This window comes from Xyrauchen texanus, chromosome 37, assembly GCF_025860055.1.
Source record: "Xyrauchen texanus isolate HMW12.3.18 chromosome 37, RBS_HiC_50CHRs, whole genome shotgun sequence".
NCBI lineage: Eukaryota > Metazoa > Chordata > Actinopteri > Cypriniformes > Catostomidae > Xyrauchen > Xyrauchen texanus.
The window spans coordinates 33297522-33369610 of NC_068312.1; the positions used below are offsets into that span (position 1 = coordinate 33297522).

Here is a 72089-nt window from a genome sequence, read left to right on the forward strand (position 1 = left end):
AACTTGCGACTCTAGGTGTGGTTGTCAGCGTCTGTACTTGCTGAGCTACCCAGGCCCCCTTTTGATAGTAATCTTGACCAACCATTTTTGAAATTTCGGTCTTTCTCCATTCAAGTAGTTAGCAGCTGCACTGGCATGACTCGAAATAGCATCTCGAGAGCGTTCCAAAGATGGTACATAGCGGACTGACTTGCTTGATTACACGCCATCTTTACAAAACCACGCCCTCCAAAAGCATGTCAGCCAATCCGAATGCAAAAAAGATTGACGGATAGAGAGCTAGTTTTTTTGATTGGCTAAAAAAAAGTGTGGGGCACCGCTGTCTGAGGCAGGTGGACGTGGTATTACAAAAATTGCTTACAGTTAGGGGTGTTCGAGTTTTTTTGAGTCGACTCTGAGTCCCGACTCAAGCCGTTGGTGTCGATAGAATCGACTCTTTGACTTTATTTTCAATCAGGATAGTTTCATAATTCAGGGCTGTCACCACGGATGGCCAATAGTGTGCAGTGCCTTCCCAAGTTACATTTTTCACTCCTAAACAGACATCGCATAATTTTACTTCAAAATGACTGGTAACAATGGCTTTCCCAAGTTGCTGCTCATATCCAATTTTAAGATGTCAAATAACAAGAAACAGGCACGTCGTAAAGAAACCAGACACATTGGTTGAATCCACTTCTCCAGCCACTGTCCCTTGCATTGATGTAATGCTACACAAACTTCTGAGAGTTGTGAAGTCTATCACACCTTTTCACGCTTGCACGTGATAAATTAATGTGTGTCCCTCCCACGAACCAACAGGTGTTTGTAGGGGATGTGATTGGCTCAAAATAATAAATTTGGCGTTCATAAGAACCAATCACAATGCCCTGTTCATAAAGTTACGGAGTCGAACAAAAGAATCGATTCCTGTATAAGAGTCGACTCCAATTCCAGGACGACTCAGAGTCGAGGAATCGTCTCTTTTGGAGTCTCCCGTTATGCTAAACAAAATGTGTTTAAATTCTAACATTCAGAAGAACTATTCAAAGTTTTACTAAAGCAATCTTGGATACTAGGGATACAGAGATAAAAAAAATAACGTTCTTAAAAATCATGTTTAATAAAAATGCAAACACCAATAATCATAGTATAGTTTTGATAGAACATTTATTTCCCCCACTTGAGAAAATACTGTTTGAGACTGGTTACTTGGAGGGTCGGTAAAATCTGCAGTTTGTACAAGCTTACAATTTCTGAGAGGTTCCATCTTACAAACAGTCAATAAAAGCTCCACAACTTTCTACAATAAATACAAGGTTTTGTGCTTAATGGCAATTAGGGATTTGTACTGTCTAATAGCAAGTGTACAATATATCATCATCCCTCCAGTATTTCACCTTGAAAAGAACTAAAGCAGAATCAGAACACACGTGATGTTAGATCTTAAAAGCTAATTCAATAGTTTATCTTAAATAAGGGAATTGATTTCCATCTTCAACCAATATAATTTAATTCCTTTATCTCAACGGTCCATAAATAAATTAAATTTTTTGTATCAAAAATGAGAATATATATTTAACCACAGACAGCTGTGAGCTGGTACATATGCACGTACATAAAATGTACGCCAATTATGTACATATATATGGTCATCCTCACACTATCTGATTTCAAAGACAAGCAGGATACACTTTGTAGGAAGTCAATTAATCTGAAAACCTTTTTACACACATGTACACAACCTTCTTAATTTCAACATTCCTCCAGGCAATTTATTTCACAATAAACAAGAGAAAAAATTAAATTAGATACTATATGATAAAAAAAAAAAAAAACAGAATTATATACATGAGTGTCTATACAGTATACAAGAAATGGTTTGTAAAACTTTTAAAAGTAAAAAGCTATCTTAAGAAATGGCAGTGATTCATTCAAACGTTTATATTATTTAAGGTCATTTATTCGATCACTTAAAATGCTTAATTTTCAAAAATGAATTGCTCTGAATGTACCCAAAAGCTAAAACTCTTAGTCTGGGTGGTTTAGACTCATCACCATAAAGTGACACCAGTTAAAAAAAAAAAAATCACTGATATAAACTGTCGCCCTTTAGTGAACCCATCCTAAAAAAACAACCTAAACCTCTGAAACAAATAAAAATGGGACTGAATCTCAAATGACTCCATTTCCAAATCATTGAAGAGGGTTGTTGAGTCCTGAACATATTGACAAACTAAACTAAAGTGAATGCAAATGCTCAGAAAACCCGCACCTAGACCATTACCCAAATGCTTCTCAGCCTGACTGATGTAATGGTGATCTAATATAGCCATTTGAGATCAAGCCCATGTGAGACGTACACAAGGTCAGATGTGGTTAGTGGCTCTGTTCTACAGGTAGTTGGAGCCGACAAAACCATTTTCCCCCCGAACCCGGCTCAGGTGGATCATAGCTCGGTCGTAGGCCACTTGGACAGACTTCCGTATGCTGGTGTTCTTGCCCTCCATCATACGCAGTTTATCTGCGGTATCGTCAACACCGAGAGGGGTAACCTTATCTTGTGGCAGCCACTGCCTGCAAAGATAGACAAGATATGAGAGAAACGTCCAACAGAGCCACCGACAGTGTTTTCTGGAATCCTCCTGGAAAATAAATCTCCAATGCTGTACTTACCAGGTGCGTTTGTTGTCGAAGAAGAGAACAAGGAAGAGTTTCTCGCCAGCCTCTTCCTGTCTCTGTTCCCCCAGGTGCAATACATCAAGAGGGGGAACAGGGATGGGCACTCCGTTATGCAGCAAACCCTCCTGAGGCATTTCTGGATCTATAATCTACAAAACAGGAGCCATTTAAACCATTACATTTACATTAGTTATATTAGTATAACTAAATATATTATAATAGTTATACTATTATAGTATATTAGTTAGTATGTTTTGATCCTAGATTAAGCCAATATTCCAGATTCTAGAAATTTGAATTAGGTGGCTTGCAAATGCATGCATTAATCAGAAGTTTGGGTCACGTGAGCACCTTTTCAGAATATCTAAACATTCCTTTATATCTTGTTCAAACTAAAGTGAATCTGGTTGATTTTAGAAGAGGCAGTTCTAAAAAGTCCAACTGTTGAAGACTTTTGGTCCCATTATTATGAACAGACTAGTCAAATTCAGTTTTTTTTCCTTCCTCAGACTGGAAAGTATTCATGACTCCTAAGGATGTATCAGAGTGTTATATGTAATGTGAGTGTGGAGTGCCCTCTCTCACCAGAGCAGGGTAGGATGGATATCCTCTGCATTTGGCCCACACCAAGTCCAGAGGTTCAGGTGTGTCCCCATTTGACAGCACATCTACATACCACAATAATTACTGTATCACCTTGTGTACTCCAAAAACAAGTATATTTTTGTTAAAGGGTCATTATTTTTGTTTAACTTTTCATTAGGATTAATTTCTTACCAGTCCCAGTGTAGTCTGAGTCTCCGTAAACAGTCTCTAAGAATGGCACTTTGGACAACGCAGGTTTCCCCTGGCTTTTTTTAGGTGGCGAGGCACTGAAACCGACAGAGATAATATGAGTTTACTGTAGATGCGACCTGTATCCGGCTGAAAGGTTTTAGTCATTAATGTTGTTTTCTCTTACAGTTCTTTGAAGGTTGGAGATGAGCTGCATTCTGAGTCGGAGACAGCATCTTTGTGCTTTCTGAAGCCATTTGTGAGAGCTAAAACAAATAGGCAAGTTAAATTAATAACTGTCAACATAAACATTGTCAAAGGCACAAATCAAGGAAAATAGGCTTTTCCTTGCTCTTCTGAAATTAAATAGCCTATCTTGATCTACTATGTTGATATGTTCTAACTTTTTCAATGCAAACCTCCTTCCCCAGTCCACTCTGATCATTTACTGAAATTAACCTGCAAAAAATGTGTCACTTCAGAAATTGTCAAGATTATGATGTCACAACCAAGAGCACATTAACATATGGCCACCCATATTTAGATAACTATTCAGTATTTGACAAATTTACATATACACATACTGTATTATCAACAGGGACTAAAAATTTATTGTTTTTTTATTTTCAGTTCGTTCTGAGCAGAAACTGTATTTTTTTTGTTCCGGTACCAGCGTTGCCCAGCATTCTTTCCAAATGGTAACCGGCTAGAATTAAATAAAAGAGCAGATAATAACATTCTTTTTGAAATGACAGTACTCTGTGCTAAGGGTGGGTTAGTTGGTTACATAGTTAATGAGTGATTTACATTTACATTTATTCATTTGGCAGATGCTTTTATCCAAAGCGACTTACAAAAGAGGAAAAACATCAGCGAATCATCTGAGGGAGACAGTGGTACAAAAAGTGCCATATTAAAAAGTTTCACTATCATCAGAATAGTATACAAAACAGATTTAAGTGCAACAAGAAATGTAAATAATTTTTTTTTTTTAGTGACCGGTTAACGCCATGCCAGCTTCCATGGCTCTTTTCATGGTGAAAAACAAGTAAAAATATGTTAAAAGGTAGAGTCTAAAACCGACTCAGTGTTGACTTCGTTAAAAATATATAAACAAAATATAAATATACAAATAAATAAATAAAAAACTGGATTAAAAAAGAATTCTCAAAATAAATAAAACCGGCACAATCCAATAAAATATGCTGCAAAGATAGTGGATTCTGACATGTATTGCATAATGGTGGATCTTTATCTGATATTAAAAGGTTATATGTGAGTTTGGAATGTCCAATTCGGCAACAGGTGTAAATTATCTGATCCCAGCAATTACTGAAATTAAAGGTACAAATTTTGCCCACTACAGGGTTGATTTCATGCAATTTCTTTGTAATGCATTGATCCCATTCTGTTTGCCATTTGTTGATGATGTAAGATATTATGGTAGGTTTCAGATCTGAGGGTGGTATGGAGCATTAGTTAAGATCTGTAGAAAGTCCTTCTTTAGCAGCAGAGTCTGCTTGTTCATTTCCAAGGATTCCACAATGGCCAGGTACCCAGCAAAAGTAAACATTAAAATTCTGTGCCACCAGAGCTGACAATTTGGTTAGAACCTTTTGAACCTTTAAAATATCCATTGCTTTAAAACATTTATCTTTTAAAATCTTAATGTGAATGATAAAAGACAATTAATTAAGTTTATTCCAAGGAATTTGGTCTCCTTGACAACTTTGATAGGAATCAAATGACAGGAATTTGATCGGCATCCATAAATAGCTATGGATTTTCCATTCAATACTTTTCATGAATATGCCTCTGTAGAAAATACAAATGTGGTCTACACAAATGCTGCAATGAATGTTTGATCCGATGACTTTTGCAATGCTGTTTATTTTGATACTAAAGAGGGTCACTGATAAGATACTTCCTTGATGTACGCCTAACTCCTGTCTCTGTGGGTCTGACAGGGTAGTACCTACCTTGACTTTAAAATGTCTATTGATAAAAAGTTGGCAATTAAAATGGGTAGATGTCCTCTAAAACCAAGCTGATGTAAATCCTTTAAAATACCATACTTCCAAGGTGTGTCGTAAGCTTTCTCCAAGTCAAAGAAGACAGCAATAGCATGTTCTTTTCTGATAAAAGCATCATGTACATAACTTTCAAAGTTGATGAGTGCTTCTTCCTTTTATAAATCCATCTTAAGCATTACTTATAAGATGTTGAGAATCCAGCATCCATGAATCGTTCATTAACCATTCTTTCCATGGTTTTACATAAACAACTCGTCAGGGCTATAGGTCGGTAGCTGGAAAGTTCGTTATGATCCTTTCTTGCCTTTGGAATAGGAATAATTTCTGCTTCTTTCCAAGAATATGGCACATCCCCTGACATCCAAATGGAGTTAAATATGAAAGGATGGTTGTAAGTTTCCATGTTATTGGATGAAAAGTTAACATCCAACAAAAGTTGCTATCTCTGTACACTTGGTATTACTCCTCTTCTTTTGAAGGTCAGAGAGAAGCGAGGTGAGGGGGTCTGACATAAGTGAGTTGTGTGAGTTAAAGCAGTGTTTCTCAACTGCAGGGTCACGACCCAAAAGTTGGTCGTGGACAGCAGGGAAAGAACAATGCCATGGTTCTCCCATTGAAGATATTTTGGTGGCCGCCCAAGTGATAGCCTATTTAGGCAGATTTAATGATAATCTCGCAATCAGCTAAAGGCTTTTCATCTGCAGTTTTGCACGAGTGTAACGGAACCAGCTCACAATCATGATCTACTCTTCTCTCTGACGTGCGTGTGCAACAACCGGGATTCCCTCGATATTGTGGAGCGCAGACCTCAAAACTGGTGTGACCAATTTCAATTCTAGTGAGACTTTTCTAGTTTAAAGCATTACGGAGAAAGTCAAGTCGAACCTCTCAAACAGTAGGCAGCCCTGACATGCCAAACAGCACTGAGGAGGAAAAGGGCAATACTGTGTTATGTGCTAATATTTGTTTTTCATTATACATCACCTTTACAAAATTTTTCACGATTTTGCATGAGTAATAGTAACTGTTATATTTTGACAAAATGTTATAGTTTCATATGAAATAATATAAAGGTAGAGTCTATTAGAGCTAATTTTATATCAACAGTGGCAGTTGTAGTTTAAGTTTCAAGATGTGTTTCAGCTAGTATTACTTTTTATAAATACTATAAACTATTATTATTATTATGATTATTTAAGACTAGCTACACTGACCTAACCATGGTAATGAGGAGCATTTCCTCCTGTGTAATATGTATGTTCTGTTTGAAATTAGGAAACAAACAGGATAATAATGGGCTCATATAAGTAAATATGCTCTTCAATTTTTAAAAGGGGGGAGAGAAAACGTCCTGTCGCATTAAATACAGGTTACATTTTTACTATGGTGGGTCGCCACTTTCCAATGTAAAATCTGGGTCCTGAAGCAAAACCAGTTGAGAACCACTGAGTTAAAGGTAAAGACAGGAGCATTCTGTTAATTGTTAATAATCATAGGACATTAATTTAAAGCCCACACATCTGATGCTATTTTTCATTTAGTAGTTAATATAATATGCTATGCTAACATGTAAACTAACATACTTTATTTATATAACATGTTATAGTTAAATGCTATTTTTTAATCATGTTTAGAATTAGATTTATTATTAGAATTCTGTTAGCTTTATTTTATTATTTATTCTTATTATTTAGAGACACTTTTTTTTTTTTACACATACTTCAATATATATATAAAAAAAACCTTCTGTTTTCACAAAAGTATTTAAAATTGTAAAGTTTTTAAAAGAAAGGATAGTATCGGGAGACAACTGCATCTCCTGTAGACAAAAGGCAAGTGGATTTATAATTGCAGCTAATCATTGCAATTCTGCAAATTTAGCTTTGAGCCCACGGCAGTTGTATTGGATTATACTGTCATTTAAATTGGGAGAATAGGGATATTACCCCTAGTTTTGCCTATTGGTGAGCAGCTCCTACTCTGATGGGCACTCTCTTTCATTTCAACATCTTTGATTGCTTTCATCTTTGTATTCTCACCTTGTGATACTTTTGATTTTGAACATCCTGCTTTTTTAAAATTCTTGTTAATTATTTGGTTTTCTGTTTGTAAATTCTGGTTGGTTTGGCTATGAGTTGTAGTTTCATTCTGATTTCCTGCACTCTTTGATCTAAGAGGAGATATGCCTTTACTGACAGTTTGTGGTTTATCATTTTGCAGCCAGGCCAAATCTGTCTGGCAATCCACTGAACTAATTTTGTTTGACTACAGAGCTGAACATTTTATTTACAATGAAAGTGGGTGCCACAGAGACCAATTTGCGTGCTTCATTATATCTGGATTTCTTTCCCTTTAATCTACATCAAGCATTCTTTTGATGTAGCCATATGTTCTCCACAAAATTGCAGGATTCTTTGTCATGATCCTGCTCTCCACAATTGCAGCAGACACGCTTATTCTTATAGCTGTTTGATCCATGTCCATACTTTTGACAGTTAAAGCATCTCAGTGGATTTGTTATAAATAACTCCACTATAACACTCATATACCCGAGTGTGATTCTTTCTGGAGGATGAGATTTATTGAAGGTAATAATGTAAGTGCCAGTTTTGATAATTCAATCTTCTTTTTTGCTTGTTATTCCTTTCACATACATCACTCCTTGAGATCTAAGTTCAGAAGTTATTTATTCTTCACTGTCCAACTCTCTGGTATGTATCACTCCTTTGCTGTAGTTGAGTGTTGGATGTGGAGAAGTCTTTTTATCAAGTCCAGCCAGCAAATTGGCACAAAGAAATTTCTCTGAATTAGACTTCTTACAACATTCCACCAGAATCTGGGCAGATTGCAGTTTCTTCACCTCCTTAACAGTATCAGCTATTCCTGTAATGCCCTTGTGAATGGCAAAGGAGATAGCTTTGTGACTGGTATATCTGATGATGCAGAATCAATAATTATAAATTTTGGCCAATCTTCATTGTTAGATGTAGAAGCACATTGATTCTCAAATGTGCAGTCCATGTCCAGGTCTAAAAGTCATTTTTTGGATGTGTGTTTGGTAGCCATGTTTAGCATATTTTGCTTCACCATCTCTACTCCCCACTCACCTTGGAGTCCAACAAAGGGATGCACAGAGCCACATAAATCCTGCAGATTATGCACCAGGGATATAGGGATGGTATACTCGAGCACAAAGAATGAGATATGTTCCATCTACTCGAATAGCCAACGCCTTCTGGGGATACTGAAAAGATAGCTGATGTTAATTTATCACTTAATATTACCAGGGCATGTCTTGACCAGACAAATGATTGGACCAGGTCTTTCCAATCTCCCGCCTAGATGAAGTAGGAGCCAAAGCACTGTGTTGAAATAATGGAAGCCACAGCAAACCACATTTCTCAGGAGCCAGGATCTCTTCCTCCACCAACACGTGCCGCAACTCATGGCAAACAAGTAACACTCTTTTGTCGTATTTTAAGAGTAGAAGGGGGATGCTAGGAATTTAACTACTCAGGGTCCTTACAGAGAGGTAGACAGTGATGGGAAAAGAAGATGGGAAAATTCAAGTACAGTAGAGAGAAAAAACTAAATAAAAAATAAAAGTATATAAACAACTGTGACCGTAGTATGGGAGGCTCAAGAGTTATTCACTCTTGCCCAAGGTGTAGACCCAAACACTATGGAGGGAAGAGCGTGCCACTGTTCATTTCATGAGCTACCACCATAATGGTGGATCCGTGCCATACCCGGGCTAAGGGTGGCTGATAAACTAGTTGCAATGTTTCCAGATCTCACAAGAGAAACAACTCAAAATAATGGATTTGCTTCACCCATTATAAGCAAAAATAAGCCAAATAATAGTATAGATTAGCCAATATAAAGTAATGTCTCTTCAATAAATCTATTCTTTCTTAATATTAATTTCCCCCAAAATATTTAAAATATTCATTTGGCACACTGTGTGTGCGTGTTTAGACTAAACATCACCTTTTGCAGGTTGAATGATTTAATTTTTTTTATCTTTGTTTTTTAAACTGGAGGTGTCCTTCAGAATCAAAGTTCATGCTAATGTTACACTAACAAGAGTGGTCTAATGTTTTTGGGCAACAGGAAGTGGTGTAATTCCAAACATTTACTGTGGTAACCCCTTTGGTATTTGGTTTCACTTACATGAGATGAGGACTTTGTTAAATTCTACATGGGGAAGGGGAACCCTAATGGGATCTGCCAATTTAGTCTCACATGACCAGTTGAATAATACTCACTTAATCTCAGTAATCGTATTGTTATTGGACACTTTTACTCTTGGATTAAATTAATCATTGCTGATTGTGAATAGTGTATCTCTACAATGGCAACTGTAACTGAAAACTATTGATTTTGAATGATGCTACATCCACACCACTAGGTGTCACTGTAAGTCCAAGATGACGCAAACAAAAAGTTACTGAGTGCAGCTTTAAAAATAATGTTTTCACTCAAAATTTTATGGGATTTTCGGTTACATTTTTAAAAAAAAAATATTATTGTTAGTTTTCATATTTTAGTCCCTGAAATATAAGTGTTGTCAATTTAACACTTTAAATCAGTGCAATTAATTATAAAACATTAATATGTTTAATTATTAACACAATTAATCATGCCCTTGGACCATAATAAGGAATTGTCCTACCATCGGAGTAATTCAAGCTTGAAGTACCACCTTCATGTTTTTACGAGTCAGTCAGCAGGGGGCAGTAAGCTCAACTCCAGCTGTACAGGCAGCACCAACCTGCACCTCAGAATATCATTCAGACATGTTATTCTTCTCACCAAAATTTTACAAAGCGGTTATCCGAGTTACCGTAGACTTTGTCAGTTCGAACCAGTCTGGCCATTCTCCGTTGAACTCTCTCATCAACAAGGCGTTTCTATTTGCAGAACTGCTGCTCACTGGATGTTATTTGTTTCCGGATAAATTCTAGAGGCTGTTGTGCATGAAAACCCCAGGAGATCAGCTGTTACAGAAATACTCGAAGCTCCTGACCCATACCTGCATGATTTTATGCACTGCATTGCTGCCACACGATTGGCTGATTAGATAATCACATGGATAATAGTTGATGCCAAACGGGCTGGTATGAGTATTTCTGTAACTGCTGATCTCCTGGGATTTAACAAACAACAGTCTCCAGAATTTACTCAGAATGGTGCCAAAAACAAAAACATCCAGTTAGCGGCAGTTCTGTGGACGGAAATGCCTTATTGATGAGAGAGGTCAACAGAGAATGGCCAGACTGGTTCGAACTGACAAAGTCTACGGTATCTCAGATAACTGCTCTGTACAATTGTGGTGAGAAGAACATCATATCAGAATGCTATTCTGAGATGTGGGTTCGTGCTGTTTTGGTGGCACAAGGGGGACCTCCACAATATTAGGCAGGTGGTTTTAATGTTGTGGCTGCTCTCTGTGAACTGTAGGCCAAATATAGGCTTATGTTCAATTATATGGAAATTAACAATGATTTGCCATCTAAAGCTTTTTGTATCGTCTAATTAATGCTTTACATAATAATGTTATGTATTTTAATTATCAGAATTATATATTTATAATTATTTAAATATAATGATTTATTTTGTATTATTTTTGTTTGGGTACCTTGCTGATTTCTGCACAAAACAAAATATATATATTATGCTGTAAAATATGATTTGAACATTTCTTGACAGTTTTCATGAGATTTACCCACTTAAGTTAACACATTAATGTAAGACCAGTCCAAATGCTGCATGTAAAAGAGTTGTTTTCTTTACCAGGCTCTAAAGTGAGCTGAGGGGGTGCTCTCTCATGCTCACGCTCTGGGCTACAGCTGCAGCTTCTTGCTCTCTGCTTGGCTGGGGTTGATATGGGTGGAGGAGTTGGAGATTTTGGCTGGGCTAAAGTTTCATTCTTCATGGTGGGGGTGCAGCTGAGGGTGCGTGCAGGGTCAACGCTGACTGCCTCCTCCTTGTTTCCATTCTGCATTTGACTGTCTCTCTCACGCTGGAGCTTTGCCCCATTTTTTGCTTTCTTGAAGAGGACGGATGTTCGCCGTCCCACCCCTCCTGTTGCGGGTTGGGTTGGTGACTCATTGGAGGAGAGGCCGTTGGTCAGTTTGTTCTCACTAGGCAAAGGTGTTCGATCTTCAGTTTTGGTGAAGCTCTTCATAGGGGCAGAGTCGGAATCAGTCTCTTGGCTCTCGCTGTTGAGTTTGAGGCGCTTGGGTGGACATGGAGGGGTCCTGGGGTCTGATGTCATGGGTCGGAGGGTAGGTGGTTCCTGGGGGGTGTCTCCTGATGGAGGGGACAAGGCGAGACCTGTGGGTTCCAGTGTGGGTGGAGGGGTTGATTTACAGTCATCTAGATGAAAAGATGAACAACCACACGTTAAAGAAATCTGGAATTACAGAGGCATCAAGAGTGTATCTGATAACAGTAAAAGACGTGGTTATTACAATCTAACATTTCACTTCAATCATAAGGAACTGAACGATTCTAGTTATGATTCCTTTACAATTCTGTTAACGACATCCCTCACCCCGAAATAATGGTTCCCAACAATAAACAAAAAAAAAGAACTAAACAAAAACCCTATAATAATTTTTAATTTTAATGTTTTCTTTTTATAATTATAATTATTATTAAAGTCTTCAAGCCTTCAAAGTTGTCTGTTCTTTTCGAAATGCCAATGACAAATTTGATTTAATCAGTTCAGATGAAGTCTGACTGATTCAGTGAGTAAGCAAGACAATAAGCATGTGATTCAATCTGAAACCTCAAGAGTCTGTTCATCGCAATAAATACATTTGTTACAGACATTACAGTATGCTTTTCTGTAAAGCTGCTTTGAAATGACGTGCATTAAGAAAAGCACTATACAAATCAAAATTGCTTGACTTATCTATAGATTGTCTTGGTATTACTCCGCGGCACCCAGTCTCTTTCATGACATTATATTTAAATGGCAAGCTCACAATTTAACTGAAACAATAAATTTTGTTTTTGACATTGTAGATTCAAAAGTTGTGCAACCAAATATCAATGCATTTTAAACAACAAATATTTTAAAACGATGTTCTGCAGACATTCAAGATCCATTAACAGAATCAAACATCTTGAAAATAGTTTCGTTTCACTCAAATAAGAAATGTAATTTAACAGGTTAATATGAAATAACCTGTTTTAATTTCCAAACACTAGTCAAGTCTTACCTTTGTCCAATGATGATGATGACAGATTATGTTCTCCATCTATCTCTTTGTCTTCATCCTCCTCCTCATCTTCCTCTTTGAGGTCTCCATTCATCATGTGCGAGTTCCGTGTGTGTTGCCTATAGCGAACATAGTTGATTTCTCTGCGCAGCAGGCGGAGGCGTCTTGTGCGTGCTCCACTCGAGCGCATTGATGTCACCACGTCTAATTTATCTAGCAGCTCCCTCAACTGGTCTTCTGTTGTCATGTGCAATCGATTATCAGGGTCTAGCATTGTGTCAACTACACACACACACAATGAAACCATCAGTACAGAGAACAAAATGTAATCTGCATACTAACTGCCATCTGGAAAAATATCTGTTCCACAGATGAAGGGTGAGTAAATAATGACAGAATATTCAATTTTGGTTGACCAACCCCTTTAAGTATGTCCTTTACCATTGCCAGTGCAGTATTTACTTTTTCATATTTTGCAGAAATATGCAAACTAGGATTCAGCCCTAAGAGTCCTTGTACTCACCATCTTCAAAAGTGCAGCGGTAGTAGTCGTTTTTGTGTGGCGATTCTGGCAGATGCATGCCTGTGTCCAGGTCAAAGCCTGTGTTCTGGGCTTGTCTCTGCACGTGTCTCAGGACAGCGCCTCCTAGGTCTCGCAGACGTATTGCAGCTTGGTGAAACATAGTGTCTTTAGAATTGTAAAGCAGACAGTTGGAGATCATGAGGTTGAAATCAACCTCCAGGTCAGTCACTGAGCGATATTTTTGAGCCTCCATTTTGGATTTCATGGTGGAAAAGTCCATGGGGTGCGAGATAAACTCCAGGTAATCTGGGACCTGAGAAGCCAAAAGCACTGTTGATTTTTAAATCTTGCAGCTTTCATCACCATACTATAATGCTATTATAACACTCCTAAAGCATATATAATATCTAACTCTATGTTAAGGCCTTAAATATTGCTATAAAACAAACTGCTGAAAAACATAAACAGAAATGCATACTGCACTTACATACAATATACAAAGAAATTCAAACACTCTCAACTCAATATACATATAGACAGACCTCTTTCAAGTTGACCGGGTGTGCAAATATTTTTGCGGTATCTTTCTCTTGAAGTTGCTCTAGAGTGGAACGCAGTAGAACCAAAACCGGAATTAACTGGTGCTCTGTCGCGGCCTGGTGAATCTTGACCTACCGAAGCAATGCAAAGTTCCATTCAGACATCTGGCAAAAACTCTCTGATCAAGGTGACACACAGACCCCATTTTCACCTTGCATTAACATCCGGATAGTATCTGGATATTCTTAAGCAGGATTGCACTTATACCTTTCAGTCAATTGCGGCTCCATGGTGATTGAATAGAGATCTGTGATAACAGTTCACCACGCAAAATGGAAAATGCTACTTAACATATACCATAAGAGGCTGTGGTAACTGAAAATTCTCCATCTTTTAGCAAACTTTAAAAACATTGATATATAATTTAAATACTTTTCTTCACTCGGACAGTCTCCCTTCATTGAACACTTTTTACTGGCCGCCAAAGCAAAATTTTGAGTAGCAGAAGCAAATTTAATGATATTCCTCTCGCGTTCTGTGCTTTCGAAGTGCTATGCTTCTCATCTGAAATGCACGAGTAGGGAAGTGTATTCCAATGCAATAATTAATGGGATATTGTTCGTTGTTCTGGTAACAAGATTGCAAGACTGCAGTTTCTGTTGTGTTCTTCACATTCGCACTTCAAAAACGGATGACTGTGGTGTAACCTCATCATATAAATAAATAGCCTTCTTGTGTAGTTATAACCGGATAACAATAACGCTTTTGAATTGACATCCACTTTGAATGTGGTCTGAATAAGTCCCTGACCACCTCCGAAAGTGGTTTCAGTGATCCGAAGACGATCCGATTACAAAGTGTCTTGGGTGCTTTTACAAATGTCGTTTCATGTGGTCAAAAACTGTCCTGTCTCCAAAAATGCATGTTTATTCAAGGTGTAAATGAGGCCATAGATGTGCACAGATCACACAAAGGTTTGTTAAACCAGATTCTTGTATTGTAAAATGATAATCGAGCCTCAAATCTAAAGTCACAAGTTTTAAGTAACAGTCATTGGATTACTTTTATGAGCCAGTTCTTTAACTACATCAGTTAAAAAGACTCTCATTGAATTATTGGTTTCAATCAATCTAACAAATTACTTGCTAAATTTGGGTATAGTTCACCCAAACATTTCTCTCATCATTTACTCTCATGCCATCCCAGATATGTGTGACTTTATTTCTTCAGCAAAACACAAAGATTTTTAGAAAAATATTTCATCTCTGTAGGCCCATACAATGCAAGTGAATAGTGATCAGACATTTGTAGCACCAAAAATCACATAAAGGAAACATAAAAGTAATCCATAAAACTCCAGTGGTTTAATCCATATCTTCAGAAGTGATATAATAGGTGTGGGTGAGAAACAGATCAAAACTGAAAACCTTTTTTACTCAATCTCCACTTTCACTTTTTACATCTGAAAGCCACATGTGGTGCCCGTTTAGTTTCACGTTCACATCTGAACACATCTGGGATTGTATGAGAGTGAGTAAATGATGAGAGAATTTTCATTTTTGGGTGAACTATCCCTTTAAATGATACGTAGTAACAGATACACATTGACAAAGCCATTTTGTTTTAATAAATACTATTTTAATAGAAACAATGGTACAAAAATAATGTTGTTTTATTTAGTATGCAGTTATGGGGGTGGGGTAATTCCCCTGCTGCAAAAACAGAATTCTAGAAGAAATATTCTATTTTAAGTCCATTTTAAATCATCAGCATTTGCAATAAAAACAGTTAAGCTTTTTAGCATTCTAATATTTCAAGTCAAGTTATAGGACATGAATGGAAGTCAATGGAGTCCTTCTTCCCTGCATCATTATAGGTTTGGGTAATATGGCAAAATCTCAATAAAATCTAAATTTATTTCAAATTTCAGGGCGATTAAATGTTTGCCACTAAAAAGTAACGCCAACATGATTCATAATAACATGTTATATATTAGAATGCAAGGCAATCTGGTTATAGAAATCTCTAACTGGTCCTAATACTCTAGTTCTTTTCATTATAAGAAACAAAGGTGTGAAAGAAAAATGCACAAAGAAACTGCACCACACAGGATGTGGTCAACATAGTGTAAAATAAATGAAATACAATAAACCGAGATGTTCATAAATAATAGTATAAAATAAGACGATGGCAAAATACTTAACCAATGTAGGTATTAATTGTCATATCATTTTCATCTAAACCAAGTCTTTTTAGAACATTATCTAGAAATCAATATATAGAAATTATCAAGTTTATCTAGAAAGTACTCACTGTACATCAAAACATTTGTTTGTATAATCGTAAACCCCTGCAGATAGAAACCAGTTCTGAACACGGCACGCTATCATTCTGGAAATATTACAGGTGTCTTTTATATCAGTGTCAGAGAGCAAGACAAAGAGACCCAAGAGCAGAGGAACAGTTCAAAGGATTTATTAAAAATAAATATGAATTTCCACTGTGCTGGCAAAGACTGAGGATCCCGGCACCGGGTACAGTTGCGGGGAGGAGTTTGAAGATGCATGCACGCTGTGGCCACGCAATGAGCAAATCCTTGAATAGTGGGTTTGTAGGCAAGTGTGTGCATTGTGGAAGTCAGGAGCATATTCATTGGAATACTCAATTGAAGTGTAGTGAGGTGCATAGAACAACGGCCAGCAGACTGGAAGGCAATCACTCTCCCGACACGCGGGCAGAGACGAGGAGTCCTCCGTTGAAGACTCGTGAGCACAGAGAACAAGCATACAGCAAACTGGAAGGCAACCACACTCCTGACACGCAGGCAGAGACAGGCAACCAAACAGATACACGAGACAGCACCAACTAGGCAGAGAGAGTGAGGTTCGTTACTTCACATCAAACAACAATCTAGCAAAGATACTGAGAAAATGAAGGGCTTAAGTAGGGAATGAATCAGTGGAGAACCAGGTGCTGCTAGCATGCTAATTAGTGGCACGATCAGCGTTCCCCTGGGAACTATCAATGTTCCCATGGAAACACTGATCATGCATGCTGGCAACATCTGTGAGACATTAGGAAGAGAAAACAACAAAACACACACACAGAACAATCCGATAAACTCCCCAGTACCGTGACAGACAAATCGCAGTGAGTACTCCAAGCAAGACCAGTGTTGGTTGACCAGTCTATGTGTGGGTTGTGCGTTACCAAACAAGGATGCCCCAAAACTACCGGTGTCGCTGGAGACTGGATCAGATAAAAGGACAACTGCTCCATGTGATTTCTAGAGAAGGTCCCCACTGAGGGTGTGGGCGGTGATAGATTGATTCAACTGGACCATAGGAAGCCGCCATTTGGAAGCCAGGACGATGTCCATAAAGTTGACGAACTTGGGTTTTGCCAAAGGTGTTGCACTCGTCACTAACACCCTTCCAACAGACGAGCGGTGTCTTTTACTGGACTGCAAGCAGAGAAATTACCAGACAGTGCACAACGAAAGCATAGTCCATTAAAGAGGTGTCGCTGCTTCTCCTTGTGTGAAATTGGAGTTCTCCCGACTTGCATGGGCTCTGGGCCGGGCTGTGATTCTGGTGACCTAGCCGAAGTAGCAGACTGGGTAGGATGGCCAGCCTCCCGAAAGGTGGGGAACAGTATCGACTGCAGCGTAGAGTCAGACGTTGATCGAATCAGATCCACCAAATCGTTGAAGCGTGGAGGCAGATACAAAGGACAGATTTTGTCCTGGATGTGGTCAGAAAGCCTATGTCCCACATAGCGTGGTCGTTCCACTTGTCAGAAGCAGCCATGGTGTGAAACTCGATAGCATAATCTGAGTCTCGTTGATCTCCTTGAGACAGTCCAGATAAGACCCTCGCTGCCTCCCGACCTTGAGTCGAGCGAATAAAAACTCGGCGGAGCTCTATGGAGAACGTATGAAACGAAGCGCAACAGGAAAGTCTGTTGTCCCACATGGTGGTCTCCCATTCACCAGCCCTTCCGGTGAGGACACAAGCCACCTTCATAGACTCCAACAGGAAAGCAGAGGGCTGTAATGTGAAGAACAGGGAACATTGTGAAAGGAATGTACGACAAGATACCGTCTCACCTGAAAAGTGTTGGAAGAGGGATCCGAGCCTCTGAGCACCCAGAAATGCAGGGAACCGCTGGAGCGGGTGAGGATGCTTCCTGAGTGGAACAGAATCGGGAGGTAGGCGGAGTTGTTACACGACAGAGGGGAGCTCAGCGAGCTGCGACGCCATCATCTCCAGAGCCCGGATACATGTGGAGATTTCATCCTGCTGATGTCCCAGTAAAGCTCCCTGCTGAGAGAGGGCGGAGCAAAGAGTAGATTCCTCCTCTGGGTCCATCGTAGCTAGATTGTTTGGTCAGAGAGCGAAAGTGAGATAAAGAGACCCAAGAGCAGAGGAAAAGTTAAAAGGATTTATTAACAATAAATATCAACTTCCACTGTGCTGATGAAGACTGAGGATCCCAGCAACAGCTGCAGTTGTGGGGAATTTGAGGATGCGTGCATGCCATAGCCACGCAATGGGCAAATCCGTGAAGATAAAGCATAGTGAGGTGCAGAGAACAACGCCCAGCAGACTGGAAGGCAATCACTCTCCCGACATGCGGGCAGAGACAAGGAGTCCTCCACTGAAGACTCATGAGCACAGAGAAAAAGCATACAGCAAATTGGAAGGCAACCACACTCCCAAAACGCAGGCAGAGTCGGGCAACCAAACAGATACACGAGACAGGACCAACTAGGCAGAGAGAGTGAGGTAAGTTACTTCACATCAAACAACAATCTAGCAAAGATACTGAAAACACGATGGGCTTAACTAGGGAGTGAATCAGTGGAGAACCAGGTGCTGCTAGCATACTAATTAGTGGCATGATCAGCATTCTTCTGGGAACAATCAATGTTCCCATGGAAACATTGATCATGCATGCTGGCAGTGCCTGCGAGACATGAGGGAGAGAATAGAACAAAACACGCAGAACAAACCGACAAACTCACCGGAGAAGTGACAATCAGTCTTCATGTTGTTAACCTGATTTGTTAATTTGAAGCGCACACATGTGCAACTGATCAGATTGGGAGTGGCATCCTTTTTTGGATTGACAAAGAATCTAACTATAACGCTAGCTAATGTTTTTTTCGCCAAAAATTACATTTGAATTAATCAGGGGGACAAAAAAGAAATTATTATAAAAAATAAAATTAAAATAAATAAATAAATCGCCCAGCCCTACATCATTATTTATTAAAGCAAACCATGGGAATAGACAATTGTGGTACAAAAAATACAGTATATTTAGAAGTCATATGTTACCTGCTCTCTCTTCAGTTTCTCTCTCTTACGGATGAGCTCTATCAGCAGTCGAGCTCTCTCCAAATCATGACGAAGCTTCTGCCAGTATTTCAGCTCTTCTCTCACAGCACTGAACTTCTCATCTGGCTCTGCCTACATGGATATTCACAGTTAGTAACAGCCAGAGACTTGCAAACAGACTCATTAAGGGGTGTATCTTTTGCCTACAAAATCTCATTATTCATAAAGGATGACCTGTTCTGCACTCCTCTGGCCCTGTAGATGTGAGTGTAAACGGCGAATGAGAGGCACTCCGTTGCGTGACTGCCGTTTGAGTAACCAGTAGTTGTGCAGCCTCTGCATAAACTGATTCTTTCTCTGTATGACAACATCTTTAGAAATTTTGTTCAACCTGTAAATAACACAGACAAAATAATCAAACAATAAGCTTTGCTAAAGAATTTCCAAAAATGTCATAAATAGTTTACCCAAAAATTTGAATCTGTCATTATTTACTCACACACAGGTCATTCCAAACCAGTATATAAAAGTGGTTTAATTCTGCATGGAGAGGGTCCCCTCATGGGGGCTGCCATGTTAGAATCACATGACCAGTCAATACTACTCGCTTGATCTTATTAACTGCTTTGTTATTAGACACTTTCACTATTGGATTAAATAATCATAGCTCACTATGAATAGGTATCATTGTAAGTCCAAGATGACAATCAATGGGCAATGTTTTCTCTCGCTCTCTCTCTCCCTCCCTCATCTGAATCTTGACAGATGTGGTAATTACTGTTGATATATGGAGAGAGCAGTGAAAAAAAAATCTTAAAAAATATGAGCTTTTAGGTTTGGAGTAAATGCTGACAATATAAATTGAGTGAACCATTTCTTTTTTCACCCAAAAATGTAAATTCTCTCATAATTTACTCACCCTTATGCTATCCCAGATGTGTCTGACTTTCTCTCTTCTGCAGAACAAAAATGAAGAATATCTCAGCTTTGTTGGTCCATTCAATGCAAGTGAATGCTTACCAGAACTTTGAAGCACCAAAAAGCACATAAAGGCTGTATAGTAAACCTACATGTTCAAGTTTTATGATAGGTGTAGGAGAGAAACATCAATTTGTAAATCATTCTTACTATAAATGTCCACTTTTTCCAGCCCTCCTAAGTGCTATCTTCTCTCCAATGAGTTCTTTTGTTTTTGGCGATTTGCATTCTTTCTGCATATCGCCACATACTGGGCAGGGAGGAGAATTTATAATAAAGACTTAAATATTGATTCTCACTCACAGATAACGTACGTATTCTGAAGACATGGATTTAACCACTGGAGTCGTATGGATTACATTTATGCAGTCTTTGTGTGCTTTTTGGAGCTTCAAAATTATGGCAACCATTCACTTGCACTATATGGACCAACAGAGCTGAGATATTCTTCTATTAATCTTCAAAGAAAATAAGTCATCATTCACATCTGGGATGGCGTAATGGTGAGTATATGATGAGAGAATTTTCCTTTTTAGGTGAACTAATTATTTTACAGCAATGTATTTGACACTCTCCTTCCCGTTAAATCTACGCTCATGAAAGTAGTGCATTTAAAGCGAAACTAGTACCTGTGAGTAGGTATTTCTGGGACCGTCACCAATGGTGTTGCAACTTTTTTGGATGCCTCTTCTTGCTTTCCTTTCTTTTGCTGATGTTTGGAATCCAGTTTATTGCTTCGCCGTTGGGTCTTTAGCTCTGGCGTCTGAATATAGGCACTGCGACCCCTGTTAGCTCTACACCCCAAAACCCTCCCCCCAGTTTCATCATCATCCGAGCCCTCCTTCACAGGCGGCGAGTGTGCCTCGCAAAACGCCGTCTTTTTAACCGAAAACGTAGTCCCATTCACCGTAGTCTCTCGGACCGGTTCAATTTTCATAAAGAGTCCCGCTCTCTGTGCACAAGTCACGTGGAACGCAGTGTAGCAGTTGGCCTTGTGGCACTGGATGGATGCCCCACAACCTTTCTGCTTGCACAGGTAGCACATAAGCTTCCACCTAGCTGGTGGGACATTGTCAACGCCCTCAACGGGCTCAAGGAAGACTGTGTTTGCAAAACATACCTCTGGGATCCAAATTGCACAGACAACATGCGCCCATCGGCCATCACTGGTCTGTTTGAATGCTCCGCCCCGGTTAGGGCACAGCATGCAGTCCACGGGGTGAGAGGGCGACTGCAGGCAACAACGGCAGAGCCACTGGCCTTCAGGGATGTAAGGAACTCCGTAACACTCCTGGTGCACAGCCAGATTACAGATGTCACAGAAGAGGATGACGTTACTGTTGAGACATTCATCGTCGAGACAGACGCAGCAGAAGGCATCCTCGTCGATGACAGTTTGCGAAGGCGCTTGGCTTCGTGACTCCAAGAAGGACTCCTTTTCTAGGCGGTCCATTAGGAGCTCGAATGTATCAGGTGGCACTTGCGGCTGGCCTTCAGACTCTCGCTTGTCATTGACCAGCTCCAACCAGGCCATGTCCTCCTCATCCATATCATACTCTGCATCTGTTTCCAGTTCTTCACCAGACTTTTCAATGTAGCGGTAGTATGAAGTAGGGCGTGAGGGAACCTCGACTGGTTCATAAGACTCAAGCAATCTAAAGGTGGGGTTGGGAAGGGCGTCATGGTGGCTGTGCAGATTTGACTGTGTCTGAGAGTGTCCGTGAGAGTTGGAGCAGTGGTTATGCGGTGAAGGGGACAATGACAAATTCTTTGTATCTTTCTTCTTGGCTCTGTGGGTGATCGATCTGCGTGGCGAGCTCACGGTGGTAGTCACTGATGGCTGCTCACTGTTCTCTTTGTTGCTGTTGCACTCCGTAATGTCCTGAGCTGTCAATTCGTCCTCAGTGATGACCGGCAAGTTGTCAAAGATGCTGATCCGATGCAACCTTCCTTCGAGGTCCACTTCTACGATCTTCTGAGCCTGGGAGTATGTAAGGGTTTCTCTGGTGGGTGAAACTTTCACCCGGTAGGGAGAGGGTGACCGTGGCTGTGATGCCCCCCTACCTGCTGCAGCTGTGCTAGCAGCATCGCTTCTTTGGCTTACTAAGGCCCCGGGCAGGCCTCCCCTCCGTCGTGGTTTTCTCATGGGCACTTACACCATGCAGCCCCTTGTACCTTGGACTGTATAAATAAAATATAATACATTTTAAGAAAAAACAATAAAGCAATGAATTCGATTTCTCAGCAGTTTTGCCTATAACATTTTGAAAATTAAATATTGCAACAGCCTCAAAATGATTATGGTTTCATCCATCAACAATAAGCAATGTCAACGATGAGAAGTTTTGGTCGATTGAGTCATGTGGCTTTAAATACTGTGTGTGTGCTCTTGTTTCACGGAAGTGGTCACAACCAGCATCATGCTCCGTATTCAAGTCTTTCACACATTATGGTTTCGGTTATTTAAAATATTTATATATGCGGTCCATTTTACAATCAGCGTTTTATGAGCGTTCAATATGACAACAAATGTACTACTAGGTTTATTTGCCTACTTTTGTGGAATAAACAATCCTACATAAAAACTAAACTAAACAATTAATTTGGCCAACTGTTGACCAGAGCAAATAAATAAAATCCTTAAAAGCACAGATGTCATCATTGCTTTAAAAAAACGATTACTTCCCAAGTTCAGTTAACTGGGTTATACCTAGTATTCGGTGCCTTTTGTGTCCCTAGAAAAGATCATGATCTTCTTGCCTTAAAATGTTGAACAATATAAAATTGAAAGCGTCTTTGACAAAAATAACACCATTTAAACTTTAAGCATATAAATGTTTATTTTAAAATTGTATTTGAATCATTTTAAACCACCAAATATCACCATTATTTTATACTTATTTTATCCTTCCAATCTGATGTGGTCAACCTTAATATACTCGCTTTTTTTAATGGTGATATGAAAAAAGTTAGTAGTAGTTCATATTATTAAAATTAACATTTTAAAATTCCTTCAATTGTTTTATTTGATAAACCTTCTATGTTTGCCTCTTTATGCTCAGACATTGTGCAATGGCTGACTTTGTGTCAGAATTTCCACTCTGTTAGTGTCCACCCTGAGAAGACCTAACAGAGTGGACAGTTAGTGTACATAGTGACAGTGAAAGTAATTTATGTTGAAGTTGAAGAATTAGTGTATGTGAACTGCATAATGTGTTAAATATTGTTTCCTATTAAAACTCAGTTCAAACAAAAGTAATATTGTAATTTGTTGTATGTCTCTCAAAAAAATGGATCTTCGTTCTGGAACACAAAAGCGCTACAGAGAACATTGGGATTTTGATCCTGACTGGAGGAAACAGTACCTGGAGAAGGAGAGAGAGAGAGAAATGGAGGGATAGGCTTGCAGGCAAGAGGAAGATAATTAGTGAAATCAGTGAAAGAGAAAAGAGAGCCTTAAGCAGGGGTGGAGAACATCAGGCCTCAGGGCCGAGGGGCCAGTGAGACCATTTTACCTGGACCGTGAGGCCATTTGAGAAATTATTTGAAAAGCAAAAAAAAAAAGGCCTTGATTCAATTAACTGGAAAAAATTACAAATACAATTAAAATAATGATTACAACTCATTTTAAAGGATAATGTAAAATGTTGTATAAACCTTTGTGTTTCTTCTTGGTGCGTAAGCTTGTAACGGAATGCATACACTAATTTTAACATTACACTAATGTGCAAGGGCCAAAATATATTGTTAAAGGGATAGTTCACCAAAAATGAAAATTCTCTTATAATTTATTCATCCTCATGCCATCTCAGATTTTTAGAAGAATATTTCAGCTCTGATTGTCCTAAAAATGCAAGTGAATGGTGGATAAAACTTTGTAGCTCCAAAAATGACATAATATTGGAGTGTTTCTCACCCACATCTATCATATTGCCTCTGAAGACAGATTAAAACAGTAGAGTTGTATGGATTACTTTTATGATTCCTTTATGTGCTTTTTGGAGCATCAAAATTTTGCCACCATTTCACTTGCATTGTAAGGTCATACAGCACTGAATTTTGCAGAAAAAAGAAAGTCATACACATCTGAGATGGTAAAGAGAGTGAGTGAATGATGAGAGAATTTTTTGGTGAACTATCCCTTTAAGAACTTGTTATGCCTGTTCTTCATTAATAATGCAGCACTGGTAAACCAGTGTTAATTACATCACTACACACACACACACACACACATATATACACACATATATATATATATATATATATATATATACATACATATATATACACACACACACAACAAAACCTCAAATTAAAAATGAATATGTACTGTACTCCTTGTATTTTACTGCAAAGGTAAAGTCCTGTCAAGAAGCACAAAGGAAACTTCAAACTTTTTGCCAAAACTTTTGCAATATGATGGTTGTCCATGCTTCACTGAGATTGTAAATCCTGAGATTGTTATCTAAATAAAATTGAACAGTCATAGTCACCAAATCAGTTTTGTTTCAGGTTTTGTCCACCCTGTAATTACTTTATCTACCCTGTTAAGCATGTGTTAGTTATTATTATGATTTTTTACGATAATTCCATAAGGTCAGCAAAACAACAACAGAAACAACAACAACATCAACAAAAAAACATAATAATCCAGTGTCAATGAAAAAGCATCAATAATAATTTTAACAAGGAAACGAAATGTATTTCATACATTTGTATCTGAAAACAAAAATGTAAAAAGATGCATCTGAGAGAAAGTACAATTCATACATACATTATATATATATATATATATATATATATATATATATAACATTTATTAACTGATAATCTATCAAAAGGACAAAGGGACACAAGAAGTGACTTTAAAAACGAAGTTTGATTTGTTAAATGTCATGATGTCCAAAAGGCACAGAATACCAGGAATGACCCAACTATATAGTGTTGCATAAATGGGTAAATCCGTAAATTCGAAAGGAAATAAATATTGACATGGTGGGGATGTAAACCTATCCATTACCAATTTCGCAGACGACATTTGATTACACAAATTCATTGGCAGGATTAAGATCAGGCGGGTCGCCAACTGAGTGTGTTTTTATTTTTGCTGTCCAATAGGAGGGACTTTTGATGTTATGGACAAGGCCTCAATCGTTTTGTCCTCTTACTGCCAACCTAAAACCGTTTTTAAAGATGAATACCACCGTGACACATTGGTACCAAGCTGACATATTTATATATATATTTTTTAAAAAACTTACGTACAGTTTTGTGGAATTTATCACATAAGTGAAACGACCACCAGAGGCTGCGAAGTTTATCAACCCCCACATACTTAGATAGCCAATCACAGCCGTCCGCTCTCTCGGACTGGCCAATCATCGGCGAGAAAAAGTCTCACGCAGCCCACTAACTAGTTCGGTTGCGCGTTCTCAATTTTAGAACGAAACGTCAGCCATATTTACAGTCCAGCAGAACTTCAGATTCAGCGGAGTTTACCGTTTCCAGATAACCCCCTTACACAGAAATAAACCGTTACAACACTATTATCACTTTAAATCATTAACCAGCGAATACACGAACACATTTTACGAATAAACTCCGATGCGATTTAAACAGAGAAAGCTAAAGCTGGCGTTAGCTCGCGAGCTAGTTGGCCGCTCTCGCCCGGGTAACCAGCCCAGCAACGCCGAGTGCGGGCACTGACCAGCCGGCTCGCGCGTTAGCCGTCTCAGCTAGCGACTGTTGACATTGAGGAGCGCCCAACGTTCCATCTCAACTTCACTCGTAACACACACATACACCAAATACACCCGACACAACTCGATAAAATAAAAACCTTATTTTCAGACCGCAACTCGTCCGCCGAGCAAGGAATCCGTCGGTACAGAAGCAGTACCTTTTGGCCCTAGCTGTTTATGCTGGCGGCTTGGCCGAAATGCCGGTAAAAATGTCGCCAATAAAATGCCCAGTCTCTCAGTCCTCCATAGTTTCCTCTTGTAAATATCTTCTGCGCACTCATGAATTCGGATGCATTTCCCGCACCTTAACTTCTGACCGAGTTTGAGATGAGGACACTGTCGTGGGTTTCTTACTGAACAGCTAAGCTAGCAGCTGGCTATTTTCAGCTTCGAGTACTACAACCGTCGCTGCCTGGGTAGATAGATAGTTAGTAGCTCGCCAGATACAGAGGCAGAACGGAGCTTTCGGTCGAGAACACGCCCCTTCAGAAAAGCAGGCCATCGACTATGTCAGCTGTACGACTGTTTTAAGAATACATCACGTTTGTGTTGTTTATTTTACTTTAGATCTGGGCTCGAAGTTTGTGTCAGTTCATGCAATGGCCAGAGTTCATCACGACCTGTCAGCTGTATTGCATACATCCCGATTTTTTGGAAAGGTGCAGCAAAGGGTTTTGGCCAGTGAGCAAAAAGGCGCTGCATTTCGCAAGATAAACGAAACGAGTAATTTTTGTCAGCAAATCTGATCAAGAACACTATCGATTACAAATATACAGTTTGCATGAGAAAAAAAAAACTTTCCAGTATGCAAGACAAGGGCATATTTGAAGTATGGATGAGTAAGCTAAGTCTAAAAACCAACACATTTTACCTATTTGTTTAAATGAACAGATGAAAAAGATAATCTGTGCTGGAGGACTACAGTTATATCAACTGACTGACAATATTTTTTCTATCCTGATGCAAATTTGGTTATTTTGATTAGATATATCAAGTGTTCTAAACTGAAGCAAGGCCATGCAAAGAAAAATGATACTATTTTGAAACGTGCCCCACTGCCCCATCAAGCACATACATCTATCTATCTAGACAGACACACAGTGTGTGTGTGTGTGTGTATATATATATATATATATATATATATATATATATATATATATTACAACTTTCTGAGATTTAAATGCAGATGCATGGAGGCTTCGGTTTTCACAGAATCAAGCACCCCAATGCAAGAATAAAACTTTGTGTCTCATAATCTGAATGAGCTTTATTGCCAACATGCTTACACACACAAGGAATTTGTCATGGTGACAGAATCTTCTAGTGCAAGAGAATAGTACCTAAATGCTTACATACAAACCTATACATTTAAACATATATACATACAGTATAGTGACATAATAATAATAATAATAATAATAATAATAAAAATGATATAACAGTTAAAAAAAAAAGATACATATAGGCTACACTAGAGCAATCATGTTGTTAGAATATTTTATATACAGTTATGTAATGTATTGAAGAAGAGGTAGGATATGCTAAAGAATATAAATTAAATATGGATATAAGTAGGAATGGATGGATTGAATATTGCACATGGTTGTATTGCCCAAAGGAAAGTATTTAGGGCAGTTTTAACTGTTCATGAGGTAGATGGCCTGAGGGAAAAAAAACTGTTTCTGAGTCAATGTGGGTCTCCCACTTCAGGTCCTGTGAGATGGTAATGCCCACAAACCTGAATGACTCCACTGCTGCCACATTGCTGTTCAGAATGGTGAGCGGGGTTAATGCTGGGGTGTCCTAAAGTCCACTATCATCTCCACTTTTTTAAGCATGTTCAGCTCCAGTTTGTTTTGACTGCACCAGATGGCCAGCTATTCAAACTCCCTTCTGTATGCAGACTCATTGTCATCTTGAATGAGGTTGATGACTATAGTGTCATCTGCGAACTTCAGGAGTTTAACAGAAGGATCCTTGGCAGTGAAGTCATTTGTGTAAAGGAAGAAGTGTAGTGGGGAGAGCACACATCCCTGGGTGACACCAAAGCTGTTTGTGCATGTGCTGTAGGTGAATTTCCCCATTTTCACTCCACTGACAGAGACAGCCAGGAACAGAGAGCTAGGTTAACTTAGTCCATAGGAGAGTGGGGTTGATGGTGTTAAAAGCCGAACTGAAGTCAACCAATAGTATCCTTGCATAAGTCCCTGGTCTGTCTACATGCTAAAGTACGTATTGCAGTCCCATATTGACTGCATCATCCACAGACCTGTTTGCTCTCTAAGCAAATTGAAGGTGATCCAGAAAGGGTTCAGATATTTCCTTCAGGTGGGCCAACACCAGTCTCTCAAATTACTTCATGCCACAGACATCAGAACGATGGGTCTGTAGTCATTAAGTCCTTTGATCTTGGGTTTCTTTGGGACAGGGATGATTGTGATTTACACTGCTCCAGTGATCTGTTGAAGATCTGTGTGAAGATGGGGGCCAGCTGGTCAGCACAGGATTTTAGACATGTGGGTGAAACACAATATGGGTCCTGTGCTCTTCTGTTTCTGGAAGACCCCGTACATAACAACTTCACAGATCTTAAGTGCATGTTGAGTAGCAGGAGAGGGGAGGAGGGTGGTGGCAGGAGGTGTAAATGTTTGTGTGCTGTGAAGGTCAGAGCGGGTGTGGGGTGTGTGGTGTATGAATGGGCTTTTCAAATCTACAGTAAAACACATTCAGGTCATTAGCCAGTTGTCGATTCCCTATAGTGGTGGGGGGTGGTGTCTTGTAGTTGTTAAGTCTTTCAAGCCTTTCCACACTAATGCACAGTTATTTTGCCTTTTCTTTTTAACCACTCTTATCTCCTTTGTCAGTCTGTATTTGGCCTGATTGTACAAGCTTTTATCCCCACTTCTGTAAGCATTCTTTTGGCCTGACGAAGCTGCCTGAGTTTTGCTATAAACCATGGTTTGTTGTTGTTGTATGTTAAAAAAGTCCTAGTAGGAATGCATATGTCTTCACAGAAACTGATATATGATGTCACAGTATCTATGAGCTCGTCCAGGTTGGTGGTAGCTGCAAACACTCCAATCAGTGCAGTCAAATCAGGCTTGTAGTTCCAGCTCTGCTTCATTGGTCCATCTCTTTAGAGTCTTTAATACATGTTTAACTGATTTTAGTTTCTGCTCGTAGGTCGGAAGATGAACCAGACAGTGATCAGAGAGTCCTAAAACTGCATGTGGGACAGAGCGATATGCATCCTTTATTGTTGTGTAGCAGTGGTCCAGTATATTTCTGTCTCTGGTGAGGCATGTAATGTGCTGTCTGTATTTGGGCAGTTCCCATATGAGATTTGCCTCGTTAAAATCTCCCATGAATAATAATAAGTCCAGGTGTTGTTGCTCCGTTTCTGTGATCTGATCAGCCACCTGTTACAGTGTTGTGCTAACACACGAGTGTGGAGGAATATAAACACACCAGAATACACGAGGAAATCTTCCGTGTTAAGTAGCAAGTCTTACAGTTTATGAAGAGCTATTCGAAATTAGGACACCACATCTTCTTCAGTGTTGTTACATCTTGTGGGTGAAACACAATATGGGTCCTGTGCTTTTCTTGTCTTCTGTTTCTGGAAGACCCGGCACACAACATCTTCACAGATCTTAAGTGCATGTTGAGTAGCAGGAGAGGGGAGGAAGGTGGTTGGAGGAGGTGTAAATGTTTGTGTTCTGTTAAGGTCAGAGCGGGTGTGGGGTGTTTGAATGGGCTTTTCAAATCTACAGTAAAAAACATTCAGGTCATTAGCCAGTTGTTGATTCCCTACAGTGGTGGGGGATGGTGTCTTGTAGTTGTTAAGTCTTTCAAGCCTTTCCACACTAATGCACAGTTATTTTGCATTTTCTTTTTAACCACTCTTATCTCCTTTGTCAGTCTGTATTTGGCCTGATTGTACAAGATTTTATCCCCACTTCTGTAAGCATTCTCTTTGGCCTGACGAAGCTGCCTGAGTTTGGTATAAACTATGGTTTAATGTTGTTGTATGTTAAAAAAAGTCCTAGTAGGAATGCATATGTCTTCACAGAAACTGATATATGATGTCACAGTATCTGTGAGCTCGTCCAGGTTGGTGGTAGCTGCAAAAACTCCAATCAGTGCAGTCAAATCAGGCTTGTAGTTCCAGCTCTGCTTCATTGGTCCATCTCTTTAGAGTCTTTAATACAGGTTTAACTGATTTTAGTTTCTGCTCGTAGGTCAGAAGATGAACCAGACAGTGATCAGAGAGTCCTAAAACTGCATGTGGGACAGAGCGATATGCATCCTTTATTGTTGGGTAGCAGTGGTCCAGAATATTTCTGTCTCTGGTGGGGCATGTAATGTGCTGTCTGTATTTGGGCAGTTCCCATATGAGATTTGCCTCGTTAAAATCTCCCAAGAATAACAATAAGTCCAGGTGTTGTTGCTCCGTTTCTGTGATCTGATCAGCCAGCTGTTACAGTGTTGAGCTAACACACAAGTGTGGAGGAATATAAACACACCAGAATACACGAGGAAAACTCCCGAAACTTCTTCAGTGTTGTAACATCTGTACACCAACATTCGTTGATGTAAAAACATGTTCCACCGCCTCTCATTTTCCCCTTTAACACCACGGTGCGATCTGCTCAGAACTGCTGGAAGCCCGGAGTTTGACCAGCGTGCCAGCTATAAATCGGTATGTGGAATCATTGGAGACGTTAAAGGCATCTATAGAAATGAGTTGTTTTCTGGTTGAGGAAAGCAGGCAGGCAGGTATTTCAGACATCTTTTTATCATAAATTCTTGGGGGCTCTTAATGTAATACAAGGATATGCTGATGACTGACAGGGTTTTGGCCTATACTATAAATGTTAATGATGCACTCCTCTTATAATTATAACATAAGGATTAGCTTGCATTACAGTACTAACTCAGATTGACAGATAGATAGAGAAATTAAGCAGTGACATTTTAGATGACATTTTTTTTGTTAAAAAAAAAAAATTAATCACAGGGAAGCATGCCCCTAATAGGCTGATTACTTTTTTCAAATAGAACAATAAAATGACAAAAAATATAAGACAATGGCACAGAAGTCATAGGCTTTTATGCCAGTTAAAAATGATCCCATATTTTGCAACATAGATAAAGTCAGGCTCCTTAGAAACCCAAAGGACTGAATGAGCTTCTACATTTCATACCGTTGTGCTACTAAACCCCTCATGTGCCCTCAGTTCTCCCATTTCTTCGCCTCATTTACATTTTCCTCCACAATCAAAACATCCCGTCACACCTTTCAAAGGATTTGATGGTACCCAAATGAGCCTTAATCAAGTAAACAATTCTCACAAATCTAAAGCTTTCTTTGAGTGTTTGACTGAAGTCTAAAACAGTGATTGTGGCGTTAAAAAGATTCAGTGAACTAGTCACTAGAGTAATATTTAGCAATTGTTTATGCAGTTCTTTATACTATCTACATTAAGTCTATATATATATTTATGTATCCTAAATGTCAAATGTTTTTTTTTTTTTTTTTACTTATTTACTTTTAAGACCCATAACACTAAAATACATGATAATGTGGCAGGCCAATGTAGAGCATAGCACTTGAGGGATAGTTCACCCAAAAACCCAATTTAGTTTGTGGAACTTTGAGTATTTTCACCCAACATAATTGTGAGTAAATGACAATGGTTTCATTTTTAGTGAACTATAATTTTAAAAGCAATAGTTCTCCCAAAAATAAAAATTCTCATAATTTACTCACCCTATACCAGATGTGTATGACTTGCTTCTGCAGTACACAAAGTAAAATTTTTAGAAGAATATCTTAGCTCTGTAAGCTTCATACAATGCAAGTCAATGGGGTCTGAAACTTTAAAGCTCAAAAAGCTGTGTTAGGATCCATCTGCAGGAAGTTTATGAAGAGACACAAGCAAACAATCCAAAACAGCAGGCAGAGAGATGTAGTCTTGAAGCAGGCAGATAAATCCAATAAACCAAATAAACAGTCCAACCATGCAAACAAAATATAGGGTTATACAAAAAGCAATAAACAATGACAAAATGACACACACACACAAAATGGGTGAAGATCAGTATTCGGGAGAGGGCTCCCTCTGGTGGTTGGTAGGATGGGTAACAACCTCAGATGTCACAGAACCCCAAGCCCCCCCTCTCAACACACAACTCTTGGTGTTCTTCTGCTGTGATGTCCCCTTGGTCGTGGTGCTGGACGATTAGGATGAGCTTGGTGGAAGTCTTGGATCAGGGACATGGCAATTATGTCCTTGGCGGCTACCTACGATCTCTCCTCTGGTCCGTAGCCTTCCCAGTCCACCAAGTATTGCATCTGGCTCACTTGTTGCCTTGAGTCCATGATCTCGCTGACCATATATGCAGGTGCTCAATCAACCTCCAATGGAGGTGGAGGCTTGGGGTTCGTGATTCCAGGGCCAGATACTGGGTGGACTGGTTTCAGCAAGGACACATGGAAGGAAGGAGAGATGCGGTAGTTAGCCGGAAGCTCTAATCAGTAAGTAACTGGGTTTATTTGACGGATAATTCTGAATGGACCCACATACCTTGGATTGAGCTTCCTGCAGGGTAGCCACAGCTTGAGATCCCTTGTGGATAACCAGACCCTCTGTCCAGGCTGATAATTGGGGTGAGGGCACCTCCACCGGTCAGCCTGAAAGTGCTGTGCTCAGACCGCTCACTGTAGCTGGACATGTGCGCGATCCCACTCCCTCTCGCTCCGCCTAATCCAATCGTCCACTGCTCGCACTGTAGATGGTTCTCCTGACAAAGGGAACATTGTGGGTTGGTAGCTCAACATGCATTGGAAGGGGGTTAGTCCTGTAGAGGTATGAGTGAGGGAATTATGTGCATATTCGACCCAGGGCAAGAAGTCGCTCCGCTTTTCCGGTTCACGGCTACAGTAGCTCCGAAGATATCTGCCAATCTCCTGGTTTAAATGATCCACCTGTATGTTGGCTTGGGGTTGATAGCCTGAGGGGAAACTCACATTGAGGTCCAGTTGCTTACAGAACGCCTGCCAAACTCGGGACGTGAACTGTGAACCTTGGACATGATGTCTTCTGGAAATCCATAGACACGAATACTTGGTCAAGTCTACATGATTTTGAGAATCAGTTGATAATTACCAGTATGGTTGTGTATCCGTTGGAATTTGGCATGTCGGTGATGAAATCGATGGAGAGGTGGGACCATGGTCTTTGGGGTATCAGCAGTAGTTGGAGTAATCCAGTGACTTCACATACTTAGTAACATCATGAATCACAGATGGCCACCAGAAGGAATTAGGTACCAGTGTGATTGTTCTTTGGATGCCAGGGTGTCCTCTGCTAAATGAAGTGTTGACCCATTGGATAGATCTCAGACGTAGAGCTTGTTGTACAAAGTGCTTGGTTGGGAGGCAGTCAGGTGGTGACGGTTCGTGCAGATAGTGATAGGATTGATCCAGGAGGAGGCTGGATGTGGTTGTAACATGCCTATGTGAAAGTGCATCTGCTTTGCCATTCTTGCTGCCAGGGCAGCAAGTGACAGTAAAATTGAACCTGGTGCAGAACAATGACCATCGGGCTTGATGTGGATTCAGTCTCTTTGCTGCCTTTATGTATTCAAGTTTCTTGTGATCAGTGATAACATGGAACGGGTGGACTACCCCCTCTAACTAGTGACGCCACTCTTCAAGTGCTGAATCCTAGATTCGTTCAGCAGAATTTAACTTTCTGGAGAAAAATGCACAAGGGTAAATCTTGCCTGGGGTACAGTCACATTGTGACAGGACCACTCCAATCCCACAATCAGTAGAGTCTACTTCAATGACGAAAGGAAGATTGGGGTCAGGGTGTTTCAGTATAGGAGCGGTCGTGAAGCTTGACTTGAGGGAGGCGAAGGCTTGGTATGCAGCGTCGTTCCAAGGCAACTTGTTGGGTTTCCCCTTGAGCAATGACGTTGAGTGGTGCTGTAATGATACTGTTGTTTCTGATGAAATGATACTGTTGTTCTCTGCCTTGACAAATAGCTGGTGTTCCTGGAGATGTGATAGGACTGGATATGTTGTTCTTTTTTTGAGAGTAGATGAGGATGTTTTCAATGTAGGCAACCACACACTGATTCAGTAGGTCTCTTGACAAAACACTGGAAAACAGAGGGGGCATTAGCAAGTCCATACATATTCATAGTGCCCCCTGATGGTGATGAATGCAGTTTTCCACTCATCTCTTTCTCTGATTCTGATGAGGTTATAAGCACTTCTTAGATCGAGCTTAGTATATATCTTATCCTCACTGAGTTGTTCAAGGGCTGAGGGGATAATTGGCAGTGGGTAACGGTATTTCAAGGTGACAGAGTTCAGGCCTCGATAGTCGATACATGGACCTAGACCTCCATCCTTTTTCTCCATGAGGAATAAAACCTGCAGCTGCAGGGATGGATGTAACCAGAGGCAAGGGCTTCCTCGATGGAAGTTTCTATAGCTAGGGTCTCTGGGTGTGACAATGGATAAGCCTTGCTTCTCGCTAGAGCTGTATTAGGCAGAAGTTCAATGGTGCAGTCCTATGTACGGTGAGGAGGAAGAGTAGCTTTGACTTTACTAAAAACTTCATTGAATTCTGCACACTCCTCAAGATTCATGGTTACGGTTTGGAATTCAGGGCTTTCAATGCTGGTGGTAAGACAAGGCATAGAGACAGCACAATGGAGACAATGTTCATGACAGAAACATGAGCATTTCGTGAGTTCGCCCTGGTTCCAGGATATAGAAGGATTGTGGATGGCCAGCAAAGGATGACCCAGGATAAGAGTGTGATTGGGTGAATTTATGGCATACAGTGATATGTTCTCCACATTAAATAGTTCAATCTTGATGGTTATGGGAACAGTCTGTTGGGTTATACCAGTAACAATGGGAGTGTTGTCAACTGTGGTGATATTAATCATTGGAATGCATTGAATGTTGGGTATATGGAATTCTTGTATGATCTCTTAATTTATGGGAGACACAGCAGCCCCAGAATCCACTAAAGCTGTAATATTTTAGAAGATCACCAACAGAGATTTCTACAGGCAACTGAAAGCTGTGATGGATAGGCGATACAAAGTTTGTGGTACTCGCTTTCAGCCTTGATTCAGGGGAACTTGATTTCTTGTGTGGGCATGCAGCATTGAGATGACCTGGTTCACCACAGTAACAGCAAAGTTTTTATGGTTACATCGACTTTGGCATTCCTCCATAGAAACAAAGAACATAAAAAAACATGCATAGGTTCGGGTGATTCAGTTGATGTCTGTGCCTGTACTGAGACAGTAGACTTAGAAGCAGAGTGAAACTGGGGTCGTAGAGCAGCTGAACATAGATATCTTGACCACCCGCTGGATACTCGAAGTCTTCATGGATCTGTTGAACGAAGTAGTCAAACGAGGTCTGTATTTGAGGATCTTTGTCCCAAACAGCAGTGGCCCAATCATGTGCTTTACAGGTAAGCAGAGTCATCATAAAAGTTGAATTTCTTGGCATCATGATTAAATTATTCAGGTTGATTAGAGAAATAAACTTTACACTGTCGTAAAAAACCCAGCAATTCTCAGCAGAACCATCAAACTTGTCAGGAAGAGCAAGGCTAACCTGTTTAGCATGGGGAGCTGGCAGTGAGTGAATGTAGCGAGTCAAACATTAATTGGCGGCTCGTAGGCTGTTCGGCTGGTCTTGATAACCCTTTAAAAATTCACACTGGTGTGCAAATGCAGCCTGGAGCTGAGACTTCCACTGGATCCATGGTAGGCAAAGTATTCGATTACGAACTGGCCATGGAGACGGTGTTAGGATCCATGTGCAGGAAGTTTATTAAAATAGGCATGACCAAACAATCCAAAACAGCAGGCAGAGAGACGTAGTCGTAATTCAGGAAGATTAATCCAATAAACCAAATAGACAGTCCAACAAGGCAAACAAAAAGGGTTATCCAAAAAGCAGTAAATCCAGAAAAACAGGCAATGGTAATAACATGAATCAATAAACAATGGTAATGGAAAACCACTCAGTAAGGCAGGGTGAACAGGCAATTCTTCACACAGAACAATGGAACTGCATGGCTATATATACATATGTGGTAAACAGGAAATGAGCAGTGAAGAAATGGGTGAAGATCAGTATTCGGGAGAGGGCTCCCTCTGGTTGATGGTAGGATGGGTAACGATCTCAGATGGTACATCTATACAACTACAGTGGTTAAATCCATGTCTTCAAAAGTGATATGACATGTGTGGGTGAGAAACAGATCAATATTGAAGTCTTTTTTTCCTACCACCTACTGGGCAGGCAGCAGAAATGATAGTATAAAATTATTTTTAACAAATATTGATCAGAGTCTCACCCACATCTATCATATTGCTTCAGTGAAGACATTGATTTAACCACTGGAGTTGTATGGATTACTTTTATGCTGCCTTTGTGCTTTTATTACTTCAAAGTTTTGGATCCTGTTAACTTGTCATTTAACTTTTCATTTTTGGGTAATCTACTCCTTTGAGGTGCTATGCACATTGGCAATAAATGAAGGACAGACCACTATATCAAAAAAAATGTTCACGTTCAACAGAGGCCCAGAAACACCACATTTACAAAATACTGCAATTTATATCAAGTTTTTAGAAATGCATATGCATTCTAAATTGTTCCAAGGCAGAGATTGAAGGACTAATTGTACCACTGTAATACAGTGTGACATTAATGTCGAGCACATTATTACTAAGACATTGTGAGTGTGTTTCTTCTTTTTGAGTCTCTTCTTGGGAATGGAACAAAGGTCCTCACTTCTTTAAATGACAAACCTGTGAAGTAAATGGTAATGTTACATAATAATAAAATACACATTCAATATACTGTATGTACATATGAAGTACAGCAGCCATAATAATAATAAAGATGTCAATTTGTAGGCCAATCCAGAGGGGTAATTCACCATGGGTTTCTAATGGATTTTAAAAACTGCAGTTATCAATGCATTACTAAAATAAAGTATGTAGTAAACATAAGGCTCTACAACATACATTACACTAAGTCATAACTTTATACCCCGCTTTTGAAGCACTCTTTTTTTGTTGGACATTAAGTACACAAAGTCATACTTCATACATTATTTTTTAAATTGTAGTGTGTTGAAAAAATGCATGTTAAATACGGACTGCATCTACCACAAGAATATGACTTTACATGCTTGGTCAATCAGACAACCAGTCCTTATGTACAAACTTATTAGCAAAATGTTTTTTTGTTTAAGGACAACAAGAGCTGAAGAGCTACATAATTTTCAGAAATATATCAGCTCACGTTTCCATTCTTCTAAGGGCAACGTGCCATTGTCAAAGCTGTCATCATACGCCGTTGGCTCTGTCCAGTCTTCTGGGTCCCTCAGGCCATCAAAAAAACTGTGTGCCAACGCACCATTAGCAGTGAGTCGATCATCAGCATCTAACACCAACATCTTCTCGAGCAGCTCTACCGCTGGGGTTAGTTACCAGTGCAGCGGTAATGAGGGAGGACACAGGTGTGCCGTACACAGAGTAACAACATTAGATTAGCAACAGCTGATGACAAGTGTATTATTACATGGAATTATTGTATTAGTATGGGGCAAGCTGAGTTAAGGTTTTACAATATAGAGTAATTTTGGTCTTTTATTAAGGTTGATTAATGTATAATCCAGAAAGATTTGCTTCAGAATTAAAGGCAAATTATTTAAGTGGACTCTCAATGAAAATATGTGATAATGATTTTAATTGTTATTTGCTGTACAACATTGTTGTTGCAGAAATTATAGATTGCATTTCCAAAGTTTTGAATCAAAATAAAATAATGCAAAATAGACAAATTTTGTTACAGATAACTAACTGTAAAACAATAACAATAATCTCAATGATAATAACAACAACCTTAAATAATCATTCAATTCAAATACTCAGAGGTGTCAGAGTCAAATTTCACCCCAAAATTAAATAAATTATATATATATTATAAAAAATATATATATTTTTAATAAAAATGATATATATATATATATATATATATATATATATATATATATATATATATATATATATATATATATATATACACACACTGTCAATTTGGTAACGAACACAGGTTTGACAGGTTTGTCCTTAATAAAAATAATTGTTTTACAGCAACCATAGTTTAACTATGGTATTTGTAGTAAAAACATAGTAACCACAAAATCAACATGGTTACTGTCATGTTTACAATATATAATAATCATGGTTACTATATGGAAACTACAGTATTACTGTTGTAAAACCATTATTAATTGTATCAAAACCATGCAAAGAAAACCATGTTGACAGCAGTCATGGTTACTACAATATGACTATAATAAAGCAGTCATGGTTACTACAATATGACTTTAATAAAGCAGTCATGGTTACTACAATATGACTTTAATAAAGGAGTCATAGTTACTACAATATGACTATAATAAAGCAGTCATGGTTACTACAATATGACTTTAATAAAGCAGTCATGGTTACTACAATATGACTATAATAAAGCAGTCATGGTTACTACAATATCACTATAGTAAAACCATGGTTAATTTTCAGTAGGGTCTTTAACAAAAAAAAAAACATTTTCTCGAATTACTAAATCAACATTTTAACTTATAACCTGCACTATTACTTTACATGCATCAACATAAAATGCATTTCAAACTCTACTGCACATTTTCAATATTCGGAAGATGTTCATCACTATAGAACAAACTTTGCTATTAAAATGGATACGAGGGATGCTGTGACACAGCTCGAGTGTTTTAATCCTACGTGAAAATCACACATCTTTGTCAGCGGAGTAGGGAAACATATGGCAATGAACACCCCAATCACTTTAGTTTTATGCCTTTCCGAATTAGAAAAACTAAAGGGAGTGTCGAGGGATGTCTGCAAACAGTGCCTGTTTTGTGAAAGTTTTTTTGATCGATGCTCTTGTTTTTTTGCCTGTTGCGTGCTTTGCATGGTATTTGCTTTGTGGTGTACGCTCTGGCTTTGTCTAGTGTGGGAGTGCATGGTATCGCTTTGTTGGTGTTGCTGTGCATTCTCTTGTCTTGTCTGTCATTTGGCATGAGCGCATGTTGTCTTGTAGTTTCTGGCGATATGCGCTCGTGTCATTCGTATTTTGTGTCTGTGAGAGCACGTGGATTTGCTTTGTTTCTGATTGCCATGTGTCTCTCAGTCTTGCGTCTTACCTCGCCTCCTTGTCTGCTTATTATTAGTTCATTAGTTGCACCTGCCCTCCTTATTAAGCTGTTTGATTTCTCTCCCTATTTTAGTCTCCTCCTGTGCTTTGTCAGGTGCTAGATTGTCTAGTTTCCTCATCATGTCTGTCCTGTCAGAAGGTCTCCAGTTTTAAATCCGGTCTTGCTCCAGCCCAGCCCATCTATATTTAGTGGCCCTGGACTGTGTTTCTCCCATTGTGGAGGTTTTTCTTTTTCCTTTACTGTTGTAACTTCAGTTTGTTTAATAAACACCCATCAATCTGCATTTGCGTCCTGCCCTCTCTTCATTGGTTCACACGGTGTGTGAACCAGTGACAATACAAACTTGCCAACAAGGACTCAATGGGAAGTCTCTTTTTCCCATCTCCTAAACCCAGGGGGTCGATTGGGGACCGTCTAGCCCATCACAGAAGGCTCTGTACTCTCCATCAAGGGGAGAGGGACGTGAGTGTATTTGCTCCAAAATGCACAAAAAGGCATCATAAAAGTAATCCATGCAACTCCAGTGTTTTAATCCATATCTTCAGAAGAAACATTATGTATAAAATATATAATTTATTTTTTGCTAGAAATGATTCTCCCTGCTCAGGGTGATATGCATGAAGAATGTGAATCACCAAAAACACAAGAAGAATGTGAAAGGGAAAGTTAAAGCAGAGTTTGACTGAGCAGGGAGGATAATTAAAAGTAAAAAAGGACATAAATATTGATCTGTTTCTCACCAACACCTATCATATCACTTCTGAAGACATTGATTTAACCACTGGAGCCTTATGGATTTCTTTTATGCTGACTTAAGTGGTTTTTTACTTGCAATTTACTTGCATTATATAGACCAAAAGAACTGAGAAATTCTTCTAAAAATCTTCATCTCAGTTCAGCAGACGAAAGAAAGTCATACACAACTGGGAAGGAATAAGGGTGAGTAAATCAGGAGAGAATTTAAATGTTTGGGTGAACTATTCCTTTAAGTACATTTACCCCAAATTCTTATTTATGTAATGCCAAAAAAATAATAAAAATAAATTCTCATTTCAGTAACACAGAACAGCAATAAAAATAATCATGTCCTGATACAATTGGTTTAATTTAAATCAGCATGAATCAAATTCAGTACAACTAATCGAGCAATGTTGTATACTAATACACTATACAATTTAAATAATAAATTCATATTTTTTTCCCCCCAATAATGAGAATGTGAATGATTTTGAGGTGAAATGTGACCCATTTCTTGACAGTTTTCATGAGACTTACATGTTTGGGAGACATTAATTAATAGAATTAATTTTTTGGATGTCTATTAAATTCCACGATACGATATAACTTATCTAGATGTTTCCGCCGCTGTGCAACAATACAAGATATATGTAGCAATCTCTACTGGTGATGGTCACATTCTGCCTGCAGTTTTGAGTAAAATGTAAAAACTAGCTTAAATTCCTCTGTTGCATTTGCCCAGCATCTTGTCAGTTTTGTCAGAAATAATGACACATCACGTTGACAAGCGGAAATTATGCTGTCAAACTAAATCATACATTTTACAATAAAAACTCTTGCAACCCAAGAAATGTGTCACAACATGACAGTAGTAATTTTTCATTAGGGTATTACTAACCTTTTTTACTGGCTCTGGGAAACAATGCAGAAAAATCTTTGCGTGGGTATTGCGGCTGAGATCTGATGTAGCCTTTTGCCTATTTAACAGTAATGAAAAGACAGCAAGGTATTGACATTAATCAAGATCAGGGCTGACAAATTAGCACATTGGCAACAGCAAGATGTTAATAATTCAAGTGATTGAACACAAGGCCAGATATTTTTTCCATTGTATTTTGTATTGCTATGGCTTTAACAATTCATTCAAGTTAAATCAGAGCTCAAATTCAGATTTAATCAGGTTTCTGATTTACCATATAATAAAGATAAGGAGCTTAAGTATCTCTGGTTGCACTGAAAAAGTCTTACCTCTGGGCTTCCTAGTTTCTCAATGAATTCTGGACCTGGTGTCCCTGTTACTTTCATTATCTGAGTCAACTGATCCATGTCTGAATATCAAAAGTTAAAGACAATGCATTGCATATGATTCTGAGTAACAGGGTTCTCACGTTTTTTACCAATGAATTTCCATAACGTTTCCAGCCATTTGTGATTGTGACTTGCAATCAACTAAAATACAGCGTACCTTGTCAATCACTACAATCAATGTATGTTTAAAATAATTTTTAGGGTACTTTCTCTTAATTTAGCACTCAGGAATGTGACGTTTGGTAACACTTTAATCTGTCTTGAATACTACTATTCTGATGCTAGTGAAACTTTGTAATACGGCACTTTTCGTACCACTGTCTCCTTAAGATGATTCGCTTAATGTATTCCTCTTTTGTAAGTCGCTTTGGACAAAAGCGTCTGCCAAATGTATAAATGTAAATGTACACAACAGAATAAATCAGGCAAGGTGAATGCTGAAGGATACAGTCTTTGCCTTTAAAGAGAGTTTTTCCATTGAACATTTCACCCATGATGCAGCCAACAGACCAGATATCCACTAGAAATGGAAAAAAGAGAACAATTGTAATAAATATTGAACTAGAACCATCATTGTTACAAGCAATGGCCATTAAAACAACGCAAAACCATTTGGCATGCAATAGATTCACACATAACTACTGAACACAGTAATCTAGTATTGATCTTGGTAATAAAAAAATCAAAGCACATTTAGACTAACTGGCAATTAAAGATTGATTTCTATCTAATAGAAGGGCAGCAAAGCATTTGTAAAGACGTTCAACCAAAATATTATTTTGACCAATTAAACCTATTTGATTATTTTGTGTCATTTTTACCAGATGATATATTATTAAAAAAAAATGTGAAGTGCCTACATGATGTAATTTGTATTTCTACACTGTAAAAAATTGTCTCAACAGCAAGATGATCCACACTCCTTTTTCAATTTTTTTTATATTTTATTCATATCTCACAATACAGGAGGCCTCAAGGCCTTCTTCAGTGTGTAATTTCGTTTGTTTTTTTATTAAGTCTGATGGTTTCCCTGGTGTGGGCATCAACTTCTAATTACAGGTAATTGGAAAACTCAACCAACAGGATTCTCTCCTTAATTACTTAACAAGCTCGTTAATTAGACCGGACATCTATGTGTGAAGTGATCCAATATTTTAAGCAAATAGTGCCTTTCATAGGTCCATATCACCACCTAGAATCACATAAACAGTTTACCAGAAAGGACTGAGTACATATTAGTACAATCATATAAGATGTAAATATACAATTCACCGCATCACAGTATATGAGCTACTATAAAATCATGAATACATCGACACATATTTGATGACAATAAATGGCGATCTGACACATCAAGCAACAAATGCCATTCATAAATCAATATCACCACCTATAGTCAAGTGAAAAAATCTATCAATGGCAAAGTGAAAATAAAGTGAAAATAACAGTACAATAATGATTTCTATTCTACAGAGCATTGGTGAGAGGCTATTTAGGGATGCTTAGAGGTAACAGGAGAGATCGAAATCCAAATTAAGGCCCAATGGAGACATGAACTTCAAAAAGTACATCCAATAAGCTTCATGTTGTAGTTTTTCTCCACATTCCCACCTCTTCTGAAACTATCTACCTACTAATTGTACCTAGAGATTTCAGTCTCTAGGTACAATTATGATTTCAAGCTCGAGTACAAGTCCTAGTGTTTAACGCATGGGCAGAGCGCTGGATGGTGCTATAGGCAGTGCAATCGAGCATGAAATCATAATGGCCAAGGAGACTGCTGCCAAGATGTACAATGAAAAAGCAGTTATATATCGGCCTGTTCTCACCCAAAACCAATTGGATCTCTTCATAAGACATTGATTTAACCACAAGAGCTTTATGGATAATGTTTATGCTGACTTGATCTGCTATTTGGAGCATCAAAGGCCTGTCCACCCTGCACTTGCATTGAATGGACCTACAGAGATGAGATATTCTTCATATCTCATAAAATATATATATTTTTTTATATTCAAAAATACATATTTTTGTTTTGTGTGTGATTGTGTGTGTTCTGTAGAAGAGAGAAAGTCATACATATCTTAGATGCCATGAGGGAGAATAAATTATGAGAGAATTGTAATTTTTGGTTGAACTATTCCTTTAATTGCATTATTTAGTGTCACACATGTTACCCTGAGTTTGTGTTTGTGTGAGTGACACTGTGCACTGTTCTACATGTGCATTAAATATTGGTTATTGCAAGGGCCACTCTTTATATGAACTTTAAGTCTTCATTTCTTGCACATATTTTCTACTGTGATTAACAATACATTTTAAAGTGAAAAGCAGAATGTTATAGTTCCTAAAGGTTGGCATATCATATCACCTTTATATAATTTATAGTAATAACATAAACGGTAGTGAACCGTAAAATATACAGGCATCAAAATTACATCTCATAAAGTCTGAAACATGGTCACCATATTTTTATTGAAAATCTATAGCACAAAAGATGACTCAATCTTTAATAATTTAAAATTATGCTTAATCTAAAAGACCTGAGTAAAATAGCTCTTGGCTCATAGGTTTAAGAGGTATAGAAGTCTAAACAAAGATGCTCTTGCCTGTCTGCGTATAGTGCATCCAGTTTAGAATGACCTCAGGGGCCCGGTACCAACGTGTCACGACGTAACCTGTCATCTCAGCTTCCGCATGACGTGCCAGGCCAAAATCCAAAATCTGCAGCCAGAACAAAGCGTGTTTACTGCCAACCTTCAGCTGCTTACTTTTCTCTCTTTTATGCTGAAAGAACAGTGGCACAAACCTTCAGCTCGCAATCTTGGTTCACAGCCAGGTTTCCTGGTTTGAGGTCCTGCAAAGCAAGTTGTACTTTTCAAAATTCAAAAAAGTCAGCAGGGCAGCTTTGAACAGTTCTAAGCATGTACAGAAAATGCCCCACCAAACAACATAACATTTCAAGCAGGGCAGTTCCTACAAATCTGAAAGCACGTTTAAGTGAATAAGTAGGGTGTTGTGAACAAAACCATAAGTAAGAGTATGTGTCACAGTATCACAATAAAGATAATTGTGCTAGATATTCAAGCTCCCAAAAATGTATATATTACATATTAAATTATCTTTTGGATAATACAGTGATTTCAATAGTTTACAAAAGAAACATACTTCATCTGATAATTTTTGATAATAAGAATTGCAGTGAATTTCTTTAATAAATGTAACTTAATAAAAATATATATTTTTTCCCTTTAATTCAGTGAATGTCATTTAGAGGTATTTTTAAAAGATGATTCGGTCCTCTTTATTGTTAGTAAGCACAATTAATACAACATTTTAAGTTGGGCACAATCTGAATAATCGGTTAAGAGCTAATGATTAATCTTTGCAATTATCGCTGAATAGTCGAATAATCGTTAGATTAATCGATTATCAAAATAATCGTTATTTGCAGTCCTAATGAGTACCAATTACGTCTTTACCTTCTCCTTTATTAAAATTTGCATGACAGATTTCAGTACAATGTTTAAGCATTATAAGATCAAAGCAGATGTACTGTATCAATTTACGACAGCATTTAAAATGCTGAGCATGAGTTTTATCAGAAAAGGCAACAAATAATAGCCTAATAATAATTTTGAGTTTCAATAATGTCCTTTGGTCATTGTAAAGCGCAATTCACATGAGTTGAGTCGAGGCGTCAACGATCCGTTTAAAAACCAGCACCAAGCAGTGCTTTGTCCTTCCACATGACAAGCATTGCAGAAAGTGTCACGGAGGGGCGAATTTACAAGCTTGCCACGCAAGAAAGTGAGAGGCGTGCACAATGAACATCGAAAACATTTATTTGGATGAGAAAAAAATGGCAATTGCTTTGATTGCAGAAAATAAAAAGAGAACTCGTTTGTTTAGATCTTAGCGTTTTTTCTTTTGTAAATGTAATTTCTGTAGTTCAATAACTGGGGTCTCTTGATACTCGGAAACGATAAGGTAATAAGACATTCAATATCTCTTCATAAATTTGGAGAGTGTTAAAATATTTCTTGTAGCTTTGTACTCTCTAAGACATCATTTGTGAGGAAAAACACTTTGGTGTGAAGTTGGGGCTGAGGATGCACTGAGGAGTCACTTCATAGACTTCAATGTGTTCGGCAGTGCTGACGCGAGTCATGTGAACAGCCCTCAACATGTATAAACATCAGTCACTTTTACACATTAATAGCTCTTCCGCCCTTTTCGCTCCGTGATGAACAAGGTAGACTCACATGCCGAAAGCTGAAGTAAATGAACAACATGCCCCTCTCATTCAGTCAGTCGGTACCTGTACCAGGGCATTCCATTTGTCATGATAAATTGAGTCCACCTGGTAAATCGAGTCCCCATATGACATCACAGCGATTCCATTGGCTCAAAGAGCTAGTTATGGGTACTCTATTCAGTGCCTGGTTAAATATTTTACAAATTGACTTTATGGAATATGCAGTTTTAACTATGTACTGTAAATATGAAATTTAAAGTATTTTAAATCATATGTTGCACAAAAAAATAAAAATAAATAAATATAGATTGTGAAATTAAAGACGTGTCATTGCTTGCGTTTTTCAGCTAGCCTACACTTGAATAACATGATATGTTTTTGCACAGGCATTAGAAACGGTTACCTCCATGGGGACTCGATTTGCGGACTCAATTGATCATGACACCAGGGCTGAGTTCGGAATTGCATACTACCATACTATTCATACTATTTCTGCCATAGACACATATGGCAGAAGCAGTAAGAGTAGTATAGGTAATATGCCGTTCCGAACTCTGCTTGTTTCTCACAGTGCAAGCGCCAAGCATGCGATTGGCTGTAGCTGCAACCAATTAAGCGATCTGCCTTTGTTGGACCGCAATTGCCAAGCACACGATTGGACGCTGCTGTAATCAATCACGAGGGTGTAAGCACCCTTATCCGTTGATAATGTTTCACAATGCACAGCCGCTGGCAGTGACAAAACTATATGAATTTGTGTATTTGACTCCTGTTCTGAGTCCTTACCATTACCATGTTTTTGTACATGTAACGAAAACTTGCAAGCAACACAGTCAAACCGTTTTATTATACTAAAATATTTTCCAGGACAAATAATTATTTCCCAGGATATTTAGGTATTTTTCTTATTTTTCCATGACATTTCCATGACTGGAAAACTGCATTGTAAATTTCCAGGTTTTCCAGGACGTGTGGGAACCCTTCTATGTTGCAATGCTTTGGAAAGTTTATAATAATATTAGTCAACAACATATGGGACTAAAAATGTGCCATAATGTGAAATTTAGCATTATGGTAAGAATGATTTAAAATCAAGTTGTTTGTTTGAATTTTGCATTTCCAAATAAAGAGAAAATTGTATAAAAGCAAATATTTAAACATACTTAATTCACTGACAGAATAGACAGTGAAAATAGTAATTACAATATGGTTATTATATTTAATTTAATTTAATATCGTGGTATAAACTTACTCATATTGTGATATAAGATTTTGGTCATATCATCCACCCCTACATAACTTCACATTATGTTAAACTTGAGTTAAAAACAAAAGGATCAAAACAGCGAAACTTTAAATATCCGATCGAATGAGCCACATTTGAAGCCATTTTAAATGAGCTGTTATATGGACAACTGTGACTGCACATTATTTGATTTCAGAATTAATGTGGAATGTTTGCTTTTTTGCTTGGCAACCATAATCAACCCACAGTTACACTGTCTATAAAAGACACAAAGGGCACATGAAAACTAAAACCCTTCCATTATAATCAACAGGAAGTGCCCATCTACGAAAATTCTAGAGTAGACTAAAGTTTTATACTTGGGACAAAAAAGCACCATGAACATACTGTACACTGTGTAACATTGTTGTTGTTACCATAAAGGAATAGTTCTCCAAAAATGATAATTCCTTATCATTTACTCACCCCTTATGGCATCTCAAACTCGTATGACTTTCTTCTTCAGAATACAAATGAAGATTTTTTGATGGAAATATGGTGTGTTTATATCCATGCAATGCAAGTCAATTGGGTCCAACACTTTCAGGCTCAAAAAATGACATTAAGGCAGCATAAAAGGTAATCTATACTTGAGAGGTTTAATCTATGTCTTCTATGCATGTATTTTTGGAGCTTGAAAGTGATGAACAGCATTGACTTGCATTGCATGTATACAAGCAAATCATATCACCATCAAAAAAATCTTTGAGTCATACAAATTTGAGATGGTACAAAGGTGAGTAAATGATGAGAGAATTATAATTTTAGATATTTTTACCTGACTTAACTCTTAAAATGAATTGTGTTGGTTTAACCTAATTGATTCAATGATCTAGTGCATTACATATTTATTACTATTAAATGCCAAAGCTGGATGACCACTTGCTCATCTTATCAGATAGGTAGCATAGTAAATAGCTTTTGATAGGCCACTGATCAACACATATTAGTGAATTAACTGTAACTAGATGTAATTCATGGAGATGAAAACTCCCCAAAGGAGCACAGCGATGTCTCCCTGCAAAGAGCTACAGCAATCCCAAGAGATGCCATGTGTTTTCAATTCAGCTCTGTGTGGAAATTATCATTATTAACAGATGCTGTATATTCATTGCCAGTCTCACTTACCCTGTGAATGATTCCAGCACCATGAATGTACTGTGGAGACAAACAGAGGGAGAAATTGCACAAATCAGTATCTTGTAACTCTTCACAGTGCTTTTTTAGTGCACGATTATACAAATAATAATTCCTATTGATAGTCTGAATCTTCCAAACAAATCATCAAAGTGCTTGTCTGGTTTCTTGGACTACAACTGGACTTCAGGGTTTACAGGAACTTTTGTTCTAAACTAGTAACAGCAGATGTGATTTGCAGAGGCCAGATATCTGGATATTTTTATTGAAGTCAACATGAACCAGAATTCAAAAAGCCATTATACTTCCATGATGTGACGTGTTTCCAAGTGAGACAGGAAGGAGAAAAAAATGTAGCGTGAGATTTTATCCATCGGTAAATGTAAGCGCAGCGTAGTTCTAGCGGGAAGACTAGCAGCTGTACATCATCGCACCATTAGCGGGGTAACTCCCAGCCAATCACATGTAAGCCATTGCTTTATAAGTCTGCTCACAATTGCTGTTTCAGTGTGCTAGCATGGCAACCTCCACCACCCCACGATCACCAGTTGAATCCTGTCCTGCACGGGGGTAGGCTCCTCGCCCCTGCCTCCTATCTCCGGCAGGATATGACGGTTCAGAGAACAACTTCTTCGGGCCGCCAGATGGGGCCTACGCCAAAGAGAGACATTACCTTCCTGTTTTAAATCCATCAAATAAATGTCATCTTAAATTATTACTCAAGTCTGCGAGTCTTCCTGATAGAATTGATTTTATTGTTAATAGTGGGTGTTTTATTCCAGAATGGAGCCAGAACAGAATGTGTTTTTGCAGCAGAGTGGAGGACTACTCTCTCTCCTGAAACACCCATTGCTTGAAACTAAAGGGGTCTTGGTAATGTTGTAAGAAATGAAAGTCGTTTCAGACGTGGAGCAAGTTATTACGAAGACACCTTTGCACTGATAAATTGTGCACAATAAGACCAGGAATATGTATTAAGAATGTAAAAAGGGCCAATTTTCAGTTCACGTTGACTTTAAAATGAAGCTTCTTTGGTCAATTTATGCCTTGCATCATGTCCTAACCAGGTGCGACGTGATAAATTTGAAGCGGCAGGACATTTTGTCAGTCATTTGGCTTTTATTATGGTGACATCATGCAGTAATAGTAGCCCTGTACACATAGAAATCTCACTTTTTTAAACATAAAAACATTTAAACATAAAACATGTTCTGATTAGCTGTGGTCGTGACGTATCATACTGCATTTTTGCTTTTGGTATGGACAGACACAGTACTTGTGGCTTGTGTTGTGTCGTGCCTGGTTTGGAAACAGTGTCAGTATTTTGATTCTTATTTTGATATTGTTTTGGTTTGACCTTTAGTCCGCACAGCATTTGATAGACCAGGAACTGCACATGGTCTTCTGAGAGGATGCCCTTGACTTTAGAGAGATCCATGTACATGTATGGCATAACCAGATAGCTAAAAACGAAAAGAAATTACATTTATTTATTTTTTCACAAAAACAAGTTCAGGCATATGGCACATAAGGTACATGAAAATTAAGACTCATTAAAAAGCTCACAAGTCTTGGAAATTGTCCAGTCTCAAGGCAGGAGTGAAGACATCTAGCAGGCCAATCACCTGGGTTGGATTGCAATATTGACATGGCAAAAAGTAATGGGTTACATGGTCTTTTCAAGGCAATATAATGATGCTAGATGGACAGATTGACTGAAAAAGCCTGCCTAGTTTTCACTGTAATCTGCAGGTATTTAAAGTAATAGTTCACCCAAAAATTTTAATTCCTTCAAAATGTTTTCACCCTCATGCCATCTCAGATGTGTAAGACTTTCTTTCTTCTGCAGAACACAACCAAAGAATATTTCAGCTCTGTAGGTCCATACAATGCAAGTGAATGGTGACCAAATCTTTGAAACTCCAAAAAGCACATAACAAAACATAAAGGGAGCAAAAAAGTAAACCATATGACTCCAGTGGTTAAATCCATGTCTTCTGAAGCGATCCAATTGGTTTTGAGTGAGAACAGACAAAAATAAAACAACTTTTTCCACTGTAAATCTTGACATCGGCAGTCTCAAAGTTCTCAGAGCTTCAAAATTCTGGCCACCATTCACTTGCATTGTAAGGACCTACAGAGCTGAGATATTCTTCTAAAAAACGTTGTGTTCAGCAGATGAAAGAAAGTCATACACATCTGCGAAGGCATGAGGGTGTGTAAATTATGAAAGAATTTTCAATTTTGGGTGACATATTCCTTTATTTAAAGTACTGTTTCTAACACTGTAATCAATCATGAAGTGTGTCTCTAAGCAAAACAAGTATCCTGTTCTGTGCACAAACACAGTCGACTAAGATAAACACTTGATACTCACACCATCTAAAACCATTCTATCATCTTTATGGTCATACAACTAACATGTGAAAACAATGTAAGCAACATTATTTGACTAGTTGACTCCAAGGCATTTCAAACAAAGATTACACTTACATTTTCGTGCTTCATATGCTTGAGGAGCTTTAGTTCTCGATAGGCTCTCTTTCCAAAGATCTCCGACTGAAAAGGCCGGTGTAATTTCTTGATGGCCACCTTCTCTTTGGTTTTACTGTTGATGGCTGAGCTGAGACAGGCAGAACATTCACAATCATAACCGAATCATGCACAGAGGTTGTAGGTTCAATGACTGATTGTAATAGACTGTGAAACTGATCAAGATTTAAAAAAAGAAACCAAACTAATTTGTTCATATATATCTTTGTTTATTTCACATTTAGTTTTGTCACAAAAACTAAGTTGCCAGATCTTGTGGTTTTCACACCTTCCTTTTTCATGTGGAAGTGGTTGGGATAGATTATATCATGATGACTAGTTTCACTTGTTGTAACTTGTAATAACATGATTGTCCCAGGGAATAATAGGCCAATAATAAAGTTGCCTAGACATATACAACAAGTCACAACATACAACATAAAAGTCCTTGGCTCAGACTTCAGTTTTTCCAGTTTAAGCAGCAAACTTTTTGCAGTGCCAGATTTCCAAACATCCATATTTTTAACTCTACAATACATTAAAATGTGTTGATGCCCGTTTTCACTTAGTATGAATGGCATTTTTGTCTAAAAATAGCACAAAAAACATAATTTCTAATATTTGCCATCATAGCGGTATATCCAAAATTAAAAATCAAATATCAGTAAACTAAATCAGCTCAATTGTTCACATAACGTTGATTAAAAACATATTTTTTAATCTTCTGTAGAATCACTCTAGGAGACAGAAAAGTTACCTTATTTGAACAGTCACCTACATAATGTTACAAAATGAGAACTTAAGTGGGGCAAACAGTACACAATTGCAAAGTCATGTTTGGAGGATAGCTGTGAAGTTATGGAAGACAAATCAGATATATTTGGACAACAAATCTACATTTAGTTCATTTCTTATACAATCACAAAATTATTTAACTATAAAATTGTGAAAAAAATAAATCCTATCAGTGCATCCCTATGCAAAACTGTTACAAAAACAAAGAAGTTAAGCCCAATTGACAGCATTTATGCCATACTTAACGTTGATTACCACAAAAAATTATTTTGACATGCCCCTTCATTCCTGTCTTAAAAAATAGAAAAAAATCAAGGTTAAAGTAATGCTCGCGCAAATTTGGCCGCTGGATTATAAATGTGTGTTTAAACTCACACAAGTAACGCGAACCCGCGAGTATTCCCCTTCTCTTCTGGATAAGGACAGGAGAAGGGGCTTCTATGACTTGGTTCATAGTAAAGTACAACCAATAGCTGGAATCAAGTAGACACGCGTATTTTCAGAACTTACCAGGTAGTCCAACTTCCTCGCTCACTTTCCTCCAAGCGATGTCTTTTTTCTTCCAGTCTCTGTACATGTATGATGTTGTGTCATACAAATCCGGGTGCCCACACACCACTACAAATGTTTTTTATTCATTTTCCAGATTTCTTCTGCTACTACGTCAGTGACATCTGGACAATCTCAATGCTGATAGGCTTTCGCGACAACGCGTCATGTGGACTTTTCAATATGCGAATGAAGCGATTTCGCGTGTTCGAGTCACGCCATTCGCTTCATTCACGCCACCAGGTGCGAATTCGCGTTTATTCGCATCTTTGCATTGACTTTGTATGTAATTGCGCCATACGAAACTTTCACTTCGCGTTGCATGTGAACGCACCATAAGGCACTTACAATGGAAGTAAACAGGGCCAATTCTTGGAGGGTTTAAAGACAGAAATGTTAATCTTCTAATTCCATAAAAGCACTTACAATAAATACTTGTGTATTATTTTAGCTGTTATGTTATTTGTTTAAATCAGTATTTTTATGGTTGTATTGGGGTATATACCACGTTAGGTCGTCATAGCAACAAAATTGTAAAATGTAAACTTGACACAGAAATGGTGACTACTTTTGAAACAGTGATTGGAACAGTGAATATTTTAATGTATACCTATTGGGCCCTATTCACTTCCATTGTAAGTGCCAGATTTTTGCTTTTTTTTTTTTTTTTTTTTAATTAAAGGAGGGACTAGTCGAAGTTCATTTTATGGTTATTACCATTAAGCCATAAATGCTGTCGATTAAACTTAATTTGTATTAAACCTTGGATATTCCTTTAAGACTGAACCCATACAGATGTGTAATTCTATATCACCAACCACCCAAATCAACTTATTTAACAAAGCACAAGGACTATGGAGGAGAAATCCAGGCAATGGTTACACAATTCAGATGCAAGCCAGGTTATAACATTCCATATGGTTATAACACACAGGAGTGAACTTCCATTATAAGCACCATTATAAGATATGTATGCTTTCACAGCGTCCTGCTTCATGTGTCAACCTGTTGAGAAGCAGTTGCTGACCGTCTACCTGTCAGGCGAACACAGCAACTTGAGGAACTCACCATACACTGCCATACGCTCCCGTTCCGATCTGCTTTAAGCAAACGTACTTCTCAGGAACTTCCCATATTGTGCCGTTTATCTCCTCGCGGCTGAACTCGACCCGTGACTCCATTCAGCGATGAAGGAAAACAGACAGACAGCAAATCTTCACAGCGCAAAGAGCGACTCTCACGCGATATTTGCATTCGAGCTCCAAAAGTTCAGTGCTTAGGAACGGATTTGTCGGAATAAAAAAAAAGCTGTTTAACGGACACGGCATCGACGCACAAAATCACAGGCCACTGAAACTTTGTAACATCATGTTCGCTCGCTGTGATCTTTCTGGTGCTGATGTCATAATCCTCCACACACGCCTACTTTCGAATTCAAACTGCAGTTTTGATTGACACACTGCTGTATGGCGTCATTTCTATATCACCAGCTTGATAACTTGAAACAACTTGAAACAAGATTAAGTGTAATTTGATGTTATCGAAAAACGTAGCTGTTAATTTTATATATTTGAAAATATTTTGTGTAAATTCACCTAAAAACAAGAACTAAAAGTAGATTTGTTGTCCAACTATATCTAAAATATCTTCCACAAGTTCACAGCTCTCCTCCAAACATGTCTGTGCAATTGTGCACTGTTTACTATATGTTTTATTTATATATTCAGTTAATTTGGTACTTATGAGTACAATTTGTAATCTTTTTATAACCAAGAAAGGCTGTCCTCAATACTGCTGTCAGTACCATCACGACAAGTATTTTAGAGAATAATTAATATTTTCCAAAAACCTTTTTGGTTGTTATGGAAATCAGAAGTAACAGGGATGCAGAGTATGGCAGCATTTTTATATAATAAAAAAAATAAAACAATTTAGCTTTTAATTTTATTATTTTATTTAAGTATTTTGTGTGAATTCACCTAAAAAAAATCCAGGTTGTGAAATTCAAGTTTTTATTATATAAGTGGTGAATTTCATGTCGTGAAATTCAGTTATCAATATTAAGGTTGTTGAATACGTGTTGAGAAATTCAGGTGTTAAAATTTGAAGATGTTGTCTGGGAATGTATACAAATATATATGCTCTTCATTCCATTCCTGGATACCATCTCTGAATTTTGACTCCTGAATTTCTAAACCTGTATTCAACAACCTGAATATCGAGACGTGAATTTCACGACCTGAAATTCGCCACTTGAATAATAAAAAAACTTGAATTTCACAACCTGGATTTTTTTTAAATATATTTAAAATTAACAGCAAAATGTTCGATAACATCGAATTACACTTTTTCAATTTCAAGATCATTAATTCTGAGTCTTTTTGAAATTCAAGTTCTGGTGATATAAAAATGATGCCATACTCTGCATCCCTGTTACTGATGATTTCCATAACAACCAAAAAGGTTTTTGGAAAATACCAATTATTTTCTAAAATGCTCCGTGTGATGGTACTGACAGCAGTATTGAGGACAGCATTTCTTGGTTATAAAAAGATTATATATATATATATATATATATAAAGGGTTGGGAGGGTTACTTTTGTAATGTATTCCACTACAGATTACAGAATACATGCATTAAAATGTAATTTGTAACGTATTCCATTAGATTACTCAAGGTCAGTAATTTATTCTAAATACTTTGGATTACATCTTCAGCACTGGTAGATTATTTCACTTGTTTTGACTATAAAGTCTGCCAGTACAGTAAGACAAAATACACATGTTAAAAATAAATTCTCTGAAAAACCTAAATATCTTGTTTCTAAAACAAAATAAATCTAATTGATCTTGTTTTAAGGATTTTTAGATATTTTTACATGAAAACAATACAAAAATGATTATCAAGAGGTCTTACTAGAAAAAAGAAATTATGATCCAAATCAATTTTCTTGATAAAAAATATGATCGTGCCTGGTAACGTGAGCATGTAAAATGGCTAGAAAAAGCATTTTAGCTTAGCGTAAAGCTAACAATTTACACAAGGTTTATTTCTATTTTTTGTGCTCCAAACTTACTCACTATACAAACTAGAATTTAATTATCCCAATACAACAAAAAGGCAAATAAAAGTATGTCATTACAGACTGACCTCACAACAACTTGTACTTAACAATACAAATTAAATAAAAAAAGTAAGTTAATTATATTAATAAATGGTTATAGGGGTTATATTACACAGAGTCATATATGTCCAAAAGAAAATACTAATGATTGGCATGGGCAGGCATCAAAACAACTTCATTTTAAAAACATGCATTGTTTTATTCTTCTGTAGAATCACTCTAGGAGAGCCTATTTAGTTACCCTATTTGAACAGTCACCCACACAATGATACAAAGTCAAAACTTAAGTGGAGTTAACAGTGCACAATTGCACAGACATGTTTGGAGGATAGCTGTGAAGTTATGGAAGCTATTTTACTATAGTTGGACAGCAAATCTAATTTAAGATTCAGACTGGTTGTAAGGAAAGTGCCAAGTCCTCATGGCGATTGTTATAGTGAACCATCAGAAAATTCAGTGGAGTGGTGAATCTGGGGGCAGAGTTTCTTGGATTTTTTACCCCAGGTATATATTCATCTCTCTATCATTTTTATGTACATTGAACCACTCAATTATGGGAAGCTTATAACTGTGAAAGACAAATACATTCTTACTGGCTTTAAGCACTAGCCCAGAAATGAATGCTTATTTATTTAAATATATTGGCCACTAGATGGCGCTGCTATACATTTATAATGTGGGCAGCATCATTAGTTTAGGTATTCTGCACTATTTCTATGTCACTTATAGAAAAAGCACATTTTGTGCAAAAGGTCAGATGTCATTGCTTCCATTAAAGCACACAAAATGCTCTTTTGAACATTCTCAGATCGTGCTCGATAACATGGATTATCATGTTTTGCACAAACTTGTGAGTCCATGCCAGCTCGATTACATTTTGTCATTAAAGCAAAAGGTAGACATACCAAATACTAAGAAATTCTGGAATTCATATACATTTTTCAATCAAAATATTTCTTTACATTTTTGAGCTGATGATATAATTTACTGTTTAATGAAACATATTGGTGTAGGTTAAGGTTTTAAAATATAAACATTTTTACTATGGTTTCAGAATTTTGGACCCATCATACTTTATGTGAGTGTTTGTGTCATGATCCAGCTTCACTGTATTTTTCATCTTTTAGTTGGTGAACCTAAATACAAGTTTCAGTAAGTTTGTCATCTACACAGTCATTTTAGGTAAATATAAATATGTGTATATAATTTATAATATTTACATTTTGAAGTTGTGACGTAATGAAGCTAGGAAGCAAGTTGCAAGTTGACAATTAGTTTATTGACAGTCAAATTGAGAAGATAGGGGAAAAGTCGGGGTGATGGTCTAGTGGCGCAGAGTCTCCAATGGTCAGATGATGCGTGGTGAGAAGAGTGAAGAGAAGTGTTGAACAGACACGGCGAATCCGGGTAACAACAAACAGGACACGAAACAGGGACAACGAGAGAACTGGACTGGAACTCTGAAGAGCGAACAACACGGACATCACAAACAACGATCTGACAAGGAGATGAGAGAGTGGTGAGAATTTAAAGGGAATGGGAATGAGTAACAGCTGGTGAGAGGAGTGATTGCGACAGACGCTAATCATGGTACAAACAACACGCCCACACATTCACGCACCCACACAACACACACTAAGAACAAGGCACGAGACAAGGAAGAGACATAGGATTAAATACCGTGACAGTACCCCTCCCCTAGGAGCGCCTCCTGGCGTTCCCAGGCTCCTACCTGCCGATTGTAGTCATCGATAAGGGAGTGATCCAGAATGTCTCTGGCGGTACCCAACCTCTCTCCTCCGGACCGTAACCTTCCCAGTCCACCAGGTACTGAAATCCGCGTCCCCTCCGTCTTGAGTCCAGAATACGGTTGACCGAATAAGTAGGTTCCCGATCTACGAGTCGTGGCGGGGAACGGAACCGGCGAGTTAATCTGGGGAATAAAAGGCGGGTTTTATTTTGGATACATGAAATACGGGGTGAATTCTCCTGTGCAGCTGGAGGAAGGTTGAAGCGGACTGCCACGGACTAACGATCTTGGTGACAGCGAGCGGGCCAATAAATTTAGGTGCAAGTTTATTAGATCACGGAGCGTAGAGGAATGTTCTTAGTAGAAAGCCACACTTTTTGACCAACGGCGTTATCACGGGAGGCCTAGACCGGTGGCGATCAGCTTTGGCCTTGGTGCGTGACCCCACTTGGAGTAGAGTCTCCGGGCCCTAGTCCAAGTCGCGGTGACACCTCTGGACGAAGCGTGGCCGGAGGGACGCGACTCGGATTCCAGACTAGGAAAAATAGGTGGCTGGTAACCTACACTACACTCAAGCGGAGATAGGCCCGTGGATGATACTGGTAGCGTGTTGTGGGCGTACTCAACAAAAGACAGTTGCTGACTCCATGAGGAAGGATTCTTGGATACCAAACATCGTAGCGTTCTCTCCAGATCCTGGTTGGCTCGCTCAGATTGACCATTGCTCTGGGGATGAAACCCTGAGGACAGACTAACAGTGGCTCCCAGTAATTTACAAAATTCTCGCCAAAATTTGGACACAAATTGGGGTCCTCTGTCAGAGACCACATCTGTCGGGAGGCCATGTAGCGAAAGGCGTGGTCAATGACAATCACCGCTATCTCCTTGGCAGAGGGTAATTTGGGCAAGGGAATGAAGTGGGCAGCCTTGAGAACCGGTCCACCACGGTTAAAACTACCGTGTGTCCCTGTGAGGGTGGGAGGCGGTGATAAAATCTAGAGCGATATGGGACCAGGGTCTCGATGGCACCGGCAGCGGTTGAAGTAACCCGTCTGGGGTCGATTGGAACTCTTACCAGTGGCGCAGACTGAGCAAGCCAAAACAAAACTGTGAGCGTCACGAACCATCAAAGGCCACCAGAATCGTTGCTTGACTAAAAGCTTAGTTCGATTAACTCCTGGATGACAAGCCACATTAGAACAATGTCCCCACTGAATAGCAGCTGGACCGTAACCCCTCCGGCACAAACAAGCGGTTCGGTGGGCACCGAGCGAGGCGTTACCCTTCTAAGGCCGTCTTGACCTTCGATTCGATCTCCCATGTGAGTGTAGAGATGAATAGAGTCTCTGGTAAAATGCACTTTCGAGGAGTAGGCGAGCGTTGGAGTGATCAAAAATACGTGATAAAGAATCGGGTTTGATGTTCTTGGAACCCGAGCGATGCGAGAGTAAAATCAAAGCGACCGAAAAAAGAGCCCACCGAGCCTGCCTGGAGTTTAATCTTTTAGCTGTGCGAATATATTCCAAATTCTTGTGATCGGTCCAGGCGATAAAAGGTACCCCGAACCCTCCAACCAGTGGCGCCATTCCTCCAAAGCTAACTTGACTGCCAACAACTCTCTGTTACCAATGTCATAATTACGTTAGGCCGAGGACAAGCGATGAGAAAAAAGCAGCGCAAGGGTGTATCTTGTCGTCTGAAGGAGAGCAGCTGGGATAGCACTGCGCCTACCCCCACCTCTGATGCATCGACCTCCACCACGAACTGGCGTGATGGATCAGGGGTTATCAGGATGGGGGCTGAAACAAAGCAACCTTTCAGTTTGGCAAGCGCAGCCTCAGCTGCGTCTGACCACCTGAGCGTTGTTCTGGGGAGGTCAGGGCGGTCAGAGGTGTGGCTAGTTGACTGAAATTGCGAATGAAGCGCCCGGTAGAAATTGGCGAACCCCAGGAATCTCAGTAGGGCCTTACGAGACTCTGGACTTGGCCAATCTACCACAGCCTTGATCTTCTCAGGATCCATGCGCATTCCCTCAACCGACACGATGTACCCTAAGAAAGGAACAGACTGTGCATGAAAAGCGCATTTCTCCGCCTTGACAAAAAGCCCATTCTCTAGCAATCTCTGAAGCACTAGCCGGACGTGCTGCACATGTTCCTGGAGAAGAAGAAAAAAATCAATATGTCATCCAGGTAAACATATATGAACTGATCAACCATGTCTCGCATGCACGTCATTGGCGAGTGCCTGGAAGACCGCTGGGGAGTTGGACAAGCCGAGCGGCATGACCAAGTATTCAAAGTGCCCCTGGGGGTGTTAAAAGCGGTTTTCCATTCATCCCCCTCCCTGATCGCGGACCAAATGATAAGCATTACGTAAATCCAATTTCAGTGAAGATGGATGCTCCCTGCAACCTCTCAAAAGCTGAAGACATCAACGGTAGAGGATAAGTATTCTTTACCGTGATGTTGTTCAGCCCCGTAATCAATGCAAGGTCGCAGAGATCCATCCTTCTTCCCCACAAAAAGAATCCGCCCCGGCTGGAAGAGGAAGGGCGGATGAATCCATTAGCTAGAGAATCAGAAATATATTTCTCCATAGCCTCCCTCTCTGGAATCGAGAGTGAATATAACTTGCCCTTAGGCGGAGATGTACCTGGCAATAACTCTATGGCACAGTCATAGGGACGATGTGGAGGGAGAGAAGCAGCCCGAGACTTACTGAACACCTCCTTCAGGTCCAGGTACTCCGCGGGCACGTTAGATAAATCCACCGCCTCTTCCTGAAAAACAGGGACAAAAACAGACGAACAGGCAGAAACAAGACAAGACTTATGACATTGAGTGCTCCACGCTGACACAGACTTAGACTGCCAGTCCACTTTAGGGTTGTGATGGGTGAGCCAGGGATGACCAAGGACGATGGGGGCAAGAGGAGTGTCCAGTATGTAGAAGGAGATGGTCTCGGTGTGATTGCCTGACGTGACGAGAGTGATGTCTTCAGTGGCTAGGGAAATGGTGGGAAGTTTCTGGCCATTGAGGGCGTGAACAGCGATCCGGTGAGTGAGAGACTTGAGGGGGACTTGGTGGTTGAGTGCAAAAGTGTAGTCCATGAAATTTCCTTCGGCCCCAGAATCCAGAAGTGCTCGACAGTCGTGACGGTGATTAGACCATTGAAGACTTACCGGAAGGAGGGTAGATGTGGATGAGGTCTTCTCGGCGGAGATCCCACCCGATAGTAGCCTCATACTTGCTATCGGGCGGATCCTTTTAAAGGACAGTTGTAGGCAAAATGTCCAGCACCACCACAGTACAAACACAGTCCCTGGGATCTCCGCCTTTCCTTCTCCTCCCGGGAAAGCCGGGCTCGACCCACCTGCATGGGCTCGGGATCACAGACGGGGCTGAACGCGTCCCCGCCTCCAGAACATTGACCGCCTAATCCTCTCAAGGGGCGGTTGGTTTGTACTCGCTGTTCCATTCTGGATAACCTTGCGTCCACTCTAAGCGCCAAGGCGATCAAATCGTTTAGCTTGGTGGGGAGATCCATGGCGTATATCTCCTTTTGGACGCGATCAGCCAGCCCATGCAGGAACATGTCCCACTGCGCCTCCTCGTTCCATTGGCTCTCCGCCGCTAGCGTCCGGAACTCGATAGAAAAGTCTGATACAGATCTCTCCCCTGACGCAAGTCGGCCAGCACTCTGGCTGCCTCTCTACCGGAGACAGCACGGTCGAAAACTCGCTTCATCTCCGCGGAGAGTGCTTGAAAAGAGGTGCAGCATTCATCTTGATTCTCCCACACCGCCGTTCCCCAAAGGGCCGCTCTCCCAGAAAGTAGCGTCAGGACAAAAGCGACCTTGGTTCTTTCATCACAGAATGTTCTGGGTTGTAAAGAAAAATGCATTGAGCATCGTGTTAGAAAAGCTCGGCAAAAATTAGGTTCACCTGAATATAGCTCTGGAACCGGTAGGCGGGGCTCCGACTGGGAGGGGGGCGCTGGTGGTGGTTGAGGAATCAGCGGTGCGGGTGGCGCAGTGGGAGCTCGCAGAAGTTGAATTTGCTGGGTGAGTCCGGACACCTGCGCCACTAGAGCCTGGACAGCGCGAGCCGTGTCATTGAGATTCTTCTCCTGGTTCTCCATACGAAGTCTGCTGTTCATCACGAATTCTTCTAGGCTGTCTGAATTGTTACTCGCTGCTTCCATCTTGTGGTCAGATCGTTCTGTGACGTAATGAAGCTAGGAAGCAAGTTGCAAGTTGACAATTAGTTTATTGACAGTCAAATTGAGAAGATAGGGGAAAAGTCCGGGTGATGGTCTAGTGGCGCAGAGTCTCCAATGGTCAGATGATCGTGGTGAGAAGAGTGAAGAGAAGTGTTGAACAGACACGGCGAATCCGGGTAACAGCAAACAGGACACGAAACAGGGACAACGAGAGAACTGGACTGGAACTCTGAAGAGCGAACAACACCGGACATCACAAACAACGATCTGACAAGGAGATGAGAGAGTGGTGAGAATTTAAAGGGAATGGGAATGAGTAACAGCTGGTGAGAGGAGTGATTGCGGCAGAGCGCTAATCATGGTACAAACAACACGCCCACACATTCACGCACCCACACAACACACACTAAGAACAAGGCACGAGACAAGGAAGAGACATAGGATTAAATACCGTGACAGAAGTTGACTAGCAACACAAACTAAAAGCCTGGCTTATTTATTAAGCCGTTCCCCATGCGTCTAACATTTATAGTGCGTTGACATGCTCTTGTAAAAATGATGAATAAAAAAGAAACTCTTTTATGGCCACGACTTCCTGTGTTGCAGTGCAGAGATAATTGGCTCATTAGCAGCAGACTGCGTTGTGGTGGGCTCTTCCTTCCTAAACTGACAGTTGTGGGGGGGCTTTGACTCTTTATCCTCTCTGAATAATCACATTGGATCTAAATGTCACTAGTGTCACTCTAATATGTACTCATTGCACGAGGGGTTTTATTTATTAAAAGATCTGTGTGGTGTTGTGAATGCCAGCTAAAATACACATTTGAACCTGAACACAACACCAAATCATATCAAATGAATACATTTAGGTTTTTGCACCACGTTTCTTGGGAATTCTGATTAATGCACTACAACAATGCATGCGTAAATCTTAATAATACATTCGATATGCATTTTAAACCATTTAAAACTGCTCAGGCTGTATTTAACAGAGTATGACATGTATGAGAACTGTAGAGAATAGGATACATTTTTGCTCTAAAACCCTCAACCATTGCTGTACATTAACCAAATAATAAGCCACACTGAAGTTGTCTGTGTTTACTATTTTAAATCTCTGTCTTTTTAGACTCTCAACCCAATTTACCCCACTTTCCCTCTAAAGAGAGTTCTGAGAGCAGAGGAAGTGTGTCAGGTTAGTTTTTCCTCTCAACTAATGTATAATTTAAAGCACTTGAGATTTCATATTAGTGCAAATTTAGACATTTTCGTCTCTTGTTGTAAAAACAGAACAGTGAAGATGACTGGCTGTCTACGAGGAATTGCAGTCAAATAGAGGGGTTTGAACAAATAAACAAAACATTCATTATCTTCACTTGTACAAACCCTCTTGTACTGAGATCAATAGTTCATGCATCTGTCTAGAAAATTAAACTGCTTGATTGGAAGTTCGGATACCCAGTTTTTGACTATTTAAATGTAATGTACGACAAAGTGGGTCGATCAATCGACCAATCGGCTGATGATGCCCTGCAAATTAGACTTCGCAGGGTATCCGGCTATCTTAAACTCACCCTCATGCCATCTCAGATGTGTATGACTTTCTCTCTTCTGCTGAACACAAACAAAGATTTTTGGAAAAGTATCTCAGCTCTGTAGGTCCATACAATGTTAGTGAATGGTTATCAGACCTTTGCAGCTCCAAAAATCAGATGTGAAAGTGAAAGTGGAGATTTAGAATGAAAAAAGGACTTAAAGTTTCTCACCCACACCTATTATATTGCTTCTGAAGATATGGATTTAATCACTGGAGTCTTATGAATTACTTCTATGTTTCCATTATGTCATTTTTGGAGCAACAAAGGTCTGATCACCACGCACTTGCATTGTAAGGACCTACAGAGCTGAGATATTCTTCTAAAAATCTTTGTTTGTGTTCTGCTGAAGAAATAAATTCATACACATCTGAGATGGCATGAGGGTGAGTAATTTGTGAGAGAATGTTCAGTTTTGGGTGAAGTATTCCTTTAAGTGGGGATAGACTGAGACTGCAAATCGTAAGAAGTGTATATGGGGTGATTCTCAAAAAACCTCTCAGAAATGTTCTGGACCTATTTTAATCTAATAAAAGGAAAAAAAAAAAATAAATGATAGAGTATTTTTGCATTTAGAAACTGAAGCCTGTTTTCAGATCATTATGAAATTCTCATTACCAAAACATGATAAAACTAAATATTTGTTTTAAATGGTAGAGTATTTAAACATCATAGTACTCACATGGCACTGCTTTTCATTTTCAATGGTTTTCATTCAGTGTGTGCTATGTCATTGTACAACTGCATTGTTTTTTTACATTTAAATTACAATGTACAATGTCAATTGAGGGGTAAGATGTGCTTAAGTGTCCTTAAAATAATGCCACAATCCAAAAACTCTTAATGCTCATAAATGTAGGCTTCATTTTCTTAATGCAAAAAATAAGTGTTGATTTGGGGTTAAATATCACAATATATGCTTGACAGGTTTCATGAGAATCCCCCATATGCTCAGTCTGAAGATGGCAAAACAACATAGGGAACAAGTGTACATCAGTATATTACTTCACACAAAGTGGGCTGGTTAACTTGAAGGGGACAGTCTACATCTACTAAAAATCACTTTGGGATGACCTTGGTTAAAAGCCATTAAATTTAATTCCGTATAAACTATAGCATCGTTTGTTTGCAGATGCCTCTTGGTTTGATATTTTGTTATCTAATGCAATTCTGGCATGTTTAGGTGTATCTTAATTTTCTAAGGTTAGGTCTAAGGGTTAGTGTATTATATTCATATTTATTTAAGTTTATGATGTCATGATACTCCAACCTCCTAATCTGCTTTGATGGCATAGCAGAGCATTCCTTTGAACACATTTTGTAAATTGAAGTGAACTTCTACAGATATCCCCTGCTCAGTGTGTAGGCAGCAGTGAAATCTGCATTGGTACCCTAGTATCCATTACAAGGAAAACATTCATCCTTTTTACGAGTCTTCGTTACCATTTGACAGTTCAACCAGTGATTAGAAACAAATTAAAGATGTGATTTGACAAGTTGTACCTGCTTTGCTAGGGGATTAATCACTGGCCTCTGTCAATGATGCTATCTGGGGCTGGCGGTAAAGAGGGGAGAAGGGACTCTGGCATGATTAATGGTGATGACCTTCTCCTTGACCCACACACCTCTTCTCAAATCTCTCCCATTTAATTGTGACCTTAGGACAGGAAGTTTAGTAGGAATCAACAGCATGCTAATGCTATCAACAATCCACCGGAGATTGAACAACAGCATGCTATATCTCACTTACTCCAACCCTCGTTGCAGTAGAAGCTCAATGTGTTCCTTTTATAAAAAGACAAGGAAACTTGGGAATGCTGTTGTAAAAGATTAGTTCATCCTCATGTAATTCCAAACCCATATGACTTTCTATCTTGTGCGGAATGCAAAAAGAGATATTGTCATGAATTGTTCACTCAATTCAATCCTATGGCAGTCAATACTAGTACCTCACTTCATATCTTAAACTCTGCAGACCAGCCGGGAGGTTCGTGGGGAGGCGCTATATGGCAAGCCGTTTTATCACTTAAAACACTGAAGTCCCTGGATGCATAAGTCAGGCTTATGAGAAATCATTTGAAAGTTAGAATCTGAACATTTCAGAGAACCCCATCACTTTTGAATAAGTTACATAAAATAAAAAAAGGGCATTAAAACCATTGTGTCGCAAATTGGCCCCACCTAGAGGATACGTTATAGAAATTTTTAAAGAAATATAAAAGTCCTTCATATAGCACTTAAATAGCCAAGTCATATATCAAATGATAGCTCTCATTCTCAAGAAGGTGACTGTATAGTTTATTTTGTTGTCTTAATACCAAAGTTTGAATTACTTTAAAAAATATAATATAGTGAAATTTGATTTCGGTAAGGCATAAAATGCAAACATATCTTTTCTGTGCTGACCACTGTTCTAGAAGACCAAAATAGCCTCAAAATTTATATCAAATCTTACCTTGGGTAGTTAGCTTTAATATGAGTTAAAGAAATTACTTGTTTACTTGTTTGTTAACTTGCTTGAGTGAATAATCCAATGCTGTGTAAAATAAAATCTGGAAGGAAAAGTGTGAGAAACAAATAATCAGCAGAAGCCAAGATATTCAACAAAACAGTGTGGAAGCTCTCAGCACTTAAAAAAAAAACAAAAAAAACTTGTTGTCTATGGGTGAGGGCTAAAATACATTAGAGCACCACCTACATTTCAGGTCAGTATAATGTGATGGAAGGTGATTTTTTTCTAGTACTTGGTGCCATTCGGTGGAATAAAACAAGACTTTTTGCTTGAACACAGAGGACACAGAACTGAAATGGCATGATTTTAAACTTTAGACATAATTTTTTTTTTTCAAAAACAAAAAAACATGTTTATCATAAAATTGCAAACATATAAAATTGTATTTATTAATTGTTGCAATAATTTCTTAAAATGTAGGGGGTAATCTGTCATGTGAAAATTTCAGGTGGCAGCCCAATAATCCTGCAGAGTATAAGAGGAAAGTATCACAAAAAGGAGTCCATGAGATCTGTGCATCATATTCAAACTGACTTCATTTAAATACTCATAGCGCAATGCTATTCTTTTTATAATGCGCCATCCTATTCAAAATTGTTCTGCATAGCAACAGGTTTCTTGTCCCTTCAACTCCCTTCATTTATGAGGTGATCTGCTTGAATTTAGGTTTGTGACCTGCATGGTAAAAGCTATGTAAATTCCATTTGCTAAGTTAAAATACCTATTTGGGCTCTGGCTCTTCATTTACTCTTGTTTTACATCCATTTAATCTTCTGCTGGGGTTTCGTAGGTGGCTGTAAAAGCCCATTTTAGGTCCACAAAAACAGAGATAATGAAATGTCCCTGGTCTTGTGAATGTTTCATTTGTTTTAAAGAGATTGAAATTGGATGGCAGATGGATAATAAGCATTCTTTCTTTCCCCCACAGACACATGCACACAATAATTCTTTCTTTTCCTCTATACACACACACATTTTTAATTATGCTTGACAGTGCCATCAGTCCTGTACAGTGTGACCGGTCAGCATACATTCAGGCAACAGTAAGCACAGTCATTTCCATCTATTACATTAAGAGGTGGGACTGATGAGGACTTTACCACAGTGTTGCCAGGGTCCCTCTCTCTCTCTCCCTCACTCTCTTTCACCATATAATTGTTATAAACTCTAAATGAGACACTATTATGTCAGAGAAGCTGCTGCACTAGTCATTTATTTATCTCAGTTATTTATGCATGGGTTTATTTGCTCATTAATTTGGATTCATTGGGAAATTAAGCACATGAGACATTTGGGTCCTCCATTATTTGTCAACAGCACTTGCTCCTCGTTGTATTGTGCTCTGTTTCTCTGAGAGTGAATATGAAATACTCTACAAAATAAACTGAGCTATTGTGAGCCAAAACTGATAAATACTGAGGGCTGAATTTCTTCCAAGATAATTTCTTCCAAAGGTCATTTGTTTTGCTCAGCCAAGCATAGCTTAAGGGAATATTACTATAAACTTGTATCAGGCTAAACAAAAGAGGTCAGAAATTAACCATATTATTTAAAGAACCCAAAGTAATCGCTTGACGAGCACAGTTTTTATTAGCGTGTTGATCCTATTGAAATCCAAGGGTCAATGTTTAGCTAGTTAGCATGGCTTAGTTGGCCATTGCTTATAGATGCATAATAGAGCGTAACTTTTTTGAGCCAATCACCTGAGTTTAAATGCAGTGTGACTAATTACTTTGGAGCAGCAGAAATATGTGTGTGACGGCACCATAAGATTGTGCACTGTCCCAAGACCTTCACTTTCCACTGGCATGCATGAGGTGTGACGGCAAAGCAAACAGGGAAAAATATCAATTTGCAAAGTCCATTTCATGCTTTAAAGACCATATGTTATTGGTGATGTTTTACCCCATTACAATCTATATCTACAATAAAATAACACAGATTATAGGCACTAGGCAGTGCAGAATATGCTACGCTAAAATCAAGTGAAAAGCCTCATTAACATGCAGTTGGGTTTTCTTAATAAAGCTGCATCCGAAAACGTAGGCAGCTGACTTGCTGCCTTACTGCCATCAGTTAATGTCTTCACCAACAGACTTTTTTGAATGAATGGAATTTTTGGGTAATCTGGTCTCGAAAGAGAAGCTTTTATCAGGCAGCATTTTCCGGTTTTCAGAAACAGACATATTAGTTAAACACACACTCGCATGTGATATCCATGCAGTGACGTAGCCAAGGGTGGCCCAGGCCCACCCAGATTATCAGAGATTATTCTTTGACTTCAAATATATATTTATAAACAATAAAATAGTTTAATAATGCAAAAATGTTCATGTCTGAATGTGTGAAAGAACTGTTTTAATGCGGAAGCGGCGGATTGTTGTTAAGGAAAAAAAAAAAAAAAAAGAAGAAAAGTTGTCCGAAAACTTGTCCCATCCATTTTTATTGAGGCCCACCTAAAAGTAATTTCCTGGCTACACCTTTGTATTCAAGATGCCTCCACTGCAGATCTTTTGCATTTTTTGCACCTCGGTTGATAGTTTTTATCTTTTCGGATTTTCTCCCCTTTTTCTCCCAATTTGGAATGTCCAATTCCCAATTTGCTCTAAATCCTCATGGTGGCGTAGTGACTTGCCTCAATCTGGGTGGCTGAGGACGAATCTCAGCTGCCTCCGCGTCTTAAAACGTCAACCCGCGCATCTTATCACGTGGCCAGTTGAGCGCGTTACCACGGAGACATAGCGCGTGTGGAGGATCATGGCATCCACTGCAGCAATATATGCCCCACCAACAACGAACCACATTATAGCGATCACAAGGAGTTTACCCCGTGTGACTACCCTCCCTAGCAACCGGGCCAATTTGGTTGATTAGGAGACCTGGCTGGAATCACTCAGCATGCCTTGGAATGGTAGCCAGCGTCTTTAACACTGAGCTACCCAGGCCCCCTGAAACTAACTTTTTTGACCCAATTTTACCAGCCACTTCGATTTTTACAGCCACCTTTATCCGATTCAGTATAGGCTATTTACAATCCATGTACAGTAAAATGCCAACTGTCAGTTTAAAAGTGATTTAAACTCAGAGCACCTCCTAAAATTCAACTTCAAGATAATTTGCAGCGCTTACTTAAAGATGTATTTTTTTGCACACTTACATAGAGAAGAAAACTCTTCATATGCACGTTCTGTGAGAAGTGCTTACGCTGCTTTTGTCAGCGGCATCAGACACGCACACTGGCCACTTATCTTACGTCTGTTCTTAAAAATGTAATCAAACATGTTCCTTCAAGCGAGTCTTTGTGTCTAAGCAATGGCATCTCTTGTCAAATGTCACTCTTGTCCTGTTCAGAGCTGGCATTAACATCCGTCTCGGGAGATCCAATCACAAGTGGACAGCGCTAAATACGGGTGCAAACCATTCGAAACATTCAGATCGGTGGGAAGATGAGCTAAATTACCTGCTACTGTTCAAAATGTGCCCACCTTTTGGTTAATTTGTCCACTTTCAGTAGTACACTAGCATATATATATATATATATATATATATATATATATATATATATATATATATATATATATATCCTCATTGCTAACAAACATGGAGTAAAAGCCAATTTGTTTTATAAATACAATAGCTCACAAAAATATGCATGTACTGTCATTCTTCAGATATGAAATGACATAACCAGGTAGATAAGAGTGATGCACGTACATGTGTCCATCAAAAGATGTCTGCTTATATTTGTCTGAATATTGCAAGTATACATATGCGCGTTTTTTATTTAATTTTGGTGGGCATTTATATGACTATGTTTCTGATTGAGTGAATGTGGGCGCTTCTGCTGTGTGTCACTATGTATTAAAGTCAGTGTAAAAATGTGTTACTCATGCCTGCCATCCCCCCAGATGGCTATGGGCCGTAAAGTGACAGTGATGATCCATGTCTGACATGTGGCCTGGGAGACCAGTACCTGTGTGAGAGAGAGACAGGGACAGAGATTGAAAGAGACCCAGATGTAAGTCCTGAGCTTTAAGTCTCACAACCTACCTGGCAAAGAGTACACATGACCTACTTGTGATCTGAAAGAGCAGATAGGATGCTACACAGTTTCAATACAGGTAAAGCTCAATTGGCAGTATTTGTGACATATTGTTGATTACAACAAAAAAAAAGCCAAAATCTGGGTTGCATTTAAACACTTACAATTGAACCGAATGGGGCCAATTTTTTTTAAAGGCAGAAATAATACTTATAAATGTATAAAAGCACTGACTGTATATAAATTATTTTGTTAAACTTGTTTATTATTTAGCTAAAAGTTGTTTAAATTGACGATTTACGGCTGGTTTAGTGTTTAAGTGTTTACAGAGTTTTGTTGTCATGGCAGCATATTTGTAAAGTTGGATATACATTATCGCAGAACAGGTTAGGTGATTTTATCACCGTAAGATCATGTTAACATGCATATTGTTTACATCTTATGGCTATACATTTGAAAGTGTGTTTTAACGTTTGCGATTCACTTGGCCTCATTCACTTCCATTGAAAGTGCCTCACTGTAACCCAGAACAATTTGATTCGATTGTAATTTATTTAGGTATGTTTCAGTTATGTATCTTGTGATTTTTAGAATCGATACATGGATTGTTCAAATGAAGAAGTGATTAATCACTCTTTTAATTATTGTTTTTTTTTATATACCTTTTGGTCACTCCGAAGGGTTGGAAATGTATGGAAAATAGCAACTTTTTCTTTTCTTTTTTTTCTTTTATCCCCAATATGGCATGCCCAATTCCCACTGCTTACTAGGCCTTCGTTGTGACACAGTTACTCACCTAAATCTGGGTGGAGTTGGACAAGTCTCAGTTGCCTCCACTTCTGAGATAGTCAATCCGTGCATCTTATCACGTGGCTCGCCGTGCATGACACCGCGGGAGACTCACAGCATGTGGAGGCTCATGCTATTCTCCGCAATCCACGCACAACTAACCACGTGTCCCATTGAGAGTGAGAACCTCTAATCGTGACCACGAGGAGGTTACCCCATGTGACTCTACCCGCCTTAGCAACTGGGCCAATTTTGGTTGCTTAGGAGATATGGCTGGAGTTACTCAGCACGCTCTGGATTCGAACTCGCGACTCCAGGGGTGATAGTCAGCCTCAATACTCACTGAGCTACACAGGCCCCATTTTTCTATTCTAGATAAAAACATTTTTTAACAATCAACCCTAAGGTAGGCTACACATAAGTATAACCAATAGACTGTAAGTCTATTGCTCACAGCCTCATTTTTATTTGCATCAAATAAAAAATGTGGCATTTGCTGTAAGATTTCATCATAAACTATTGCTTATGACTTTCTTACATATGCATGCTCTTTCTTGTACCATGCATTTTGTAAGAAAACAACTAGTTGTACGAGAAAAAGATTTACTGTGAAGAATGTCTGAGACAGGAAATGTAGACGTGTGATGTGGGAGGGAAGGGATGTCATACTCAATTAGAGGAAAGCTGATTTGTATGTGTTAAAAAAATTGATGACGGAAGACATTGTTTGCACTTTGTAGTTCACAGTTTTTCTGTTTGTCACATGTTTAGAGTGCAAATTACCACTCACACTTTGGTTTAATGTCACACCTATACAAAGTGCCTGCATGCTAAACTCACACACACAAACTGAGGAAGAGAGAGAGCACATAACAATGATGTGTGTGTTTTTGTTTTGCACATTAGACTTGTTTTTCTTGCTTCGGCTGAAATACTGTGTACTGTATCTAGTGTGACATATTGCATCATGTAAACAAACAATGCAGAATCATAAAGGAATAGTTCAAACAAAAATGGCAATATATTTTTTTTTTATTAAAAGCACATACATCCTTTTTTGTGTGCCTTTTTTAATTTGAAAGGACACGTTATTGTTTGTATTTTCGCAGTATATTTATTTAAACAAATCACTCATTGAAAATTTGTCAAATTCAAAACTTAAGGTTAAACCTTTCCAATTACACTCTCAATATTTCATCCAACATGTTGAATGAATAAAATTTGATGGGGGTTCTAATCTCATATTTACTCTGGTTGTTATACTGATTTGAAATGTCCTTGGGGGACTACTTTCCATTATTTTGCCCTCCGTTGGCTACTGTTGCTGAGTTTAAACAGCCCAGGCATAGAATTGAAACAGCAAATTCATTCCTAGAACCAGGGCATGCCTGCAGGATGATGATGTATCTTGGTGACTGAATCACTAGGGATTACAATCAGCGTTTGTGATGATATGCAGCTAAGTGCGAACACAGATGAAGACGTTCAGATCAGCTTGACGTCTTGTCTATTCTTGAGTAAAAGAAGAAGCTTGTTGGTCCCTCGAAGAGAACACAAAAGCCCACCCTGGCGACAGAATGATTTTTACTGTCATGTTGGATCCTTTTTTCCCATTACTGAAGTCCCGACGATGAAGAGATTAATAACCTCACACTGACAGATGTCAATGCGCACATCATCACCCTCCACCTGACTGCCGATTACATAAATTTAGAAAAGCTCACACATGAAAATCACTGGAAAAATCCTCAAGAATGGCTTTACCAACTCTAACGTTGTTATTACTTCTAAAGTCAAAATCAGATGCTATTGAATCATCTCTGTCTTAACCAGTGTTAGGTGTTTTCTGATTACAAAGTAATTAGTTACTGTAATCCAGTTACTGGATTACATTAGTCAAATAGTAATGTAACACATTACAGTTCAATTAAGGAATGCATTAAGTAAATTACTTTTAAATACATTACTTAAAAGGTTACACATTTCCAAAATAACATTATTTACTTGTGTTACTATGACAGCTGGAGGAACAACGAAAATTAACAAGGATGAAATACACTTTTAGATGGTAGCTTAAATTAATAGTGGGATTCAGCCTGGATGTGGAAAAGGCGTTTGATTGTGTGAATTTGGATTATTTATTCCAGGTTCTACAGAGGTTCGGATTTTCAAAAAACACAATTAGAAATTTTCAGTCTTTATATTTTAACCCAGTAGCTAGAATTAAAATAAACTGTTGTCTTACAAAAAAAGATCAAATTAGAAAGGAGAACTCAGCAGGGTTGTCCACTTTCCCCCCTACTATATTTGCAATTTTTATAAGCCT

General features: G+C 38.8%; 2 protein-coding genes across 6 annotated transcripts; both read right to left on the minus strand.

The window, feature by feature from the left end:
- Positions 1–1104: 1104 nt before the first annotated feature.
- On the minus strand, positions 1105–26431 carry LOC127630927 (bromodomain and PHD finger-containing protein 3-like). Of its 3 annotated transcripts, none has more exons than XM_052108808.1 (13): positions 25983–26431; positions 20713–22264; positions 19340–19496; positions 19106–19237; positions 13766–13894; positions 13224–13536; positions 12701–12982; positions 11265–11849; positions 3623–3701; positions 3439–3533; positions 3247–3329; positions 2656–2810; positions 1105–2556 (listed from the first exon to the last, which is right to left on the minus strand). In XM_052108808.1, exons 2-13 carry the CDS (start codon positions 22227–22229, stop codon positions 2373–2375), a joined length of 3711 nt encoding a protein of 1236 aa, XP_051964768.1. In that variant the 5' UTR covers positions 22230–22264; positions 25983–26431; the 3' UTR covers positions 1105–2372. The 3 variants fall into 3 exon arrangements, with proteins under 3 accessions (XP_051964768.1, XP_051964770.1, XP_051964767.1); XM_052108810.1 differs by having other exon boundaries at positions 25936–26431; XM_052108807.1 differs by having other exon boundaries at positions 25923–26431.
- A 647-nt stretch (positions 26432–27078) lies between these two features.
- On the minus strand, positions 27079–53103 carry LOC127630613 (mitogen-activated protein kinase 13-like). 3 transcript variants are annotated; one of them, XR_007968884.1, is made up of 13 exons: positions 52796–53103; positions 50345–50474; positions 49418–49476; positions 49209–49314; positions 47843–47872; positions 43981–44028; positions 43781–43895; positions 41620–41691; positions 41112–41191; positions 40762–40840; positions 37187–37360; positions 32415–36687; positions 27079–32301 (listed from the first exon to the last, which is right to left on the minus strand). XR_007968884.1 is itself a non-coding variant. In XM_052108226.1 (12 exons), exons 1-12 carry the CDS (start codon positions 52906–52908, stop codon positions 36605–36607), a joined length of 1083 nt encoding a protein of 360 aa, XP_051964186.1. In that variant the 5' UTR covers positions 52909–53103; the 3' UTR covers positions 27079–36604. The 3 variants fall into 3 exon arrangements, 2 of the variants coding, with proteins under 2 accessions (XP_051964186.1, XP_051964185.1); XM_052108226.1 differs by having other exon boundaries at positions 27079–36687; positions 37187–37354; XM_052108225.1 differs by having other exon boundaries at positions 27079–36687.
- Between the last annotated feature and the right edge of the window lie 18986 nt (positions 53104–72089).

Coding starts and splice junctions, on each gene's coding strand:
- LOC127630927 (XM_052108808.1), bottom strand. CDS start 22,229: ATGAGAAAACCACGACGGAGGGGAGGCCTGCCCGGGGCCTTAGTAAGC. Junction 3,702..11,264: donor TCAGCTCACTTTAGAGCCTG/GTAAAGAAAACA, acceptor TATTTGTTTTAG/CTCTCACAAATGGCTTCAGA. Junction 2,811..3,246: donor ATCCATCCTACCCTGCTCTG/GTGAGAGAGGGC, acceptor CCTGTTTTGTAG/ATTATAGATCCAGAAATGCC.
- LOC127630613 (XM_052108225.1), bottom strand. CDS start 52,908: ATGGAGTCACGGGTCGAGTTCAGCCGCGAGGAGATAAACGGCACAATA. Junction 44,029..47,842: donor GTGCTGGAATCATTCACAGG/GTAAGTGAGACT, acceptor CTTGCTTTGCAG/GACCTCAAACCAGGAAACCT. Junction 40,841..41,111: donor AGAAACTAGGAAGCCCAGAG/GTAAGACTTTTT, acceptor ACTGTTAAATAG/GCAAAAGGCTACATCAGATC.